General features: G+C 35.5%; 3 protein-coding genes across 9 annotated transcripts in view; 2 read left to right on the top strand and 1 right to left on the bottom strand.

Annotated features, from left to right (window-relative positions):
* LOC110623495 (E3 ubiquitin-protein ligase PUB24) overlaps window positions 1-518 on the bottom strand; it is a 1,406-nt gene extending 888 nt beyond the window's left edge. Inside the window, exon 1 of the mRNA XM_021768463.2 lies at window positions 1-518. This exon is cut by the window's left edge and continues 888 nt beyond it. Coding sequence (XP_021624155.1) covers window positions 1-408 — 408 coding nt within the window. The 5' untranslated portion in view covers window positions 409-518.
* A 16,601-nt stretch (window positions 519-17,119) lies between these two features.
* On the top strand, window positions 17,120-45,456 carry LOC110623612. Of its 6 annotated transcripts, none has more exons than XM_021768613.2 (21): window positions 17,120-17,363; window positions 20,799-20,879; window positions 21,027-21,126; window positions 21,243-21,327; window positions 21,412-21,461; window positions 21,956-22,044; window positions 23,628-23,708; window positions 23,857-23,950; window positions 24,079-24,163; window positions 24,251-24,300; window positions 24,813-24,901; window positions 33,468-33,548; window positions 33,697-33,796; window positions 33,932-34,016; window positions 34,102-34,151; window positions 39,477-39,565; window positions 43,351-43,431; window positions 43,583-43,682; window positions 43,810-43,894; window positions 43,966-44,015; window positions 44,972-45,456. In XM_021768613.2, exons 1-21 carry the CDS (start codon window positions 17,358-17,360, stop codon window positions 45,337-45,339), a joined length of 1,899 nt encoding a protein of 632 aa, XP_021624305.1. In that variant the 5' UTR covers window positions 17,120-17,357; the 3' UTR covers window positions 45,340-45,456. The 6 variants fall into 6 exon arrangements, with proteins under 6 accessions (XP_021624305.1, XP_043816004.1, XP_043816006.1 ...); XM_043960069.1 differs by having other exon boundaries at window positions 39,465-39,565; XM_043960070.1 differs by lacking the exon at window positions 17,120-17,363 and having other exon boundaries at window positions 20,810-20,879; window positions 20,984-21,126; window positions 39,465-39,565.
* A 25,282-nt stretch (window positions 45,457-70,738) lies between these two features.
* The window catches only part of LOC110621934 (BTB/POZ domain-containing protein At3g05675), a 3,840-nt gene continuing 2,489 nt past the window's right edge, over window positions 70,739-72,089 (top strand). The window contains exons 1-2 of one of the 2 annotated variants that reach the window (XM_021766237.2): window positions 70,739-70,948; window positions 71,814-71,906. In XM_021766237.2, the coding sequence (XP_021621929.1) occupies window positions 71,895-71,906 (12 nt within the window). In that variant the 5' untranslated portion in view covers window positions 70,739-70,948; window positions 71,814-71,894. The remainder of the gene's footprint in view (window positions 70,949-71,813; window positions 71,907-72,089) is intronic. The other variant, XM_021766236.2, reaches the window with a different exon arrangement.

Here is a 72,089-nt window from a genome sequence, read left to right as displayed (position 1 = left end):
TCCAGCTTCCGCCATGTGCTTCCGATTCCTTTCGGTCGCCGCAGCAAGCAGTTCCAATTCTCTAATCGTTTTGCTTTGGAGCTGAGGATGTGAAAGATTTTTTATAAGTTTAAGGACATGGAATTTGTTAAGACAAGATTTGGGAGTAGGAATCCTGTCAACACCGCAGGAAGCATTATCAACACACCAAGCTTGGATTAATCTGCGCAAAGTGTGATTAGGGGTTAAATCAGAATCTTCAGACAAGGGTTGTTTAGTTACAGGACAGATTGTGTTCTTGATGGTGAATAGCCAATGTTCGATGCTCTCTCGATCGTATGTGATTCCTGTGATGGCTGTTACAGGATCTTTCATGATTTGAAGAGATATTGGGCAGATAAAATACTGAGGAACATCAATGTCTTCCATATGAGGAAGAAGAAGAAGAAGATGATGACGATGATGATTGAGTTATTGATAAAAATGGAGAAGTTAATGATCAAATCTAGGAAGGGGAAATTCTTTTGTTCAGATGATAATGGTAAGAGAAAGCGGCTCTTATTTATTGAAAAATTATTGAGATAGATGGTCTTCTTGCATTGCTGGTCATACATTCTCACGTAGGATATCTTACCTGTGAGATAATATTCCAAAAGGATGAGTTCATGGTCAAAGAATAAATTTGGAGACGCACAATTAATTAATAGACAAATTAAATGTACACGGAATACCCAATCCAATTACTTAAATTTATTAAAAAAATTATTATTTAATTTTTATATTAAAAAAACTCATTAATTTTTTTAATTTTAAAAAATATAATAAAATATTTATATAATATTAAAAAATTTATTAATTACTTATTTAATTAATTTTATTTGATAAATATCTGTTGGACCGATAAAAAATATTTAATAATTTTATTTGATAAATAGTAAAAACCTAATAAATTTTAGACCGATAAAAAAAAACCATACATGCAAATTTATTTATAGCATTTATTCAAGTGCTCCTTATGTATTGATTATTGAAGTGACTATCTATTCATCTCGTATATTTTTATTTTGAGTTATTTAATTAATAAAAAAAAATAATTATTACTACCAACAATATGAGTGACCAAGGAGAAACTATAGAGTGCAGTGGTCATATATACACCAACAAACAGATTGGTAAGGTTTTTACTTCTCAACAGACAGATTGTGATGTATTTTTTATTTTTAATCTCATTCAATAGGAATGCTGGAAAAGAGATTTAATTATGTCTATATTTAATCATGTTAATACCCATAATATATTGTCTATCCTTTTGAGTATTACTAGGCAAGCAGATAATTGGGTGATTCAAAGTGTTTATAGATTCTTGACACAGACTACTCACTTGAGTTGTTCAGTTGCGATTAGATCAATGTGGAAGAAACTCTGACATATTCGGATTTCATCGAAGGTTTTAAATCTGGTATGGCGAGTTTGTCTTAATATTATTTCATGCTTAGTTAATTTAATTGTAGAAATGTTCAAGTCAGTGAATTTTGTCCTGTTTGCTCTAGTCAAAGTGAAATGATAATATATACTCTAGTTATTTTGCCCGTGATTGTTGGATGATGACTAAATCTGGTTGGCTCTTCCCTTACATGCAGTCCTTTAGTGATTGGTTTGTTCGGGTATGCAATTCAATTTCTATTTCTACTTTACACATAGTGGTTATGTTAGTTTGGAAGGTATCCACCTCGTGTTGTGATTAGACGTGTAAAATATTTTTTTCAAGATTGGGTGGCGGCTAGAAATTGCAGGGAGTTGGTTGTTAATGCTTCAGTTTGCGTCTAATGGAAAAAGTCACCTATTGAAAGTTTTAAGTTAAATGTTGATACTGCATTATTTCTATATCAGGATATGGGAGTGGGTTGTGTCTTAAAGGGGGAACGGTGAGTTTATTGCAGCACGTCAACAACGAATTTTTGATAATTTTGATATTTCTACTGCTAACGTCATGACTTTTAGAGAAATTTTAAGCTGGTTCAAGGATGGTGGTTAGTTTTCGGTTATTATAGAGTTAGACACTCAACTTTTAATTCGAATTATAACTGATCCTAAATATTATAATTTATCATTATTTGATAGTTTTGTTTTTTATTGTAAGTCTCTTATATCGAAGACGATTTCTATTTCTATTAACTTTGTTCGTAAGTCTGCTAATAGTGTAACTCATGCGCCTGATTGAACTAATTATGGTATTCTGAATCTGATTAAAATTTTTTACTCACTGATTATATTTCTGAGTTGATCGTACTTAAAATTTAATGAAATTTACATTTTTATTAAAAAAAATAATAACTAAGGTATGTGAATCATGGGGATGCAAATTTCCAAGGGACGCAATGGCCCATGGGTAATCAATTCATCCAGTCAATAAACCTTAGTCAACTGGTGGGTTTACTTTAATTTTCCTGACATATGCTTCTCTTTTTTCAAGCTTATCTCATAAGGAGATAGACATGGCCGATGACTCAAAAATCGAATCTCTCGATTGTTTGGTTTTCTAAATCACATAAATTTTTTTTCAAATAATAAACATAAAAATGTAAAATTATATATATAATCATAAAAGAATTAGTTCCAAGAAAAGTCTCCATTATCGTTTCCCAATATAATTTTCTTTAAAACAAACAATCATATAATTAAATAAAAAGTTCCATTTTCACCTCGCTTCTCCTTATGAATTAATAAGTTATTTTACTAATATATTAATTCATATTTAATATATATTAAAAGATTTATTATTTTTTAATAATAATAATAATTTAATGTTATGAGTTATTTAATTTTTAATAAAATAATATAGTTAAAGTGTATTTAAAAAATTATTACTTTAACACTTTAAAATTCATGTTTTAATGTTTTGCCAATTTAAATAAAATATTTACATATTAATACAATTGGCCAAAACTTTTTAAAATTCATAAAAAATTACTTATATTTGTTTATAACAAAATTAAAAAATAATTACTGGTCGCTTTTTTAGTTCTAGTCAACCACGAAAATGATATTCAACTATTAATTATATATATAGAATTTCTAAAGGTATAAACATATTAATTCAAAGTCTTATTTATAGAAAAAAAAATTTCAACATATAATTTAATTATTAATTAAAATAATTTCATTTATTTTAAATAATAGAATGTGACCCATTTTGTTAAAACTGTTTTTTCTTAAAAAGTAAATCGTGTATGAAATTATAACGTAAGTAAATATTTATTTTTAAAAAATGAGATGGAATAGCCTGAGTTTCTTATATTTTAATTAGAGATTTTGAGTTTAAATTTTAGATATTTAAAATATTTTGTTCAAATTTAAATTTTAAATATTGAAATATTTATTCTCTTAATGAGTCTGTTCGGCATTAATTAAATAATAAATATTTAGACTTTCAGAATAAATATATTAATTTCATAAATGTGAGAAACGCGGAGAGATATAAAAAGAGAGTTGAATTATAATTTTCTTAGGAACCAAACATGAAACATGACATTAGACTATTATTAAATTTCTATTTTTTCAAACGAAAAAAAAAAGGAATATTCTTTCAATTTCAAATACCCAAATGCAGACAGTTGATGAAGTATAGAAGTAGAATGATTAAGACATGAATTAATTAAAAATTAGTAAAAAGAAAAATAGAGTGATAATAACTTCAGGTAGGGTTAGTTTGTTTTGGGCAAAAAAGTCCGCTTTTTTACTTTGAATTTTGGATGCTTCCAAGTCCACCATTTTTGTTTGGTTCTTGGTCGTCTCTAGCCCTTCACTCTACTCCCTTTCAACACTCTCTCTATATTATTTTTCAACATAGTTTCTTTTTTTTTTAAATATATATATTATATCAATATTTACCAGTATTTTTCGTATACCAATCTATTAATATATATAAAAAAAACAACATATATAAATTTATTATTTACTTTTTTTTTTACAATTTTCTCTTATTCAAATTTAAATTTGAGATATCTTTAACTCTGTATTTAACTTCAGCACCAATTAAAATTCATTCATAAATTTATCATTATTACTTTATAGCATATTTTAATTGATAAAAATTTATCATTAGCATAAAATTTCTCTCTAATAATTGCCGAACTTTTGGTGCTCGGATTGAGATCGAATCCAAAAAAAGAAAACGGGTCCAAAATTCAGTAAAATCCATTAAGCAAACCAACTATCAATACACCACCCAATCCGTGATTGAAGTAAGCCAGATTGATTCAAAGTCTAGACCTCTTAGAAGAGGCTCTACCACCGGTGATTGACAGGGAACAGGAGAACAAGTCCAATTATGTCCCCGCTATACCAGTATGCGCGTCGAAAGGAGATTAAATAGCCGCTTAACGAATATGAACCGATAAATACGTCCGTATGTACGAGACTGCATGATAGAAATAGGTGGTATTGTAATAGAATGGCAGTTATACCTCACTAAAAAATTAAAAAAAAAATAAAGGAAGAATAGTTTACACACTGTAAAACTCTATTTTTTCTCTTGATTTCAGAACATTACTCTCTACGTATATATAGTTTAGATTAAAATATAAATGGTTAATAATATAGTAATATTTTATATTATTTTATAAATATTAATAACAAGTTATTGCGTTAAAGTTAACTTAAAAGTTACAAAAATAAATAAAAAATTCAAGAATTTAAGAACATTAGGAAATGGAAGGAAGTCTCCTGTTAATTGTAGGTTTTTCTTTTTTTTTTAATTAAATTATTTTATATTAAAATAAAGAAATTAATATTTTATTATTAAAATTATTATTTTAAAAAATAATTTATTTGGACTTAAATGTAAATGAGAATGTTAAGTTGGCCAAAAAGCTAAAATTGGAGTTATTTAGTCCTCACATAAAAATATGGGGTTTATTTGAAATTTTTTTCCAAAAAATTTCTTCTCCCGGCTCTTTAACTATATTTAGCCTTTTTTAAGTCGGACTTCTTTTATCATCCAATAAATATTATTTACACTACTAATTTAATTAATAAAATAAAATAAATTTTAAAAAATAATTCAATCAGTAAAAAGCTTAAAATAATTAATTAACTCAAATAAAATTATTTTTAATGTAAATGAAATACAAGATTTAAAGCTGAGATTATTGTCCCAAAAGGAGATAAAATTCTCAGTTTAAAATAAATAAAATAATAGTTTTATCAGATTTAAATATTAAAAGTTAATTAATTATATTATGAAATAGACGCCCAAGTTTAATAACAGATCACCGCCCTACAAGTGGAACAGCTAGGGTTTTTTGACTTGAAGGAAAAACGCTGTAGACCATGCATTTGAGAATGATAATGAAGTGCACTAATGGAGATGAAAATTCTGTTTAGGCAAATTAACTATACAACTTTCTAATTTGCTTACAACAATTTTTTTTTTAATTATTTTCTTTGTCAACATTGTTGAATAGTATTTTTTTTTATTTTTCATGTTTTTTTTCCAATTACGCGTTATTATTTAGAAAAGTTTACGCGTAACAGATCATAGTTATGAAACAATGTTTAGACTTTTTTGTGTGACATCAAATAAAAAGGTAAATTATTATAAATCACAGGTCTTTTTCTTAACTAATGTTTTTCATAGGCAGGAAACAAAGTATGCCTTTAGCCATAGCTTGGAGGACTTCTCAGGCGGACAAGGAACGAGGCTGTATTTGGAAAGGCTCAAAAAATTTGTTCCTTTCTATGGCTTATGTAACTTGCATATTAATGACTAATTGTAAAAGACAATTTCGAGGTTTTACAAATCCAACGTGTCCATTGTGTATTGGAATTATGGAGGACATAAACCATCTTTTCAAGGGTTGTTTTAAGATCAGAGAGATATGGGGTTTGATCTGGGAACCATATCCCTTGCATTTTCTATATTCTAGATCGGTAAGGAATTGGCTACTAGCTGCATTAGAGTTATGTCCGCGATTAGGTTTGATCTTTTCCTCTACATAAGTCTTATGTGTAACTTTATGGTTGTTGTGAAAATGAAGAAACATTAGGTTTTTAATGGTTCCACCTTATCTTTGGACAATAAATTGTGTCAAATTAAGAGTTTTTTATATTTGAATGATATTATTTGAAATGAGCGTTGTGTTGTTAAGAATTATAAAGTTATATTACTTTTAAGGATAATCCGGACTATGCAGGTAATGGTAGCGTTTTACGTGATAACAGAGGTTTCTGAATGAATGAATTTACAGTCAAGGTGAGATTTGTAATTCATTACAAATTGAGTTGACTGCTTTATTGTATGGGTTGCGCATGACTTGAGCGTATAATAATATGATGGTCGACAAGTGCATATTAAGGTCGATTCAATAACCGTCCTGAATTATTACGTCATACAGCTAAAAGGACTATAGTATGTTTTCTAAGTCTAATATCTCAATACTGTGAGATGATTTTTCAGTATTGTGAGATGATTTTCCGGTATTGAAGTGAGACATTGTTATGGTGAAACTAATAAAATGGCTGATGGATTAATAAATCTTGCAGTGAGATATTTGAGAGTTAGAATTCTCTCACCCAGTTTAATTTTGAATAATCTTTTTATTTCTTTATTATATTAACCTCTCTATATAACAAAAAATTAAAAAAATTTAAAAAACGCTAAATGCATTTATTAAATTAGGGACAATCACTTATTCTCTAGTATCTTACAACTGCTATATTTTAGGTTTAATGCAATATTGCTTGTAAAATTATTGTTTTAATATTTTTAAAATAAAATTTTAATAATAATTTAAAATTATTTATTATTAAAAAATTAAATTTTAATTAAATTTTTTTATCGATAATTCATTATTAATATTTTAAATAGTTGATAATTTATTTTAATAATTAATTTTTTAATAATTTAATTGATAAATTTTATTGTTATTTTTTTAATTTTTTATAATAATATGAAACAATTGAATTTTTTTATTATTTATAATGATATAATTTAATAAATAATTTATTTATATTTAATAAAATTATTGAGATCCAGAAAATAGGGTTTTATAATGGGTTCTGTAAAACTGGAAAAAAGCTTAGATCTAGAGGATATTTCTCCTTTTATATATTTCTTTTTGTCTGCCAGTGACGCGTAACAAAATGTGTGTCATTGGGCCACCTATCCCTGTTATTTTGATATGGACGTACGAGGAAATCAGATCGCTGCCCCATGCGTAACGGTCCCGGATTCTCCTCGGGCGCGCATGCGGATGGTCCCACAAGGCGAATGGGCTGAATTCCTTCCAGGTTCCGAGCTGGGCCGAAAGATAAGGTTCAGACTAGACCCAGAGGGAATCTGTCCATTGGGCTAGAAGAGCTGGGCCGGCCTGTTTGAAGGAACTGATTGGAACCCGGTCTTTGAGCTGAGTGGGCTAGACCCAGTTCTTAGCGGAGACTTAGAAGCCTTCAAATTATGGGTCGCCTTAATGGACCTGACCTTAGACTAAAGCAAAGAAATCCAACCCTCATCAAACTGTATTTTTCATTCATTAAAAAAAAATTATTATTTTATATATGGCAATAAAATTATAATATAATTATTCTTAAAATATTATTATTAATTTATAACTATATATATATATATATATATAAAAGGGTAGCAGTTAAATTATTGATAAACGATACAATTGCATCACTAGTTTGACGTTTCAATTTTTTACTTGTTCAGTAGTTTGACTAGACAAATTAGACTTTAGAAGATTCTAGGTCTAAATTCATTGGCAATTCTTGCATGAGTTGATTTACGTGAATTATAAATACATAGCTCTTATTTGTTTATTTTAGATCTTTATAGATTGTGTATAAATAAATATTTTGTTTGAGTTTCACATTATTTTAATTTAAAATTAATAAATTTTATATAATTTTTCTAACAAATAATATATTTCCCGTCTGTCCATTTTTATTCTCGACACATATTAAAAAATATAATTTTTTATTAATTTTTTAATTGTATTATTTTAAATATATTAAATTTTATTAAATATCAAAAAATATTTTAAAAAATTTTAAAAATAAAATATAATATAATATAATTATAATAATCAATTTATATATTAACATAACCTAAAAAAATAATAATTTTAAAAAATAAAAAAATAAAAAGAATATTAATTAAAATCAATATTAAATACCATAATGGATGATTGTACACATTAACATAATTTTTTTTAAATGAATATGAAAATAATGATACGATTTTATGGTACTCGCTTGAATTGTGATATTTAACTAATACAAAATATTTTTTTGAAAGTAAAACTACTTATCATATTAATAAAATTTTATCAAATAAAAAGAGATATCATCCCAAATAGAGAGATGATTATATTTGATAGATTCTCTAGTCAAAGTATGAGTAGTTAGAACATCATTACGACGAACTCATGTAACAAAAATATCAGTTCTAGAGTCTAACAAAAATTTACAATCATTCAAAATTAAATCTCTGTATAAGATAATTTAGTAAATATATTCCTCAAGTGACTGTCTCTGCATAAGATAATTTGGCAAAGATATTACTTCATCTTTTTCATTTCTCGAGTATAAATCATTAAAGTATTCCGAACAAAGTTATAGAAGATAGTTTTTACGAGATAAAACTCGAATAAGGTTTTAATACTAACGTTGTCGTTGCGATTCCGAAAATCCATAATAACTAGTAAACCTCTATTAAATATCACATTCCAAAATAACCGAACCAATACAAAATTTAAAAGATGTATTTCGCTAATTATGTATATGTGATTATAAATATAGTGAAAAGTATAGCATAATTAAATAGGACCAAAAAAAATAGAATTAAATAGAAACACAATTAATTAAACGGTAAAAGATTTTCTAATGTTGTTTCAATACAGTAGGGATTGCCATTAATCTCAATAAATTATATATGAAAATTATTTTTTAAAAACAAATATATTATTTTTTACATTATTTAGTTGAAAAAAAAAATCTAGTTTGATTTTAGTCTAATTTGATTCATTGACTAAAAAAAACACTTGTACGGTAAATTCACATTCGAAACTCTATAATTTTAATCTCTTAATAAAAAAATAAAATATATTAATAAATTTTATATGTAGTATTAATGAGATTTTCAAATTTAAAAAATGACTTATTTTCTAAGAAAATATATTCTCCCCTATATGTATAATAATATAGAAATAGTTATATTTAAAAAAAAAATAACTTTTTTATAATTAAAATATGTGGAGTTGATGTTGGAGTTAAATTTCAACATGTCTACATATTTTCTTTTAAAAAAAATAAAATTTTCCTTGTTGATCAAATTATAAAAAAATAATTAATAAAATAAATTATTAATTATTTACCAACTATTAAATTATCGATAGTTTATTAATAAAATTTTAAAACTGTTTTTTATTTTCGTTATAGTAAATTGATTTGGAAGAATTCATTTCACGTGAACAAAATATTTAAACAAGTTATAATAAAATTATGCATGCCTTTTATTTTTTTAAAAATGATTTTTATTGTTAAAAAAATTAAATTTTTTAATTTAAATAAGATGATTAGTAGAAAATAAATATATTGAATTAATGCTTAATTCTTAATTTTAAATACAAAGAAAGGAAATCTAATTAATAATTTCTTGATATAATCGACCGAAATTAAATTTGGTTTTTCACAATTTGGTGTAATTTTCTCTTTCATTTTCATGTCATCCAAACTGCGAGGACTAACATTTTTGTTTTTCTTAGAAACTGGACATGAACAGAGTAGGCCAGGTCTTTCAAATCAAAAGCCCAAACCGAGATCATATTTGGGTAAATAAATTTTCTATTAGAGCGAGAAAATCACGGCCCAATCAGAAAATCCAATTGACAGTCGACGACACTTGAGAGTTGAGAAAGAAAGAGACACCGAAGCAAAGCTTATGCTTTACCTTGTAATCTGATACTTCTGAATTCTGATGCGGAATCAAGAAACACACAAAAGTATGAGTAGAGGTTTCGATTTCTCTCTTTTTCTCTTTCATTTCTCTCCTTTTCTCTTTCATTTCTCTGCTTCAGCATTGTTTTCTTTGTATTGAAACTTCAATTTTAAAATATGATGATCTGAGATCCAGAAAATAGAGTTTTACAAGAGTTGTGTTAACTTAAGAAAAGCTTAGCCTTAGAGCAGAGTATTTCCTCCATTTTATCCTCTTTCTTCCCCCTCATGCGAGATGGCCTCTCTGCTATAGGACCACCTACCCCTTGGTACAGGTCCGTACGTACGAATAACCCCAGGACCCTCCTGTGTCAGACAAGCATTTAATTCGTGAACTGCGAAATGACTGGACCCGCAGTCTTTTCTTCTTGTGATCGGGTTTGAGAGAAAAAGACCGGAACCTAAAGGACTGGCTTTAAGGCTGAAATGGACCGGGCCGGTCTGACTGAGTGACTTAAATAGGAGTCCGATCAGGAGGATGAACGGGTTGGGCCTGGCTTATTCGGGAGCTTAGAAGCCTCCTGATTATGAGCTGCTACTATCGGTCCAGCCTCGTAATGGGATGGAGAAATTCAGCGGTCATCAAAACACACTCGACGTTCTTTGCTTGCAAATCTTCATTTTCTCATACATGTTTTCCCAATTTTTCTTTCTTTACCTCCTTTACCTATAGAGCTGGCGCATAAATACATACTAGTGAAGAGGGCATATGGAGGAGATGATTAAATATGTTGAATGCATTCCCAATTTAACGGTTATTTGTGTTTTAAAAGTTTCAAATTTTTAAGTTGGTTAAAAATAAGTGTTTCACTTTTGATTTATATGTAAAATTATAAACATGCGCTATAGCTAATATGTTCGCGTTGGAATATTATTGTTTGTATATTTTAAATATTTAAATATAATTTTATAAAGATAGTTATTTATCTTTAATGTTAATTTAATTAAATTTCGAGTAAAGAAAAAGTGTATGAAACTATATTATTGTACAAAAGAAATTATAATGTGATTATAATTATTTTAAAAAAATGGTTATAATTGTGAAATTTCTATTATATTTAAGTAATTTTTTTAAATATTTCTAATCGATATTCTTATTATAATTAAACAATAATTAGAGCTGTTGAGACAAGTATAAAGAAAAATAACTAATCTTATAACTTGGGATATGTAGGTATTTATTTTATAAATAAGTGTAATAAATTCACTCGTATAAGAAATACAGTGCTTATGGATTATTCAAGGATGGTGGTACATAATATTCTTTACATTTAAATTAATTAATTAATTAATTATATTTATTGAAAATTTAATTTGTTGCTAACATATTTGAAATTTAATGGGTTGCACACATAAAATAATTACAATTTTGATCTAATTAATTAAATAGATACTTAATTAAAATTATTTAAAATTTATATAGTTTGCTTATTAAAATTCTGAACCATAGTTATAATTTATTTATTTATTTAATTAATTAAATAAATAAATAAATATTATTATATTAAAACTTTGAGTTTTAGTATAAAAAGATATAGCATGTGGAACTCTCGGTATAAATTTTTTTGAGTCTCCAGAATTTGTAGAAATAGTAGAGAGTTAGCACTCAAAATCTTCTCCTTCTTAATCCTTTTGAATTGTTTTAAGATTTTTTGATTGCCGTGTAAATATCGTTAGAAACCGGATATTTAAATGGTTTATAATTTACTACAATTCAATTAAAGCAATCGATGTCGCATTTTGCTGTAAAAAAGTAAAAGATATTTATTTTCACTTGAATTATTATTATTTTTTTAGAAAAATAGAAAATATTTATTTTCTTTTTAATTATTGTTATTATTATTTTTATTTAAATGTAATTGCTGTTGATGAAAATTTTTATTTTTCTAATTCTTTCACTGAACACCCAATAATACATTGGAGTTTATAAATAATAAAAAAAAATTAGGTACTTAAGTGTTCAAACAGTATACAAATCATCAAATTTTCTCTTGTGTGAAAGCAAAATATGACACAAGCAGACCTTATTTGTCAAACTATTTTTTTTTAACTAGTCAAACTTGTTTAAATCTCAAAAATCAATTTCTCGAATAATTATATTTTTTTCAACTATAAATAGAATACTTTTATATACTTCATTTTTTACTGATCTCTTCACTTATATTTTCTCTATGGTTTTTGATGATTTGAGATCCAAAAAGTAGGGTTTTACAATGGGTCCTGTAAAACTGGAAAAGCTTAGACCTAGAGGAGAATATTTCTCCTTTTATATGTTTCCTTTTGTCTGCTAGTGACGTGTTGACAGAACGTGTATCATTGGTCCACTTGTCCCTGTTACGTTGATACGGACGTACGAGGGAATCAGATCTCTGTCCCATGCGTAACGGTCCCCTGATTCTTCCGGACGCGTGTACGGGTGGTCCCATGTGAAAGATGGGCAGATCTTCTTCCTGAATCCGGGCCAGGCCGGCCGGAAGATATGATGTGGACTAAGCCCAGAGAGGATTTGTTCATCTGGTCCAAAGAGCTAAGCCGGCCTATCCGGAGAGATTGGTGGGAGTTTAGTCTTCAAGGCTGGCGGACTGGCGGGCTGAGCTTGGACCATAAGGAAGACTTGAGGGCCTCTATGTATTGGGCTGATATCATGGGTTTAGCCCCAGGCCGGGGGGAGAAATCCAACGGTAATCAGTTTTATTATTAAATTTTTATCTTTATAATCTTTTTATTATTCTGTACTAATGAGATTATTAATCAATTGTTAGTCAGTAACCGTTTGAGATAATATTTTTAAGCATGTTTCAATCTTTCAATTAATTTTCTATTCCACCTTTTAAAATTTATTCCAGCAATTTCTGTATGGGTTTTGTTTATCTAGCCAATTTTCTAATTCTGGTATATCCTGCTTATGATAAACCCATCTCCCACTGAGTGTTCCTTCATATTGAAATTTCTTGTATGAAAGAAAGTGAGTAGGGTACTAGAATTGCTAGAATATGATCTTTTTGTATGTTTATTTACTTTTGGGTGAAGCTTATGATAGTTTTATTTTTTAATAATGCACAGATATTTGCCTTTTAATTTCAATTTAATCCGGTGAAAATATATTAAAAAATTTATATAGAAGTGTTAATAAAATGTTCAAATTATAAAAGTGATATCTTTTCAAAAGAGTATGTCATTTTATTAAAAATAATTTATTTTTTCTATTACACAAATATTTTTTATTAACTAAATTTTTTGAATACTCTAATCACTAAAAAATATTTTCTAAAAATTATTTTCTCTAAAATAAAATGGTGTAGCCTGAAATACGTCTTTTTATGAATTAACACGTCTTTTTATAAATTCACAATCTGTAAAAAAAAATCTGAAAATATAAAATAGTTGGTGATTTATGAGTGACCATTTCGATTTTAAAATTAGTAACGGATTGAAATGTGCGAGTGAAATAAAAATTTTGATGATCATAATGTAACAATTATTAACGCTTAAAACTGAGTAGACTGTGTCTAAAGAAAGGTGAGTTTTCGAGTACTAAGCATTCGAATGTGAGTATTTAAAGTGAGCACTAGTCACAATATATTAATAGTCAGGAGAAATTGTCAACTTGTCAAAATTTTAGGCCAACACTAAATTTTAATATTAGTTTTGATGTCTAGGACATAAATTTTTGTGTTACAGTTATAGATTAAATGGAGATCAGGTTTGTGTCCCGACAAATATTTGATTAGTGTGAATTTAAAATACCTAAAAAAAAGTGTAATTTGAATATTTTTCTTAAAAATTCAGTTGAAATTTGTGTCCAAATCTTCGTTACACGATCTGAACTATAATTCAAATAAAAATCTAAGCATTTCAAATTTCCCATCCAAATGCAACATTTATTTCATTTGTTTATTAGTGGTCATTCGGTCGGTTCAATTTAAAATTGAATCGAATCGAATAAATTAAAATGAAATTAAAAATCAAATCGAATCAAAATGAATAAAAAATCAAACTGAAATTTCAGATTAATTTAATTCAATCAATTTTTTTAATTTAAACCGAATATTATTCATCCCTAACAAAACCCTTGACATAACTATCTATTTTTTCATTAAGGCAGGATGGGTTCTTGCTTTAATTTTTTTTTTTATTATTGATGTATTAATTTCCTAATATTAATAATGAAATTGTACAAGAATTAAGTTGAGGATATTTAAATTTCTGCATTTTATTGTTTTGTCTGTTGATTTTAAAAATTAACCCAATTTATCCTCTTAAATTTTAGAAGAATGAAGCTCTAACAAATATTTTCGACCATAATATTTTTTTTTTCTCAAAATTAAATTGTATTGCGGCTTCAAGGCCGCAGACCAGAAAATATAAAGACATGATTACAAAAGAACGAAAAATCTCCAACCGTCTTACAAGGAAGGGCATGAGCTGCTACATTAACCAAAAAAAAAAAGAAAAAAAAGAAAACTATGTTGCAATTTGAAGTAATTTCCTTGATGTCATGTCTTTGATAATATTGGCAATAGCTGTGGAAAATTCATTACACCAGTTTCTTTTTTAATAATTTAAAGGGAGAATAGTAAAAAAGACTCAACTTTACCATGTTAATAATTATATTTTATTATAAAATTTGATTTTACAAAATAAAGTAATGTTTTAATTAATTAATTTTAAAATAATGATAAATTATTAAATTTTCTAAAAAAATAAGAAAAACGAGTAAATTATTCCATATTTCATTATGATGACCGCTGAATTTCTTTACCCCGGTCTGAGGTCAGGCCCATGGTACCAGCCCATTATTTGGAGGCTTTTAAGTCTACCACATGAGTCAGGTCCGGTCCGGTCCGTTCAGCTTTAAGACCGAACTTCAGTTAGTTTTCTCAATCAGGCCGACCCAGTCCATACGACCCATTAAACAGATCCTATCTGGGCTCGACTTTAATCCTATCTTTCAGGCCCAGCTCGAAATCAGGAAGGGGATCAACCCATCTGTCTGGTGGGTCCATCCACACGTGCGTCCGGAGAGAATCAGAGACCGTTACGCATGGTGCAAGAATATGATATTCTTGTACGTCCGAATCAACATGGCAGGGATAGAAGACCAAATCACAGACAGTTTATTATACGTCACCAGCACACAAAAGGAAACAAATAAAAGGAGGGTTGCCCTCCTCTAAGCCTAAACTTTTTCTAAATTCATAAAACCCTGTAAAATTCCCTACTTTTGGATCTCAGATGATCACATTAAATTATTACTGTACAAATGAAAGCTACACAGTGTGGCATCCCCTCTCTTTTTTCTCATTTTTCTTGAGTAATTTTTTTTTTTAATAATCACTCACCTTTAGATTCTATTTTATTTTCTCATTTCAACCCCTTAATTTTATTTTTTTAAATAATTTAAAATTTTAAAAATAATTATTAATTTTTCTAAATGAATAAAATTTAATTAATAAAAAAATAATATAGAGTAAAATTACAATAAAACTAAAAGAATATAGTTTTTTGGCACTTATCTATTTATTAAGGGATGTAAGAAATTCGCATGTAAATCTCCTGAGTTATATGTATTTTTTAATTTAATTTCTATATTATTCACTCTGACATAATTTAAAAAAAGTGTGGAATTGACATTATAATTGAGAGTTAACAATTATAATATAGAAAAGAAATGGAAAAAAATTATTTTATTATTTTGATATTTTTAAAATTAAACAATATTAAATATTATTTTAAATTAATATTTAATATTTCATAATTAATATATTTAATAAAATTATTTTTCTTAACAATAGTTTTAGAAGTAATTATAAATAATAAATATATCAAATATATTGATTAATAATAATTTTAATAAAAAATAAGATCAAGATATGAAATTATAGGTAAAAATAAAAAAAGCGAATAATATAAAAAATAATATTTAAATATATTTAATAGTAAAAAGTAATGATTTGATAATTTTATTAATTTTGATAGATATATTTGATAAATACAAATTTTAATTGGTAAAACTATAAAATATAAATTAAAATTAAAAAAAATAAAAAATATAATTTTTTGAACGATTAATTTTAAATTTTACAGATGTAGGATAATTATATAAATATTGGTAATTTTATTAATTTTTTATAATATAAATAAGAATAGAATATAATTGGAGCAATTTTAATAAATTAAAATTTAATTAAAAAATAGCATAAATTGTAATTAATTTAAAAATATATATTTGTTTGGAAATCAATTATTTTCAATTAAAATAACTATTTTAGATATTATTTCCATTACTTTCATCTTTATGTCAAAAAATTAAAATTTAATTATCAATAAAATCATTTTATTTTAATTAAAATTTACAAAAATTTTACAAAGAACTTTACAAAAATTTACAGCTGAATAGTAACTTTACAAAAATTTTGCCTTATTTGTAAATTTCAACGGTTAATAGTGAAGTTTTTTATTAATTTATTTTTATTAAATATTTAATTATTTATTTTTAAAATTAGTTATTTTATATTTATATTTTTAAAATCATCAAGAATTATTTAAAAAAAATTCTAATAAGTTAATAACTAACCTCTTAACTATAGCTAATTATTATTTTTAAAATTTTTATTCTATATATAGAGAATTTTTTGAAATTTTAAATTTAAATTTACATAATCAAATCAAGTAGAAAAAATTTCATATAATTGATTATATAATTTATTAATAGGTTTATTAAAAATAAAACCTTCATTTGTTTTGCACAAAGAAAATATATTTCATAATTTTTTTTTCAATAAAATAACTTATTTTTTAATATTTAATTTTAAATTAAAAAATAAAATATATTATTTATATATAAAAATATCAATAAAATTCTTAAAATATATAGAATAAAGAAAAAAATATTTTTCTTAAAATAATTTAATTTTTATTTTAATTAAAAAATTATTTTTCATTAATTATTTTTCTAAATATTTTAAATATTAGAAAATATAAAAATATTTTTTTTAAAAATATATTATGTAAAATAAATGGAGGTTAAAATATTATATTTAATAAATAAGGGGAGAAGAGGATGGAGAGAGATAATAGTTATTTTTTTATGAAATAAAATTAAAATTAAATGATTTTAATGAGATAAACTAAGAAACATAGTATAGCTGACAGGGATCAGAATGAAAAAGTAGGACTGCAGCTAACAGTGACCAGAATGAAAATTACGGAGAAATTAAGGAAGGGGAGATAGCCAGAGATGGAAGTCCATTTAGCTGCGTCAATGGCATTTGGGATTTTGTATTGATCCTCGATCGTCAATCTCTTACTCTTCATCCATCCTCTCACCAGTGAGGAGCTGACATAGGCACGAAAGATAAATCACAAGCGAACTTGCGATGCATGTAAGTCCGTTTGAATAACTGCGAAAAGATTTGGCATGCTTTTATCTTTTCGTTTGTGACTAGAATTGAAATGGTAGCACTGTTTGGTTTAATTATATTTCTCCAAATTTTATAGAATTCAATTGAATTTCGTGTTTTGCTTGTATGATTTCCAATTCTAAAGAATTGGTTATAACTACAATCATTTCACAAAAATTAAGCAGCAATACTTTTTGGGCTAAAATTTCCTTATCAAACAATTTTCTATCAAGCATTCCTCTTTTGTTTATTAATTTACTAACTGACCAAGAAGAAGATGGAAACCACAAACTACCTTTCTATCTATTTACTATTAATATCTCTAGATAACTATGTAAGATATTTTATTTTCGTCCTAACTTTGTAACATCTAGGCATATTATGCACTTAGTTATGGCATTATTTATGTTATTTTGTAAAGTTCCTCTATTATGAGATGCAAATTAATTCTACATTTATTAGTATATGGTTAATAGGTTTATATGTTTTTTATTCTTATAAATTTATTAGGTATAAGATTTTGTTGATAGAGTAGAAAATTATAATGTTTTAATTTTACTCTTGAGGGTAGTTTATGAAATGAGAATAAGTGAATTTCAACTATTAAATTATATCAAACATGAATTATATAGAATTTAATTGAGTTATGCATTTGAAATTGTGTCATATTAAACACTAAATTTTATTTCAAATGGATTCTAACTAGGATTCTGTTGGCAAATAATGCAAGTTAGTTTTTTGCAAGTAGTTGTCCTATTTTTAATGTAGTTAGTGGTTTAGCATGTTCTTAGTGGTCAACCCATGATATAGATAGTGCAAATTAGTTTTTGTTTTTCTTTAGTGGTAGGAGGGTAATTCTCCATATTGCTTAATGATTCGCTGTTTTTAGGAGATGATTACGTCTCACTCTTATATTTAAGTGCAATAATTTAATAAAAGAAGGATTTTCGCCATCAATCAACAGCCAAGGAAGAAAAAGTGAGCTTAGCCTCCTATCACTTAGAGGGAATTGCTCAATTGTGATATATGCAGTTGTTACAGGATGTTCCTGATCTAACTTGGGACGAAGTCTCACACCAATGCAACTTGCATTTTGGCCCCCTAATCCGGGGCAATAAATTGGGCGAATTAGCAAAGTTGAAATAAATGGGTACTGTTGATGAGTATCAAACCCATTTTGAAATCCTTGTCTCATGAGTTGGCCTCCTCAACCAAGACTAGAAATACAATTGTATATTAGTGGGTTGCAGGAATACATTGCGGTGGAAGTTTAGCTTCACCAACCCAAGGACTTGGTTTAAGCTATGAGCATGTCTCGACTCTATGAACGGAAAAATTGGTCCATATGTGCTGCAAGTCCTTCAACCAATCATTCATCTCAACAAACAATGGAAGCAAAAGGTACCCGAATCATTAAGCACTTGAACCGCGGGGAGATGGAGGAATGACAACGAAAAGGACTTTGTTTTAACTGTGATGAATCCTTTGTTCGAGGACATCGGTGCAAGAAATTATTCTGGCTGGATTTAGCAGATGACGATCCAGGAGATGTTGCAACGGACCAACTACTGGCTGAATAGTTCCCAGAAATTTCTTGAGTTTGTGCTTGAGGACAAGCGCATAGTGGAGGAGGGAATAATGTTAGCAAATAATGCAAGTTAGTTTTTTGCAAGTAGTTGTCCTATTTTCAAGAGTTATGTAGTCAGTGGTTTAGTCATGTTCTCAGTGGTCAACCCACGAAGTAGATAGTGCAAGTTAATTTTTACTTTTCCTTAGTGGTAGGAAGGTGATCCTCTATGTTGCTCAGTGGTTCTTGTTTATAAGAGATGGTTATGTCTCACTCTTATATTTAAGTGCAACAATTCAATAAAAGAAGAATGAGAAAAATTTCCAAAGAAAGTCTTTGAGTACTCTAAACTCAAGAAAACCACGTTCTCTCTAACGAATCTGAATATTATCTCCAACATAGGTCGCCGAAAAAAAACACTTCAAATCTTTCACAACCTTCACCCATTCAACCAAATACCCCAACACATAGACCCATAACTAGATCCGTATCAAGGGACCGTAACAGATTCACTATGTAAGAGTGATTCCATTTGTTATTGGTACCTTTTATTAAAATATTATAATTCCAGTTTGGAAGCATTGGGGGTGACTTGTGGAAGTTTGAAGAAAGCATCATACTCATTTTGAAGTTTATTTATTTAGCTATGGGACTGATTGTTGGTGGAAAGTTTGCTTTCTTTGCATCTAACTAGTCAGATTAATACTGGTCTTTGATTGAGTACTTTGAAGTGTTACTGTTGCCATTTTGTTGGTGAACAAGTTGTTGGTTCTTTCTACATAAATTTTCCCCATAAAATGACAGTGTAGTGACCATGGTTTTGAATAATGGCCATTACGTAATGGGAAATTGGAGGGCCATTACCTGTCTTCCTCCTTCTTTTCTCCTCTTGCCTGGATAATTTTTAAATGCTGGGATTGTAGTGTGGTCTATGATTTACTATGCCAAGAGGGAGGGTAAGACGTAAGAGTGATTCCATTAGTAGAATCAATTTATAATATTAGAATTCTATTTTTTGGAAGCATTTGGGCAGAGACAGGGAAGTTTAAAGAGAGTATGGTCTCATTTTGAAGTTTACTTATTTAGTTTTAACTGGTTGCTCAGTTTTTGCTTTGTTTACTTATAGCTAGTCAGATCAATATTTATCTTTGTTGCTGTATTGGTGATTGAGGACTTTTCAATCATTATCTTCTTGGTTTATTGGCGAACAAGTGTATTTTTTTCTTAATGCAAGTTTTCCCCATAAAATGGCAATGCAGTGACAAATGCAGGTTATGAATGGCAATTGTTTCTTTTTGGTTTTTGGTTTTCGGTTTTCATATTCACATTTTTTCCTCCTTCTACTACCTTTTTTTTTGTTTGGCACTTGCTGTAGTCACATCTGTTTCAGCACACTGACTGTATTTGTATTGGATGAGTATAATTGACTAATTTCTTAATGAAATGGATGAGTCACATGATTAGCAATTCTAAGATGTTGCTATCAACAAATTGGTGTTTGTTACTGCTATAGGCAAATTTAATTGCTGTCAAGCTTATTTATTATAGAAAAGCTCTTATCTCAAATGATCATGTTATTTATGATTTGCATATAGCTATTGAAGGCGCTACTGGGTCTCAGAGTCTATGCCTAAGGTGTAGGAGTGGATCTAAGGGTTTTTGTAGTGTTGATGCATGGAAATGTTTGTATATAGCAATTGCATAGGATTCTTGTTGCACTTCCCTTCCACCTATCTTGCTTTGCATGTGGTTGTCATTCTCCTTACTTCTGCCTGCTAAGTTAGCTGAATTTCAGCAATAGTGATGCAATGGCCTGTACAGGTATTTGAGCTTGTTTTATTGAATTGCAGAGGGTGAAGGTCTACCGTCTAAATGAAGATGGTAAATGGGATGACCAAGGGACTGGACATGTTACTGTTGATCATTTGGAGTTTATTCAATTCTTTGACTGGATTCTTTTTTGTCTTTTATTCCTGCTGAATTTCTGGAACCTAAACAAAAGCATAATGCTGTAGTTCTTGAAAAATTTCTTCAGTAAAATGTGTAAGGCATTTTGAAATGTGAATGTTATCGAGCAGAAATCAGATGATTTGGGCTTGTTTGTTATTGATGAAGATGACAATGAAACACTACTTCTGCATCGTATCATGCCAGATGACATTTATAGAAAACAAGAAGGTATCCTAGTGTTTCGTAAATGGCTTGTCACAAGTGTCTTCTTTTTTTCTATTGTTGGCTAATATCATACATGCAACTATCATGAATTGCAGAATTTGATTTATTTAAATTTTCAGATACAATAATCTCGTGGAGAGATCCAGAATATTCTATAGAATTAGCACTAAGCTTTCAAGAGACAGCTGGGTGTTCTTATATATGGAAACATTATCATTGTTTGTCTCCTTGTTTTCCTTGACTTTTCTCCAATGTCACCTGAGTTTGAACATGCATGCTTTTGTCCAGGGATCACATCTGTAATGTGCAAAGAAGTCTGCAGTTTAGTCCTATTGAGAGTAAGTATTGATTAAAACCATCATTCTGATATTCTTTTTACTTGGAGCCACTTAGGCAGATTTCATAGGTGGTTTCTGGTTCACAAGGAACCTTCTACCATCTGGAGTAAGCCTACGGTGTATGGTATTCTGTGCTAAGTCCTTGCTTGCTTGTCCATGAATATTTGTAAACACTGTGATTTTCCTTCTAACCAAATCTGTGCTATATTAAATAGTCCAGATTATCCTTTTGCTTTTCCCATCTCTTATCAAACGAGGAGGACAGTCATTTGCATAGAAAAGAATAAAATGGAAAGAGAAAAAAGTAGGGTAAGAGAGAGAGAGAGAGATGAAGAGAGAAGTTGGAGGTTTATTTCACAATGTCAATGGTAGTTAGGTTTTCTGTTGTTCCCAAACTGCAGTCTCTAATTTCATTTACTCTCGTCTTGGTCTTTTCCATAAAACCCTAATTTTGGCATACTAATAACTAATTTTACTGTAATTAAAATCCTCAGGGATCATGGGGCCTCCAGTTCACGTTGTGAAGTGCATTGCAGAAACGGGCGCAGAAGAAAAATTACAAGTGGAATCCAATTCAATGCATGTAAGTCCGTTTGAATAGCTGTGTAGGCTTAAATATTAATTTGACTTCCATTTGTGTCTAGATTGGACTTGGTACTAGATAGTCATTTTGAGGCACAGATTCACTTCTAAATTAATATTCGTTTCTTGTTTTCATTTTCTTGGTGTTATTTAATCTACTTTCATTATTTTCTTAAGAATAGTATGAGTGTGATTGGTGTAACTCAATTGCATTAGGTTTTTCCTTGTCATTATATGGATAGTGCAAAATGGTCTCTGTTGTTTTTTTTTTTTTTTTTGGTTTTTTATAAGTTTTCTTTCTTGCAGTTGGTTTTTATTAATGTGTTAAGGCGGTGTCTGGGTTTGTGATACTGTTAAGGCTGTACTGGCTGTCTTTTAAGTTGGATACTTGGATCTGCTGATTTATCTTGTTCATGGAGATGTATTATAAGTTCCATTTAATGGTTTTGCAATGAAAATGTTTCAGAGTTGCTTTGATCTTCCAATAGCAGTTTATGCTATTCAGGTATTTGATCCAAGCACCGTGTCTTGAGGTCTCCCCCCTCCCTCCTTTTGCTTGGATAATGTTTAAATGCTGGGATTGTAGGGTGGTTTATGATTTACCATGCCAAGAGGGAGGTAAGAGTGATAGAACTATTGGTACTTCAATTTATAATAATAGAATTTTGATTTTCGGAAGCATTTAGGCAGAGACGTGGAAGTTTGAAGGGAGTGGTCTCATTTGGAAGTTTATTTATTTAGCTTTGGACTGGTTGGTGGTGGTCAGTTGTTTGCTTTCTTTCTTATAGCTAATCAGATCAATATTTATCTTTATTGCTGTGTTGGTGATTGAGGAATTTGTAAGTGTTATTTTGTTGATTTGTTTGTGAACAAATTGTTGGTTCTGTTTACGTTCCATAAAATGGCAATGTAGTGACAAGTGCAGGTTATGGTTTGCATCGGTTGCATTTCCCCACTTTGTTTCCTTCTTTTTTTTTTTGGGCACTTGCTGTAATTGCACAAGTTGCATCACAGAGTGTATTTACACTGAATCAGTATAAAATGACTAATTTCTTCTAGTGACATGGATGATTGATATGATTAGCAATTCTAAAATGATGCAATCAACAAAATGGTGTTTGTTGCTGATATGGACAAATTTACTTGATGTCAAGCTTATTTATAATAGAAAAAGGAAACACTTATTTCAAATGATCATGCTATTTATACATTTGTATCTAATGTATCCCCATAGCTATTGAAGTGGCAAGTGGATCTTTGAGCATAGGCCTAAGGTGTAGGCGTCGATCTAAGAGTTTTTGGTGTCTTGATGCATGGAAATGTTTGTATATAGCAATTGCATGAGATTCCTGAACAGTTCACTTCCAATCCAGCTATCTTACTTTGCACGTGTGGTTGTCATCCTCCTCACTTTGACCATATCCAATGGCATCTAGGCATCTATACTTATCTTTCTTTTGTTTGTATGCTCTTTGGTTCTCATTATGCTTGAGCATGATTGCATGATCATGTGAAGTTAGGAACTTCAGCAATAATGATGCAACGGCCTATATAGGTATTTGAGTTTGTTTTATTGAATTGCAGATGGTGAAGGTCTACCGTCTAAATGAAGATGGAAAATGGGATAACCAAGGGACTGGACATGTTACTGTTGACCATTTGGAGGTTTATTCAATTCTTTGACTGGGTTCTTTTTTGTCTATTATTCCTGCTGAATTTCTGGAACCTAATAGAGAATTAATGCTGTAGTTCTTAAAAATATTGCTTTAGTAAAATTCGTACTGCATTTTGAAATGTGAATGTTATCGAGCAGGGGTCGGATGAACTCGGCTTGTTTGTTATTGATGAGGACGAAACACTACTTCTGCATCGTATCGTGCCAGGTGACATTTACAGAAAACAAGAAGGTATGCTAGTGTTTCACAAATGGCTTGTCACAAGTGCCTTTTTTAAGTATTGTTGGCTAATATCATACATGCGGCAATCTTTATTTGCAGAATTTGATTAGATGGTCTCTCTATCTAAAATTTTTCAGATACAATAATCTCATGGAGAGATCCAGAATATTCTACAGAATTAGCACTAAGCTTTCAAGAGACAACTGGGTGTTCTTACATTTGGTAACAACTTATCTTTGTTTGTCTTCTTGTTTTCCTTGATTTTTGTCCCCCATGTCAACTGAGTTTGAACATGCATGCTTTTTTTAGGGATAATATCTGTACTGTGCAAAGAAATCTACAGTTTAGTACTCCGAAGAGTAAGTATTGATATTCAGTTAAACCATTATTTTGATGTTGTTTTTTCTTGGAGCCACTTAGCTGGATTGAATAGGTGGTTTGTGGTTTGCATGGAATCCTTCTGTCATCTAGAGTTTATGGTGTTTGGTATCTGTGTTCATCTCCAGGCTTGCCTGTTCATGTATACTTGTAAACCTTGTGTTATCGCTGGAAATCAGGCAATTCAGACCAATCTGTGCTATACTAAATAGTCCAGATTATCCTTTTGCTTCTCCTATCAATTATTGAAGGGTGTGGACAGACACTTGCACGGAAAAGAATAAAATGGAGAGAGATTAAATTAGGGAAGGAGGTAGAGAGATAGAGAGACATTGGAGGTTCATTTCACATTTCACAATTTCAATGGCGGTTAGGAATTTCTATTGTTACCCAAACCTCTGTGTCTAACTTGTCATCTATCCTCTTGTCACCTCATTCCTTTCATAAGATCCTAATATGGACATGCTTATTTTACTGTAATTAAAATTCTCAGAGATGCTGGGGCATCTACTTCAAGTTGTGAGGCATGGAGCTGACATGGGCGCAAAAGAGAGAGCACAAGTGGAATCCAATTCAATGCATGTAAGTCTGTTTGAATAGCTATGCATATCTTTGGTATTATTTTTCCCTTTTGTTTGTGCCTAGATTAGACATGGTACTAGATTGTCGATTGAAGCACAAGTTTATTTCTAAATTAGTGTTTGTTTCAGTTTATTATTTTCTTGGTGGTATTTGATCTGCTGTTTTCATTATGTTCTTTAGGGTAGTACGATGTTATGATAAGGAGAATAGGGGGTGTAGAAAATAAATAGAGGGTCTTGGGGTTTGATATTGTAAAAAAGGAGTAGAAAAAAGTTAGTAGAGTCGGCTGGAAATTAGCAAGAGAGAGTCAGGAACAGTTATTTCTTTATAGGAATACCTATAATGGGTAGCTTGTATTAATGAAGATTCATTCAAGAATCATATACAAGAATAATCTCTTTTTCTCTATTTTATCTCTAAATCTCCTCCCCTTTCTGTTTCTTTTCTCAACCCAGTCTATTTCTCTCCCTTTTTCTCCCTATTTCACTGTTTCAAATGGCATTGCAGGCTGGATACATAAGAATTGGTACAAGAATTATCTCTTCTTCTCTTTTTTCTCTCTAGATCTCCTCCCCTTCTTGTTTCTTTTCTCAACTCAGTCCATTTCTTTCATTTTTTTCCTCCTATTTCTCAATTTCATATGGCATTGTGGGCTGGATATATAACAATTGGTATCAAAGCACGGTTTGTGAATGGGCTTGCTTCCAAATGAATTTGTGTGTTATAATCAGGTGCATATCAGTAATAGTCCTCCCAAGTTACAGAATCGGTTCTTTTCCTTTTTCGATCTTCCAAATTCCAGGTTCTTTTGTTCTTCTTCTTCTTCTTGGAATCCAAATTGCTCTTCTTTATGTAATTCTTCTTTTTCCTTTCTTGAATATCTTCCTTCTTTCTTGAATTCCTTGGAAATCCAAGAAATATCAAGATCCTTGTAATTCTCTCATCCATCCTCTATTTCTTTGTATCTTCATCTCTTTCTCTCTAATTCTCAACTACTCTCTCACATTTATCTTTTAGGGTTTCCATTTTTGTTTCTCTGTTTCAGTTCATATCATCAATTGCAGAATTTTTGTTTTTAGAATTTCTCTTGTTTCAGCCTTCTATGATCAACCATGGAACTGCAACCTTGGCAACAAAAGTTCCTGCTGGGTATTGGTAGATACATTCAAGGACAAGAAAGGTTGCTGGGGAAACTGAAACAGTTAGATCAGAAAATGCAAATATTTGATAGGTTGGCTCAAGAGCAAACGGGTAAGAAGTTGGAGACAATTCAAGCTTTAAAATCCAGCATCCATTTATCTGAAGATTCTTGGAAGTAGTGGAAGTGAAATGGAATTAACAATCCAAGAGGAGAGGCCAGAGGATTTCAATGCCAAGAAGGCTATCCTTCTTGAAGGCACAACAATTTTGCAAGGTGGTGGAAACAAAGAAACTGATGGAAAAATTATTACAAGATGAAAATCTTGTGGGAAAAACATTTGAGGCTGATGGAGAGAAAAAAGCTACTGTTGTACTAAACACAACATTATCCACATTAGTTGACAAAGCACAAGAAAGGTTGTCAGAGCTCCCGAGTGGAGTTTTTATTCTTAAGGTTGGGGGCTAGTGAGGCAGAAGTTTCTTTTTTTTTTTTCAGTGTGTTTTAATAGGGAGCAGTTTAGGCAAGAGCAACTCTTTGCAACATATCTCCATTTGAATTGGAAAGAGGGTGGATTCTACTCCAATGATTTCTTAATTTCCATGGAGGATGAATGGTAAATATCAAGAAGGCACAGAAAGATTCATCTCTTGTATTGCAGAAAAGAAACCAAAAAAATCTGATTCGACATTTTGATCCTTACTAGTTATTTTCTGTTGCATTTGATGGTCATTCTCTGGATACACAGCAACAATTTTACTGTTGAATTGCAGTTTTCATTATTCATTCTTGTATTTCAAGAAGTGAAGAATGTTATGATAAGGAGAATATGGGGTGTTGAAAATAAATAGAGGGTCTTGGGGGTTGAAATTGTAATAAAAGAGTAGTACAAAAGGTAGTAGAGTCAGCTAGAAATTAGCTAGAGAGTGACTGGAACAGTTAATTCTTTACAGGAATACCTGTATATAGAGTAGCTTGTATTAAGGAAGATCCAATCAAGAATCAAATATACGGAATTATCTCTTTTTCTCTACTTTCTCTCTAAATCTCCTCCCCCTTCCTGTTTCTTTCTCAACCCAGTCTATCTCTCTCTCTTTTTCTCCCTATTTCTCTGTTGCAAATGGCATTGGAGGCTGGATACATAACATATGAGAAGGATTGGTGCAACTTGTTGACTTATTTGCTGATTCTAAGGATATGATTTGATTTGATTAGGATTCTTAATTATTTTTGTAATTATTCTTTGATTATTTGCTTTCTGTTTAGTTATAATTTTTTGTATATAAATAGTCATATAAATCACTTATAGAGATCAAGAGTGAAATACAAGAATACTCTAAAATTCTCCAAAATTCTTCATGGTATCAGAGCTTTTTCCTGATTTTAGAGTTTAATTTAATTTTTTCTCTTTAGGTTTCAAAACCCTAGATCTACCTTTTGGTACTACCCCATCTATGAACCTTTTCACCTCTCATCGTCGGCACCAAGAGAATCACTGGACCGTCACTGGCCCAACTGCCCAGGTCCGACGTTGAAAAATCCTCTACGTGAGGCTCATGTGCCCTCCCTTCCCGCCGCATGAGACATCGTTCAACGCTGCTTTGCCGCTCTGATCACTCTGGCCCCGATTCCGACCGTCTTTTCGGCCTTCCCGTACTGCTATATGCTCCTTTTGGTGATTCGATTAGGCCCTCTTGTGTGTACAATCTTGGATACCTCTTACTCTTTCACAGTTCATTTGTTTTTACCATGGTAGAAGGTAAAAAGGTCATGGCAGAAGGTAAAAAGATCTCGATTCCTAATTCTGATAATCCTTCCTTGCCAATTAGTCCTATAAAACTTGATAGACCCAATTATCTTACTTGGTTAAGGTCTTGTTTGTTGTTTATCAAGACTAGAGGACTGCAGGACTATGTTATGACATGGTTATTTGACTCTTTGCAACCTTATATCTCTAAGTCCTATTTGTTAATTGATACTGCCGCAAAGATATGGAAGGCTTTGTCCTTAACTTATTCAAAGATTGAGAATGATGCACAAATTTATGATATTCAGAATAAGATTCGTGGTACTAAGCAAGGAAAAATGATTATCTCCCAATTTTATTCTGAGTCATGTGGCTTATGGCAGGAACTTGATTACTGTCAGGACTTCCAGGCAGACTTTACTGGAGATGCAATCAAATTTCAGAGAATGATTAAAAAGGAGCGGGTTTATGATTTTCTTGCAGGATTGAATAACGAATATGATCCAATTCGGATCTAAGTGTTGGGAAAAAAATTCTTTTCCTTCTCTAGAAAAGGTCTACACCCATGTTCAACAAGAGGAAAGTCATCGACATGCTATTCTCTATACTGTACTAGTTGAAAAGGTGGGTTGGCTACTAGTTTGAGCACACCACAGCCTTCTAATTTTGAGAAAGATCACCTGTATTATGACTATTGTGGAAAACTGAGGCATACTAAGAAGACTTATTGGGAGTTACATAGTCGTCCCACTAGAGGCCGTGGAGGGAAATGAGATACCTCCAGAACTCAAACTAATTTAGCAGAAACTGTGGAAAAACCCTTAAAGGAGACAACAACGATTGAGTTCCTTTTTCCTAATGGAATTCAGAGTCTCAAGCGCCTCCCGTCTCATATTGACACCTCTTCCTCCTCTAGTGCTACATCTAACTTTGTAAGGTCAGGTAGTACTTCCTCTCTTGATATTATTCCATGGATTATTGATTCTAGTACGAATAGACACATGAGAGGCTCTTCTAAGGGTTTTCTCAATTATTTTCCTTCTCTAACCAAAGATAGTATCAGAATTGCTGATGGCTCTTTTACTCCCATATCCGGAACAGGTTTTGTTATTTATGCACCTAATATTAAATTATTATCTATCCTTTATATTCTCCCTTTTTCTGTCAACTTTTTATCTATCAGTGCTATCACTAATCTCTTAACTATAAAATTAAATTCTTTCCTGATCATTGTGTTATTCAAGATCTTCTCACAGGGAAGGGGATTGGCAATGGTAGACTGCATGATGGCTTATACATGCTGGAAGGTGATCCAGGTTCTCTGATATCTCAAGCCTATTTTGGAGAAAATAAGGATGTCAATATAGTGGCACAGACAGTTAGGGCATCCATCATTTTTTGTCTTAGAAAAACTTTATCCTAGTTTGTTTGCTAGAACTTAGTTTGGTTCTTTATTTTGTGATACTTGTGAGTATGCTAAACACATTAGAACCTCCTATCCTTGGAGTCATAGTAAAAGCCAAATTCCTTTTGTGACCATTCATTCTGATATTTGGGGGTCTACTCGAATTATCTCCTTATCTGGTAATCAATGGTTTGTCACCTTTATTTATTGTTGCACTCGAATGACTTGGGTCTATTTGATTAAAGCTAAAAGTGATATCTTTTCTTGTTTTCAATCCTTTCACAAGATGATTTGTACTCAATTTGATACTTAGGTGAAAATTTTGAGAACCGTATTTGGAGAATAATGGGATAGTATACATACAAGTTGTGCTTATGCTAGTGCTCAAAATGGCATTACTGAAAGGAAAAAAAGCATCTATTAGAGGTAGCTCAATTTCTTATGTTCTCCATGAACCTACCTAAAACATATTGGGGAGATGCAGTCCTTATATCTGCTTATCTTATCAATAGAATGCACCTCAAAGCTCTTGACTTTATGAGTTCTTTGGAGGTTCTACAAGCGAAGAATTCATACATTATTCCACTATAAGTATTTGGATGTGTTTGCTTTGTTCATTTTAGGACGGCAGAAAATTTAGATCCTAAGGCCCTTAAATGTGTGTTTGTTAGGTATTCTCCGACACAGAATGGATATAGGTGTTATCACCCTCTATTTAAGAAATACTTTGTCAGTATGGATGTTACATTCCGAAAACTGAACTCTACTTCAGTACTACCCTCTTACTTCTTCAAGGGCAGAATAATGAACAAGAAGAGGTGATCCCGAATTCTGTGATTCTGAATATGATATGATTCAGCTAGAGAGTTTGAGTGCTAATAGATAGGAGATGTCCAATCAAGGGGAGAGAATTGGATGTTTGGACAAGGCACATTTGAGGAGGTATTCGAGGAGAGACAAGGCAGAAAAAGCCATTATGCAGTCTACTCAGAGTTAAGAATCTTCTTCTAGTGAGTTACCCACAACTCTTGAATGCTCCAATGATTTAGATAAACCTATTGCACAAAGAAAAGAGGTCAGATCCTATACTAAATATCCTATTTCTAACTTTATTTCTTATGAATCCTATCTCCCTCCTATAGAGCCTTTATCTTGTCAATTTTTTCTATGTCTTTTCCATAGAATTAGAAGGAAGCTCTTGCAGATCCTAAATGGAAGGGAGCAATGATTGAAGAGATGAAAGTACCTACAAAAAATGAGATCTGGGAGCTTGTCACTCTCACACCTTGAAAGAAACTTATTGGCTGTAACTGGGTGTTCACAGTGAAACACAAAGCTGATTGAACAATTGAACAATTTAAAGCTAGATTGGTTGCTGAAGGATTCACTCAAACCTACGGAGTGGATTATCAAGAGACATTTGCCCCAATTGCACTTGTGCAACCAATTTGGACTAGGATTTACAACAGTTTGATGTGAAGAATGCTTTCCTCTATAGGGATTTAGAGAAAGAAGTGTTTATGGAGATTCCTCTTGGGTTCGCTGATGAGAAGATACAAGGAAAGGTGTACAGGTTGAAAAAAGGCTTTGTATGGACTAAAACAATCTCCCAGAGCTTGGTTTGATAAGTTTAGCAGAGCCATGATGTCTTTTGGTTACCAACAGAGTAATATTGATCACACTCTGTTTATTAAACATCACAAGGGTAAGATCACCCTTCTTAATGTGTATGTTGATGATATAGTGGTGACAAGTGATGACAAAGAGGAAATGACTCAACTAAAAAAGTTGTTGGTTCAAGAATTTGAAATCAAAGATTTAGGAAAGCTGCAATATTTTCTAGGCATTGAGATGGCTAGATCATAAAAAAGAATCTTCAAGAAAATACATTCTGGATCTTTTGAAAGAAACTAGTATGTTGGGGTGTAAACCAGCAGAATCTCCCATTGAAAGTAAGCACAAGATGCAAGTAGGTACTGGCGAGTCCGTGGATATTGGAAGATACCAAAGATAAATAGGGAGGTTGATTTATCTCTCACACGCTTGACCGGATATAACCTATGCTGTTAGCTTAGTCGGCTAATTCACGCATGACCCTCACGAGACTCATATGCAGGCTGTACTTCGTATCTTGAGATATTTAAAGTTTGCGCTAGGGAAAGGGCTTTTTTATTCCAAACATGGTCACCTCTTAGTTGAAACTTTTACAGATTTTGATTGGGCAGGATCTTTTGATGACGGGAGATCCACCTCTGGCTACTGCACAATTGTGGAAGGGAATCTTGTCACCTGGAGGAGTAAAAAAATAAAGTGTTGTTGCTCGGTCAAGTGCTAAAGCAGAATACAAAGCAACGGCCCAAGGTATGTGTGAACTTTTATGATTGCATAAGTTATTGGAGGAGCTGAGGTTGCCCGAGTGAGACAAGATAACTTTGTATCGTGACAATAAAGCTGCCATCAGTATAGCACAAAATCCAATCCAACATGACCGAACGAAGTACATTGAGAATGATTGGTACTTCATTAAAGAAAAATTAACAGACGGTGTCTTGAGCTTAGTTCATGTGACTTCTACTGGGCAACTTACGGATGTATTTACTAAAGTGCTCAACAATAAGATCTACCATAATCTGATTTGCAAATTGGGCATGTGCAACATCTATGCACCAATTTGAGAGGGAGTGTTGACTTATTTGCTGATTCTAAGGATATGATTTGATTTGATCAAGATCCTTAATTATTATTTGATTATTTGCTTTCTGTTTAGTTATAACTCTTTATGTATAAATAGTCATGTAAATCACTTGTAATGATCAAGAGTGAAATACAAAAACACTATAAAATTCTCCAAAATTCTTCGCAACTCAATTGCATTAGGTTTTCCTTGCCATTATATGGGTTATTTGTGCAAAATGATTTTCTTTTATTTTTGTTTTTTATGGTTTTTCTAAATAGAGTATTATTTGTAGTTGGTTTTTATTAATTTGTGCCAAGGCATCATCTGACTTTGTGATACTGTTAAGTCAATAGTATTGGAGTTCTCCTCAGTTGGTTCTGGTGATTTATCTTGTCTGTGGATTTATTTTAAGATGTTCTATTATAAGTTTCATTAATGGTGTGGGTATAAAGATGTTTCAGAGTTGATTTGATCTTCCTATACCAGTTTATACAAATTCAGATGTTTGATATGAGGCTGTATCTTTTAGAGGGTGGAGGGTTCCTATTTTTACCTGGATAATGTTTAAATGCTGGGATTGTAGTGTGGTTTATGATTTACTATGCCTAGAGGGAGGGTAAGAGTAATTCCATTAGTAGAATTAATTGTACTTCGATTTGTAATATTAGATTTCTACTTTTTGGAAGCATTTGGGCCGAGAAGTGGAAGTTTGAAGGGAGTATGGTCTCATTTTGAAGTTTATTTATTTAGTTTTGGACTAGTTGGTGGTGGTCAGTTTTTGCTTTCTTTGCTTATAGCTAGTCAGATAAATATTTGTTTTTGTTGCAGAATTGTCGATTGAGGACTTCTCTAGTGTTATTTTGTTGTTTTATTGGTTTGGCAAGTTTCCCCCATAAAATGACAATGTAGTGATGAATGCAGGTTATGAATGGCAAGCGTTGCTTTTTGGTTTTTGGTTTTCATATTCACGTTGTTTCCTTCTTCTACTGCTATCTTTTCTTTTTTGGCACTTGCTGTAGTCACATCTGTTGCAGCACATTGACTGTATTTGTACTGAATGAGTATAAATGACTAATTTCTTTTAGTGAGATAGATGAGTCACATGAATAGCAATTCTGAGATGATGCAATCAAACAAAATTGTGTTTGTTGCTGATATACACATATTTAATTGTTGACAAGCTCATTTATTATAGAAAAGAACTTATGCCAAATGATCATGCTATTTATGCATTTGCATCTAATGTATCCCCATAGCTATTGAAGGTGCAAGTGGGTCTCACAGTCTAGGCCTAAGGTGTACTGTGGATCTAATTGTTTTTGTAGTGTTGAGGCATTGGAATTTTGTATATAGAATTTGCATAGGATTCTTGTTGCACTTCACTTCCAATCCAGCTATCTTGCGTTTAACATGTGGTTGTCATCCTCCTCACTTTTAACATATCCAATGGCATCTATAATTATCTCTCTTTCGTTTGTATGCTCTTTGTTTTTCATTATGCTTGTGCATAATTGCATGATCATGTTAAGTTAGCTGAACTTCAGCAATAATGATGCAATGGCCTATATAGGTATTTGAGTTTGTTTTATTGAATTGCAGAGGGTGAAGGTCTACCGTCTAAATGAAGATGGAAAATGGGATGACCAAGGGACTGGACATGTTACTATTGACCATTTGGAGGTTTATTCAATTCTTTGACTGGGTTCTTTTTTGTCTATTATTCCTGCTGAATTTCTGGAACCTAATAGAGAATTAATGCTGTAGTTCTTAAAAATTTGCTTTTAGTAAACTTCGTATTGCATTTTGAAATGTGAATGTTATCGAGCAGGGGTCGGATGAACTCGGCTTGTTTGTTATTGATGAAGACGACAATGAAACACTACTTCTACATCGTATCCTGCCAGATGGCATTTACAGAAAACAAGAAGGTATCCTAGTGTTTCACAAATGGCTTGTCACAACTCACAAGTGCCTTTTTTTAGAATTGTTGGCTAATATCATACATGCGGCAATCTTTATTTGCAGAATTTGACTGGATGATCTCTCTATCTAAAATTTTTCAGATACAATAATCTCATGGAGAGATCCAGAATATTTTACAGAATTAGCACTAAGCTTTCAAGAGACAGCTGGGTGTTCTTATATATGGTAACAACTTATCTTTGTTTGTCTTCTTGATTTCCTTGATTTTTTCCAATGTCACCTGAGTTTGAATATGCATGCTTTTGTTCAGGGATCATGTCTGCAATGTGCAAAGAAATCTGCAGTATAGTACTATTAAGAGTAAGTATTGATATTCAGTTAAAACCATCATTTTGATTTTGTTTTTACTTGGAGCCACTTAGGTAGATTTCATACATGGTTTCTGGTTAGCAAAGAACCTTCTACCATCTGGAGTAAGCCTATTGTGTATGATATTCTGTGCTTACAGTCCATGCTTGCTCGTCCATGAATATTTGTAAACCTTGTGCTTTTCCTTTAACCAATCTGTGCTGTATTTAATAGTCCAGAGTATCTTTTTTGCTTTTCCCATCTCTTGTCAAGGGGCAGGATAGACACTTGCCCAGAAAAGAGTAAATTTTGAAAGAGGGAAAAATGGGGAAGGAGGCAGAGAGTGATGAAGAGAGAAGTCACAGGTTTATTTCATAATGTCAAAATGTTGACCAACTTAGAAGGTTCCTAATAAGGAGGATTCAAATCTTTGGGATCCTAATTAGGCTTGATTTAAGGGATTTTATTCTTATTGTAAATATTCCTAATTTAGGTTGATTCTTTGTATATAAATATTCAAATCTTGTAAAGATCAATTCAATTGGAATAAAATAAAAAAATCCTCTCAAAATTTTTCATGGAATCAGAGTTTTTTTTCCTAATTTTAGGTTTAAATTCAATTTTTCTCTTAGGGTTTCTAAAACTCTAGTTCTACCTCTTTGGTACTACCCTATTTGCCACCAACAGGTCGCCGGACCATCGCTGGCCAGCCGTCCAGCTCCAATGCTGAAAAGCCACGTGAGTGAGGCTCACGTTTTCTAGTGGTCTTTTTCGACGGTGATCTTTTCTGCCAGACTTGCCTTCAAGTCCCGCCTTTGACCTGTGACTTGGTTCACCTTTTTCCTGCGTGGGAGACATTTTCCAGTCGTTTTTCTAGCAGTGATCCTTTTCAGCAGACTCGCCTTTAAGTCGCGCTTCTTATCTGCTAGATTCTGTGCTTTTTTGCCGGTAAACAATAATTCTTTCTTTAGTAACAATAATTTTCCACTGTTTTTGAATAAAAAAGGGTGGTTTTTTCTTGAAATAGCAGTGACTTGTGTGGGTAATGTAAGGACTTCTAATAATGCTTTTGTTTCGTCTCTTGAGTCTTCTCCATGGATTATTGATTCTAGTGCAAATAGATATATGACGGATTTCTCTGAAGGCTTCTTTAATTATCTTCCATGTCTACAAAAAGACTATCAGAATCGCAGATGGTTCTTCCACTCCTATATCTGGAACCGATTCTATTATTTGTATTTCAAATATCAAGCTGTCCTATGTTGTTCTTCATGTTCCTTGTTTTCGTGTTAATCTTTTATCTGTTAGTACTCTCACCAAAGCACTTAACTGTAAAATTGAATTTTTTCCTGACCATTGTATTATTCAAGACTTTCAAACTAGAAAGAGAATTGATAATGGTAGACTGTATGATGACTTGTATATGTTGGAAGGGAATCTGAGTTTAAATTCACCTCGGGCTCTTTTTGGAAGAAATCAGGATGCTAATCAGAAAATCATACAGTGGTATCGACGGTTAGGATACCCATTCTTCTTTGTTTTAAAGAAACTTTATCGTGATTTATTTTTCAAGGCTCAATATGGTTCTTTAGTTTGTGATGCTTGTGAGTATACTAAGATACAAGAACCTCTTATCCCTCCAGTAACAATAGGAGTACGATCCCTTTTGTGACCATCCATTCTGACATTTAGGGACCTACTCAAACGCTCTCACTATTTGGTAATCGTTAGTTTGTTATTTTTATTGATTGTTGCACTCGTATGACTTTAGTTTATTTGATAAAGGCAAAGAGTGATGTAGTTTCTTGCTTTCAATATTTTCATAAGATGATTTGTATTCAATTTGATGCTAAGATAAAAGTTTTAAGAGCTGATAATGGTACAGAGTACATGGATGACTATTTTTCTATTTATCTGGAGTCGAATGGGATGCTGCATCAAACTAGTTATCCTTATACTAGTGCCCAAAATAGTATTGCTGAAAAAAAAATAGACACCTGTTGAAAGTAGCCCGATCTCTCTTTTTCACCATGAACTTTCCAAAAACCTATTGGGAAGATGCAGTCTTAGCCCTAGCTTATCTCATTAATAAAATGCCTCTCAAAGCTTTTGCCCTTAAAACCCTTTTAGAGGTGCTACAAGGGAAAAATACTTATATTGTTCCACCAAAGGTGTTTGGATGCACGTGTTTTGTTCATACTAGAACAGGCGGGAAGCTCGATCCGAAGTCTATCAAATATGTGTTTGTTGGGCACTCTCCCACACAGAAGGGTTGCAAGTGCTACCACCCTCCATCTAGAAAATATTTTGTCAGTATGGATGTTACATTTAGAGAGACTGAAACTTAGTTCAGTACTACCCCATCACCTCTTCATGGGAGGACAATGAGAGAGAATAGATGATTCCTAGTCTTATAACTCTAGAACGTTTTACTCTAGATGATACTACTATGCAAGGGTAAGGGAGATTATTGGTGATCAGGAGACTATTATACATGGGAGACTATTTGCGACTAAATTGGGTTTTGGATAAACCAGATTTAAGGAGATACTTAAGGAGAGACAAAATAGAAGTAGAAAAAGCCATTGTGCAGTTTACTCAATATCATGAATTTTCTTTTTCTCCATTTGGTGAGTCATCCATAAACATTGAGCCCTTTAATGATCTAAATAAACCAATTGTTCAAAGAAAAAGAGTTAAATCTTGTACAAAACACTCTATTTCTAACTTTCTCTCTTATGATTCTTTGTCTCCATTCTATAGAGTCTTTGCCTTATCTATTTCCTCGGTGTCTATTCCACAAGATTGGAAGGAATCTCTTATAGATTCTAAATGGAAGGAACCAATGATTAAAGAGATTAAAGCATCGGTTAAAAATAAGACCTGGGAGCTTGTCACTCTCCCACGTGGGAAGAAATTTGTTGGCTGTAAATAGGTGTTCACTATGAAACATAAAGCAGATGGATCAATTGAAAGATTCAAAACTAGACTAGTGGTCAAGGGATACACTCAAACCTATGGAGTGGATTACTAGAAGACATTTGCCCTTGTTGCCAAAATGAACTCAATCAGAATATTGCTATCTTGCGTCGTCAACTTTGACTGGGATTTCCAACTGTTAAATTTGGGCAAGGTCTAACTCACCCCAAAAGCTAGCTCGAGGGAAGAAGTGCCTATGGCCCATATAAGGGGCACATTACCTCTTTCCACAACCGATGTGGGATTCAACACACCGCCTCACACTCAGAATTTTTACTGGTGCGTAACATATCTATGGGAGACCCAACATCGGATGGAGAGGCTCTAATACCGTGTTAAATTTGGACTAGGCCTAACTCACCCCAAAAGCTAGCTCGAGGGGAGGAGTGCTTATGGCCCATATAGGGGGCACATTACCCCTTTCCACAAAACATTTTGATGTGAAGAATGCATTCCTCCACGGGGACTTAGAGGAGAAAGTGTATATGGAAATCTCTCCTGGATTTGCTGATGAAAAAACACAAGCAAAAGTGTGCAGGCTAAAGAAGGCTTTGTATGGGTTGAAGCAGTCACCTAGAACTTGGTTTAATTGATTCAGTAGAGCTATAATTTCCTTTGGCTATCAATAGAGCAATGCTAACCATACCCTATTTATCAGACATCATAAGGGTCAAATTATTTTTCTTATAGTGTATGTTGATGACATAGTAATGACAGGGGATGACACTGAAGAGATGACTCAGCTGAAAAAGTTTTTGGCTCAGCAGTTCAATATTTAAGATCTAGAAAAGCTGTAATATTTCTTGGAAATCGAGATTGGCAGGTCAAAGAAGGAAACTTTTATTTTTCCAGAGAAAATACATTTTGGATCTTTTAGAAGAAACCGGTACATTAGGTTGCAAACTAGCAGAAATTTCTATTGAGAGCAATCACAAGCTACAAGCAGAGATTGGTGAATTAGTGGATATAGGAAGGTATCAGAGATTGATAGGCATACTGATTTATCTTTCTCATACTCGACCAAATATAGCATATGCAGTCAGTTTAGTCAGTCAGTTTATACATGATCTTCGTGAGTCTCACATGAAAGCTGTTTTTCGCATTTTGCAATACTTGAAGTTTGCTCCTGGAAAATGTCTTCTATTCTCTAAATATGGTCATCTTAGCATACATTCATTCATAGATGCAGATTGAGCTGGATCCCTTAATGATAGAAGGTCGACTAGTGGTTGCTATACACCTTGGTGATGGAAGGTCGACTAGTGGTTGTTGTACACTTGTGGGAGAAAACCTTATCACTTGGAGAAGCAATAAGCAAAGTGCTGTTGCTCGATCAATTGCTGAGACGGAATATAAAACGATGGCACAAAGTGTTTTTGAACTCCTATGGTTGCAAAGATTGTTGGAGGAATTGAAACTATTAGAGAGGGATAAATGACAATAAAGTTACCATCAATATAGCTCACAATTCGGTTCAACATGACCGAAGGAAGCACATAAAGATTGATTGACACTTCACTAAAGAGAATTTAATAAATGGTGTCTTGAGATTAGATCATATGACTTCCGATAAACAGCCAGCTGATGTGTTTACCAAAGGGATCAGCAATAAGACCTATCATACCTTGGTTTGCAAGTTGGGCATATGTGATATCTATGCACCAACTTGAGGGAAGTGTTGACCAACATAGAAGGTTCCTAATTAAAAGGATTCAAATTTGTAGGATCCTAATTAGGATTGATTTAAGAGATTTTATTCTTATTATAAATATTCCTAATTTAGGTTGATTCTTTGTGTATACATACTCAAACCTTGTAAATTGGAATAGGATCAAAAATTTCTCCCAAAATTCTTCAGAAAGATAGAGCGAGTAACAAATGAAAATATAAATGACTGAATGTAGTTGCTGAACTGAGAATCGTGTTGTAGTGAGAATTGCAAAAACCTTTTGCAATCAGTACAGCTCTCTTCCTCTCTTCCCTCAAATGACAAAGCTAATACTAAGGAACAAAATAGCAAGGAACTATGAAGATAAAAAGAATGGCTGCCCCTCTATCTCTAACCAGAGAAACAGATTTTTCAGATCCCTTTTCATTCTCCTTTTATTCTCTTTATACTAATTTCTATCCTTTTTGCCAGTCACGTGCTTCCACCTACTTTATCTCCAATAAAACTTTTCCTTTCTGTTACTGTATACTCTAGAATACTCCGTGTTCCTATCAATTAATGGTGGTTAGGGTTTTCTGTTGTTCCCTTACCACATTTCATACTTTTCATTTATCCTCGTCTCAGTCCTCTCCATAAAACCCTACTTTTTACATGCTAATAGCTAATTTTACTATAAGTAAAATCCTCAGGGATGTTGGGGCCTCCGGTTCAGGTTGGGAAATGTGGGGCGGAAATGGGGACAGAAGAGAAGTCACAAGTGGAATCCAATTCGATGCATGTAAGTCCATTTGAATAGCTATCTGGGCTTTGGTATTATTTTGCCTTCTATTTGTGCTAGATTTGACTTGGTACTAGATAGTTGTTTCGAAGCACAGATTCACTTCTAAATTAATATTTGTTTCTTGTTTTCATTTTCTTGGTGTTATTTGATCTTCTGTTTTCATTATTGTCTTAAGGATAGTATGATTGTTGTAACTCGTGGGTTACATATGCAAAATGGTCTGTTTTGTTTTTGTTTTGTTTTTCCTTTTTTTTTTGGAGGGGGGGGGTTCATGAGTAAATTATTTGCAGTTGGTTTTTATTAATTTGTTTAAGGTGGTGTCTAGGTTTGTGATACTGGCAAGGCAGTTGACTCGGACTGGCTTTCTTTTAAGTTGGTATTGCTGATTTATCTTGTTCATGGAGATGTATTTTAAGAAATGTGCTATTATAAGTTCCATTTAGTGGGGTAATGAAGACGCTTCAGAGTTGCTTTGATTTTCCAATAGCAATTTATGCAATTCAGGTGTTTGATCCAAGCATTGTATATTCTAGTGGGTGCAGGTTCTCCCTCCCCCTCTCTTTGCTATTGTAGGGTGGTTTATGACAATGCCAAGAGGGAGGCTAAGAGTAATTCCATTAGTAGAACTATTGGTACTTCATCTTATAATATTAGAATTCTGGTTTTCGGAAGCATTTGGCAGAGATGTAGAAGTTTGAACTTTGAAGGGAGTATGATCTCATTCTGAAGTTTTATCTATTTAGTTTTGGACTGGTTGGTGGTCGTCAGTTTGTTTGCTTTCTTTGCTTGTAGCTAGTCAAATCAATATTTATCTTTGTTGCTGAGTTGGTGATGAGGACTTTGTAAGTGTTATTTTGTCATTTTGTTGATGAACAATTACAGTGACGAATGCAGAAATTTAAGTGAGAGGGGCTCACTTTCATATTTTCAGTAATGCTTCTAATTTCACTCACTTAGAAAAAAAAACTTTTCATATACATATTAAATATAGAGTGCTTAAGTTGAGATACAAATTTAAGTAGAACAATTGGAAAAATTTTATCTTAGATAAAAGATTTTGCAAGTTGAATGAATTTGCCAATATAAAATGTAGAATTTGGTCTTTAGGATTTTTTTTTTTTCTTTTAATCTGAATAGTCTAACCTGCTATCTATAGCAACACTATTTAATTGCACTGGTGAGCATGACTCGACAGCAAGTGCATTAAGTTGAACTTTAGCATGTCTCAAGTTCAATTCTCTAATCCCTCATCCCTTATTAAAAAAAAAAAAAACACTATTTTATTTTTATCTATATTTAAGATTTATTTTAAATAAATTTAAATAATCTAACTCGTTACCTATCAAACTCATTTTTTCTAAATTTATTTTCTAAGTCTAAATAGTCTATGAAACCTATTAAATAATCTACACATAAAACTTTTTTTCTAAAAACTTAAAATTTATTTTCCTAAATTTAAATAGTTTAACATATACTATTAATCACATAAATAGAGATAACAAAAATAACTATCACTTTCTAATAATAAAAATGGCGTATAAAAATAAATTGAATAATGAGTAAATAGCTTATTATATAAATACTTGAAAAGAAAAAAAATAAGTACAGTTGGAGTTGAAATCTTGCATATTAGAAATAAATTTTTTGGATTATAAAAGAACAGAAAAAGAGACACACATATAAGGATGCTTGTTGTAAAATTGTATTAAGGTTGGAGTTTTAATTATGGAAGTATTAGTATTAAATTTTTGAGTTTTTAGAAAATTCATTAGTCTGTTTTTATATCAAAATCATTATATTATATAAATTCAAATTATTTAGTTCTGTTTATTCTCACATCGGTTGTGGAAAGGGATAACATGCCCCTTATATGGGCCATAGGCACTCCTCCCCCTTAAGCTAGCTTTTGGGGTGGGTTAGACTTGATCTAAATTTAACTCAGACCTCCCTATCCGATATTGCTGGGCCTTCTATAAATATTTTACGCACCAATAAAATATTTGGTGTGAGGGAGTGTGTTGAATCTCATATCGGCTGTGTAAAGGGGTAACGTGCCCCTTATATGGGCTATAGACACTCCTCCTCTTGAATTAGCTTTTGGAGTGAGTTAGGTTTGACCTAAATTTAATAAAGTTCATTTATCAAAAAACTGTTAGTCAAATTTTTTTGGTATTAGTCAAATAACTAAATAGTATGAATATTTAAAATTCTTATGAAATATGTTAAATTGGGCCAGGCTTAACTCACCCTAAAAGCTAGCTCAAACAAACTAAATAATAAGTATAGTTAAAATTAAATAGACTTAATAATATTTTTTTTTCCTTTATTTATTTAAGATTAAGGAAAAATTACTAAAACATACCTAGGTAATTTTGAAAATGCCCCCCCTGGCCCCTAATTCCCTCCGCCATTGACAAATTGTTGGTCTTTTTACGTCCATAAAATGACAATGTAGTGGCAAGTACAGGTTATTGTTGGCAAGGTTGCTTTTCAGTTTTCATCTCCCCATTGTTTCCTTCTTCTCTTTTTGGGCACTTGCCGTAATTGCACAAGTTGCATCATACTGATGTTGTGTTTGGATGGAAGAATTTAAAATATGAGATTTGGATTTGATAAATTTATATGTTTTGTTCTTTTGATTAAAATCATGAATATATGTTTAAGACTCATAAATATAGAGAGCATTTTATTTCAATGTGGATTTTATATGACTTCTAAATTAGTGTTATTTAAAATTCACACTAAAAGGTCCTTAATAAGTATTGTGATAGTATTTGAAATCCACAACTTATCAATAGTCTATGCTAAAATTAAGACTAAATCCTTAAATTTCAAATTTTAGTATCCAAAGTTCCAAACATTGTCTTAACACTGAATCAATATAAAATGACTAATTTCTTCTAGTGACTTGGATGATTGACATGATTAGCAATTCTAAAAGGCTGAATTTATACTTCCAATGATTTATTGGAAAAGGTTAAATGATCACATATGTTATTGACTGTACCCTAAAATTTTGCTCATTGTACTCTGAAATTTAATAAATTGAAAAAGTTAGATGAGAGTAATTTTATTATTTTATAAAAATTTCAAGTATAATCAACAAAATTTAGATGTAGTGAACAATATGTTAATTTTTAGTTTTTCCAATAGATCATTAGTAATATAACTAATTTGTATTTAATAGTTATGATTTTTATGTTTAGAATTTTAAATAGGTTATAATTTTAGTTTCAGGTATCCAATGGGTTATCCCAATTAGTATAGGGTGGAAGCATGTATTTGGCCACTTGTAAACCAATGCAATCAACAAAATGGTGTTTGTTGCTGATATGGACAAATCTTGATGTCAAGCTTATTTATAATAGAAAAGGAAAACACTTATTTCAAATGATCATCCTATTTATCTATTTGCATCTAATGTATCCCCATAGCTATTAAAGTTGCAAGTGGATCTTTGAGCATAGGCCTAAGGTGTAGGTGTGGATCTAAGAGTTTTCGTTGTCCTGATGTGTAGAAATGTTTGTATACAGCAATTGCATGGGATTCTTGGTGCACTTCACTTCTAGCTATCTTGCTTTGCATGTGTGGTTGTCATTCTCCTCACTTTTACCGAATCCAACAGCATCTAGGCGACTATAGTTATCTTTCTTCTGCTTGTATGCTCTTTGGTTTTCGTTATGCTTGAATGTGATTGCATGATCATGATAAGTTAGCTGAATTTCAGCAATAATGATGCAATGGCCGTAGAGGTATTTGAGCTTGTTTCATTGAATTTGCAGGGGGTGAAGGTCTACCGTCTAAATGATGACGGTAAATGGGATGACCAAGGGACTGGACATGTTACTGTTGACTGTTTGGAGGTTTGTTCAATTCTTTTACTGGATTCTTTATTTGTCTGTTAATCCTGCTGAATTTCTGGAACCTAAGTAATATAATTAATAATGTAATTCTTAAAAAAATTGCTTTAGTAAAATGTGTACTGCATTTTGAAATGTGAATGTTATTGAGCAGGGATCAGATGACCTGGGCTTGTTTGTTATTGATGAAAACGACAATGAAACACTACTTATTCATCGTATCATGCCAGATGACATTTACAGGAAACAAGAAGGTATTCTGGTGTCTCACAAATGGCTCGTCACAAGTGTCTTTTTTTACTACTGTTGGCTAGTGCCATATACACAGCTATCTTTATTTGCAGAATTTGATTAGATGATTTCTCTATTTAAACTTTTCAGATACAATAATCTCATGGAGAGATCCGGTATGTTCTGCAGAATTAGCGCTAAGTTTTCAGGAGACAACTGGGTGTTCTCATATATGGTAACTTGTCTTTGTTTGTTCCTTGATTTTCTCCCATGTCTCCTGACCTTTGACATGCATGCTTTGTTCAGGTATAATATCTGTAATGTGCATAGAAGTCTGCAGTTTAGTACAATTGAGAGTAAGTATTTATATTCAGTTAAAACTGTCATTTTGATATTGTTTTTTCTTGGAGCCACTTAGCCAGATTTCTTAGGTGGTTTTTAATTTGCGAGGAAACCGTCTTTTATCTGGAGCAAACCTTTGATGTTTGGTATTCTGTTCTTACATAGCCCATGCTTGCTTGTTTATGTTTATGTGTAAACTTTGTGTTTTCTTTTTAATCAGTCCAATGTTTGTCTGTGCTATTTGAGATGGTCTACGTTCTCCCTTTGCTTTCCCATCTTTACTTGTGAACCATGTGCTTAACACAAGATATTGTGATTATAATGGGATTCCTTGATCCATAAGCTTGATACATGGAATTGAATAGACCATTGGTTGACTGTATTAGTTCTAAATGAAAAACGGTGGGCTAAGCAATGGCTTTTCACTTGATATTGCCAATAAGGCACTAAATCAAGTTTTTTGGATGTGTAAATTCAATTATGTCTCTAAACATATGAAGTGTTTGTGTCTCCTGACCTATAAATTCGTACATCTTAACAATGAGTTAAGTGGTTTATGCATCTATGGTGTGTTTTTTGTGATGCTAGTGTTAGTCTACGGTTTGTGTGAAACTGATAGTGGTTCAATATGTGATTCTTCTTCAAATTCTCTTCTGTTTTGCATCCACAGTTGTAATTGTCCCTGTTCTTTGTTTTCTGGGGATTGAGTTAGACTTCTGAAAAAGCTTGAGAATCTGTAGTAAAAGTTTCACTCTTAATCGAACCATATACGCCCTTATGGTTTCGTTTGGAACAATTTATTTTACAAAAAAAGATTTCAAATAAATTTTCACAAAATCATATATGCTTTCAATTTCTTTTAAATTTATGCTTAATATTTATAGACGTTGATAAGATTATGCTTTTTTTTTGGTTTTTGACTGTTAAGATATTAACCTAAGAATTCTCTTTTTGACTCTAAATTATTCAGAGAGAACTTCAAGAGGCTCGTTAAGTGCCAACACTCAATACTCCTGCAACATGTGGCACAATCACAAAGATGTTTCAATTGGTAGCCGTGAATTTTCTGGCAATAGCTTAAATCTGCAGTATTTGGAACCCAGAAGCTATGGCAGAAACTATGCAAGTGATGAGGAAGAAACTGTTTCAATGCCTGTGTTTCCGTCCAAAAAATCTTTAACTACTGAAGTTTCTGATGGTTGGAAGTCAAAGCGTTCCAAGACTGAATTTACATATTCTAGCACCTCTTCAGAATCAGAAGTAAACTTTGCAACATTTGATTCCACCTTCCTATTCACACTGTCTAAGGATGAAGAGAGAAAGCAAAACTTCAAGTGAAAACGTATGACCAATCAAACATTATGCCTCCCAGAATTTCTTATGATGGCCATTTATTTTTGGTTAGATGATGTTTTGGGGGGGGAAATTGCGTATATGTCAGCGGATTTTTTTCCCATGTTTGATGATTTTTCACTGAAAAAAAAAATGTTTGAATATCAATATAGAATCCATCTCAACACCTTTCAACTAGGATGAACATTCGGTTTCGGTTAATTCGGTTTAAAATCGAACTGAACTAAATAAATTGAAAATCAAAATTTTGTTATTTAGAAAAATCGAATCAAATTAATTTTGATCAGAAATCAAATTAAATCGAATTGATCTGATTCAATTTGATTCAATTCGATTTGTATTTTTAATAAATTTTTTATTTTTCACTTTATTTTTTATATTTTAAAATTTAATTAGAATATTTTAATTTTAATATGATTTAATCTTAGAATATTTTAATTTTAATATAATCTAATCTTTTTATATTATTGAAAATATATAAATAATATATTCAATAATATATTATTATTAATCTGTTCGGTTTGGATTTATTTTTTTTATTAAAATTAAATTGAAATGAAATAATTAAAATTTTTAAAATTAAAAATTTAAACGTACCAAAATGAATAAAAAATTAAACTAAAATTTTAAATTAATTTAATTCGATTAATTTTTTTATTTGAATTGAATATTACGCACTCTACTTTCCAGTAGAATATAACAAAATATAATTTTACACTAAAATATATTTTTATTAACATTTTTTCGATTAACTAAATGGCACTTAATAAATCTTTTCATCAACTAATAAGAGTTTATTTGACATTGAGTTTTGGTGGCCAAAAAATACTTTCTGAAAAATGCATATTTTTTATATTGTTAAAAAATACGATTTCTGAAAATTTGTTTTGTTATTTTCGTATTTTTGTGATGTCAAATATAATTTTATATTATTTTTAAATATTCTCTAACTAATATTTTTTTTAAAATATTTTTCTCAAAAACGATTTTAACAGTAATATTCAAACAGGCTTTAAGATTTGTGATGACCGCTGGATTTTTTCATCCCGGTCTAAGGCTAGACTCATTAGGATAGCCCACAAATCTGAAGGCTTCTAAGTCTCCTCCAAGAGTCAGGCCAGACCCACCCGACTCAAAGACCAGACTCTATTCAGATTCTTCAATCAGGCCGGCCCAACTCTTTCGGCCCAATGAACAAATCCCCTCTAGGCCTAGTCTTAATCTTGTCTACCGGCCCCGCTCGGAACCAAGAAGAAGTTCAGCCCACTCGCCTTGAGGGACCATCTGTACGCATGTCCGGGGAGAATCAAGGGCCGTTACGCATGGGGCAGCGATCTGATTTCCTCATACGTCCATATCAACATGACAGGGGCAGGTGGCCCAATGACATACATTCTGTTACACGTCACTAGCGGACAAGAGAAAACATATAAAAGGAGAAATACTCTCCTCTAGGTCTAAGGTTTTTCCAGTTTTACAGAATCCATTGTAAAACCCTATTTTCTGGATCTCAGATCATCAATTGGCGCCGTCTGTGGGAACGAAGGAGATCTTTTCATCACCGGAGTTCCACTCTTACAATACCCACTGAGATCCACAATGGCTAACCACAACGAAAACAATGTCACTCCAAATGACCTGAGCTCTGCCCAAGAGGGGCAGCAGTTCTCCTTTTCCAGTCCCACAACACCAAACAACCAAACACCCATCCCTTTTAACTCCTCGCCAAGCTTGGCAGGGAATGCTTCCGCCGCTACCTTGTCCAACCAGGACCTCCAAACCATGGCCCTCCAACTACAAAACACCGCCCATTGGTTGGGGCAGATAATGCAGCAACATGGCCTTAGCACCCCAGCAAATGTATTGCCAGTGGTAGAAGAGCCCCAGACCAATGAACCTCAACCTACCCACAACCATCCCCAAACAGTTAGCCGTGAAACCGGAGAAAGGGAGAGAAGAGCTGGGGAAGAGGAAGAACCGGAGGCCAGGGTTCATGGAAGGAGAATGAGAGAGATGATTGAGAACGATGGGGCCGACAATTATTCTGCCGAAACAACAAAGTGGACGAGAAGCAAAGTGGAAGAGAAGGAATACCGTCTGGAGAAGACGCCCAGGCAGGAAGATGAGAGTATAGACCAAAAGCTGCAAAAGATGAGAGAGCAGCTCTTAGCCGAGCTGGGAGCAAGGGATCAGAACCAGACTCTCCTGCCCACCTCTTCACCCTTTTCGAAGTGGGTGCAGCAAGAGACTGTTCCCAAGAAATTTATGATGCCACCTATGGCCGCGTACGACGGAGCTGGGAACCCCCGGGAGCACGTCTTGAACTACAAGACCTTCATGGAGCTGCAAACTTTGTCAGATGCCTTGATGTGCAAGGTATTCCCTACGACGCTCTCAGGGCCAGTGTGGGCGTGGTTCAATAGCCTTGAGGCCGGAAGTATTAGCAGATTTGGAGATCTGGCCACTCGCTTCATCAGCCGGTTTATCGCCGGGGTGCCCGCAGATAGGAAGACGAGTTACCTGGAGACGGTCAGGTAGAGGAGAGACGAATCGCTCAGGGAATACGTCGCTCGCTTCAATACGGAGGCCCTGCAAATTTTCGAGCTCGATGAGGGAAGGGCTGTAGAAGCCATGCAGAAGGGGACGACCTCAGCCGAGTTCTTTGGCTCATTAAGCAGGAAGCCTCAGACCTTACTGGCCGAGCTGATGAAGCGGGCTGAAAAATACATAAGGCAGGATGATGCCTTGGTGACGAGCAGGTTCGTCAGGGGAGCGACAGATAAGGGAAAAGCACCAGAGGAAGGGAGGCCAGAGAGGCGTGAGAAAAAGCATGGCAAGAGGCCCGAGCCTTACAGACAACCCTGGGAGCGAAGGGACCAAAGATGTAACGCCCCGGAAATCCGGACTGTTACCGGCGCTAGGATCCAGATCGGCATAAGGCCGCCGGGAACCGTAGCAAGCCTGACATAACCTGTAATCCTGTTTAATCCCATACATGATCAACAATACTCATAAACCTGTAAACATTTTCATATAACAACCAAGCTCAACCTGTACATAAACATAAACATATCATAAACCTCCACTGGAGCCCTCATCAAATGCTCCAATGGGGTATCTCATCATACATAAGCTTGGTTGAAACATAACCTCATATCTCATATCATAAAGACCATGTACATACAAGTGGGATTAACAATCTGTATTGGTCAAGCACAACTCTATCCTCAATATCATAACTTGAAAATACATAACTGTACTAGACTTTACATTACATCTTAATCATTTGTCATGTCCACAATCTATCTATGACTTCATAACTCTGGCTGACCTCCTGGTCTACCCTGTACCTGCACATCTGATATTAGGGGAGGGGGTGAGCTACAAGAGCCCAGTGAGCAGAATAGAAAAACATGTATTTAAAATCTTCATGCTACCATGGGATGCAACACAACACAAACAAGTCACATCAAGGATGGTATTGTCACCCATAGTCCTCAACATAGTCCAACTGTGCCAGGGGCGTAGAATGGGCCTCACTGGTCTTTCTCTTACATAGCATAACATAACATAGCAGTCCAACTGTGCCAGGGGCGTAGAATGGGCCTCACTGGTCTTTCTCTTTCTCTGTGCCAGGGGCGTAGAATGGGCCTCACTGGTCTTTCTCTACCATAACATCATCATATCATAGCATAAGAGGACTAAAGGATCATTCAATAACCAATCCACATCCACATCAAATTATGCAATGCAACATATTCGTGAAAACTAATGCAAACACCCTATAATATCACATGGCATATATGATGCATGAACGTGCTCAAAAGTTATATTTCGTTTGTTTAAAGACTTAAGGTTATTCCACTCACCTTTGGCTGAAGCTCTACAGACTCTGAAGCAGCTATCTCACTGCTGGGGTCCTCGGTTCCTCGGGTCCGAACCTACACAGGTGGACTCCAATGAAGGACCAAACATATATAAACATAACTCTAATAAACTCCCCAAAAACCCCCTAGAACATCATAAAATAATCATAGAAACACATGCATGAAATGGCTGGACAGGGCACTTTCGGCGGCAGGTTCGGCGGCCGAAAGTCCCTCCAGAGCCGAAAGTCAGGCACTTTCGGCGGCACCTTCGGCGGCCGAAAGTCCCAGACAGAGATGAAAGTCTCCTTTCGGGGGCAAGCTTCGGCAGCCGAATGCTGCCTCCACAAGGGGGTTCGGCGGCCGAAACTCCCTTCGGCGGCCGAACCTGGTTTCTGCCAGAAGGGCAGAAACTTGGTTCACATGAACCCCTTGCCTCCCAAAACCTCAAATCATGCATAAATCTCAACCAAAACATGCATACAAGTTCCTAGGGGTCTCAAACAGTCATATACCCCAACTACAACACTTCAAACACACACAATCAACACACATTGTTCGAAATCATAATATAAACCCAAATATTCAAATAACCCTAACATGCATTTCTACCCCATAAATCTACTTAAAACTTGTTAAAAACATACATTGAGCTCAAGATCGGCTCTTACCTCTTGAAGATCGAGAGAGAGACGACCTAAACTCGGACCAAGCAAATGGGCTCCTGAGTCTCCCAAGCTCCAAAACTTGTTTTAAAAGCTCAAAACCTTCAATGCAAGCTCAAAACTTAAGAAAAATGGTGGGGATTTGGAGGAAGAACAAAAGATTTGGGAGAGGGAGGTTGGAAGCTAGCTGTGGCCGAAAATGGGAGAAAACTCACCCGTTTCGGCTATGTCCCCTTTTTATAGGTGGCTGGCCAGGCCACGTTCGGGGGCCGAATGTGCCTCCGAATCCATGCAATGTTCGGCGGCCGAACTTGACTTTCGGCGGCCGAACCTGGACTTCCCTCACTCATGCTTTCGGAGGCCTAACGTGCCTCCAAAACACATGCATGTTCGGCGGCCGAACTTGACTTTCGGCGGCCGAACCTGGGTTTTCCTCCAAAGATTATTCATGCAAAAGCTCATGTAATTTCATGCTCAAAACATTAAAATACATGAAAACATTTTATAAAAACCTGGTTTTACCCTTCTAGAGGTTTTCGACATCCGAGATTCCACCGGACGGTTGAAATTCCGATATCGGAGTCTAGCCGGGTATTACATTCTCCCCCCCTTAAGAACATTCGTCCCCGAATGTTCCTCAACTAACACATGCATAGCATACATCATAACATACATACAAACACAAAGAGATCTAACCTTAAAAGAGATGAGGGTACTGCTGGAGCATGGACTCCCGTGTCTCCCAAGTGCATTCTTCCATATTGTGGTGGTTCCAAAGGACTTTAACCATCGGGATTTCCTTGTTCCTCAACTTTCTGATCTGTGTGTCTAGGATCCGCACTGGCTGCTCAACATAAGTGACAGAGCGGTTGTCGAAGCCGGCCAAAAATAACCTTTCTGGTTATCAACAATTTACAACTGCAGATAGTGGTGAAAGGATCGAATCCACAGAGAATTGATTACCTATTTATTTTTCTCAAACAGACCAATAAACTGAAACAATAATAAATTAAAGATGAGATAAAATACTGAAAGTGGGATCAAATGAGATAAACTGAAAGCAGAACAAAAATATATTGCAATAAAAGTAAAATGGGGGGTTTGAGAATGATTATAGTAACTAATAATGAGAATAATAATAGAAAGCAAATAATTAAGTAAAAAGTAATTAATAATGAGAAAGCTCTAGTTGAAATATTGGATCCACTTTAGTTGTTGGGGTTGATCACAGACACTTTGTTCTTTTGGGTTAATTCAATAGATTAGTTTATGGAGATGGAAGACGCTTCTCACCACCATTATCTCTCCTTATGATTAAACCAATTAGGGAACGTCCTCTAATTAATTACTAATCAACAAATTGCCAAGGAACGTCCTTGGGCCTTAGGCATCAAAACAATTGTCAATTGCATTAAGAAATAGAGAGATCCAATCCTAGCTACCCAAACGTATGGAGATAACGCTAGATCATGCAATTTTCTTGGATTTTATCCCAAGTGTTCTCATGTAAGAATAACCCAAGCAATTACGGACTTAAATTATTCAAACTAACAAATAATTATTTTGCAATAAAAATCAACGTAGATTTCAATAACAAAATAATATGAGAATTAAATATGAAATTGCATGAATATTGAATCTCCAAAATTAAACAATATTTGATCAAGTCTCACAACCCATTAAATAACTAAAGTTTCAACCAATATTCAACTAGATGGAAAATCAGCCACTCATTGACTGAATTGAAAACAGAAAAATAAAATAAAAAAAAGGAAAAGGAAAAGAGAGAACCGATGGAGCGCAGAGGCCGGCGGAAATCGCCGAACAGGAGGGATCCATTCTCTGGCCGCTTAAAGTCCCTTAAATAGAGCGCAGAGGACGCACTAATTAGGAAGTTGTCTCGCGTGCGCGGTTCTTTGCAAGAGTGGCGGTGCGGGCCTTTGCGTGTGCAGCTTGGAGCGCCTTGGCGGGGCCCATGCGAAGTGGTTGCAATTGCTGGCCATTTGCGCGTTTTGATGGAGTGAATAGGTACAGTGCACGTGGGCGTCGAAGCGGGCCGTCCGTGAGCTGGAGTGAAGGTGTGGATCGGCGGGGCCCATATGAAGATTGGTCCATGTGCTTGAATGAGTGGAGGCGTGAGTGCATGAGTGTGAGTGAGCGGGTCCATGTGCAAAGAAAGAGCTTTGGTTCGCGTGAAGAGCTTTAGTTTCAACGGGCCATGTGCATGTGTTGTGAAGATTGAAGCGTTGCACTTTGGCGGGCCTTGCGCGCGGGAATGGTCCATGCGAAGTGCGTGAGTGGCTCCATGGGCTGTCATTGTGCGTGGGCTTGGTCATTCAATTGCGGATTCATGTGCAGGCTTGCTCCTTTAGCTTCAAATAAGGCAATTTTAGGGATATTTTCTCCAATTTGTCCTTTTATATTATTTTCTGCAAAATAATATTAAAAGTAATAAATTAAGCAGAAATCATGTAAATATTTATCAATAATATTAATATAAAATGGACTAAACTATACTCTATCAATAAGTGAGATCCTCTTGGATCTCCACATCAGGCTCACTAAGAACCTTGCTCGGATCTGACACGTACTTTCTTAACATGGAAACATGGAAAACCGGATGGATTCTTTCCATAGAAGCAGGCAAGTCTAGCTTGTACGATACACTCCCAATCTTTTGCAAGACTTCAAAGGGTCCGATGTACCGTGGAGCTAGCTTACCCTTTTTACCAAACCGAACCACCCCTTTCATTGGAGACACCTTGAGCAATACTAAATCCCCCTCCTGAAAGTCTACCTGTTTCCTGTGGAGGTCTGCATAACTCTTCTGCCTGCTTGTAGCAGTTTTGATTCTCTCTCTGATGATGGGTACCACCCTGCTGGTGATCTCTACTAACTCAGGCCCTGCCAAGGCCTTTTCTCCAACTTCCTCCCAGCAAACAGGTGACCTGCACTTCCTCCCATATAAAGCTTCATATGGAGCCATCCCGATGCTAGCATGATGGCTGTTATTGTAGGCAAACTCCACCAAAGGTAGATGTTGCCTCCAAGAACCGCTAAAGTCCAGCACACACATTCTAAGCATATCCTCGATAGTCTGGATGGTCCTTTCTGACTGTCCATCAGTCTGGGGATGGAAGGCAGTACTGAAATCCAACCTGGTACCCATAGCACTCTGCAGACTCCGCCAAAACCTGGAGGTGAACTGGGGCCCTCTATCTGACACTATAGACACTGGGACCCCATGCAATCTGATAATCTCCTCAACATACACCTGCGCTAGCTTATCCACAGAGTAGTTGCTCCTAACAGGGATGAAGTGAGCAGATTTAGTGAGTCTGTCCACAATCACCCATATGGAGTCTAATCTGTTGGATGTTGCCGGTAACCCCACTACGAAGTCCATAGCTATATTTTCCCATTTCCACTCTGGAATAGGTAGCGGGTTAAGCATTCCAGCCGGCTTCTGATGTTCCAGCTTCACCCTCTGACATACCTCGCAGGCTGACACAAACTGTGCCACTTCCCTCTTCATAGCTGGCCACCAATATACTCTCTTCAGATCCTGATACATTTTGGTGGCTCCGGGGTGAATGCTGTATCTTGCATTATGAGCCTCTCTCATAATGTCTCCTTTTAGCCCTATGTCATCTGGTACACACAATCGACTCCCATAGCGGAGGATCCCCTTATTGTCAAATCTGAACTCACTGTTCTTGCCTGACTGAACAGTCCTGGCAATCTTCACTAACTCTGGGTCCTCATGCTGTTTCTGAGCCACCTGCTCCAGAAACACGGGTGTCACTTTCATCTGAGCAACCAAGGCACCTGTACCAGACAACTCCAACTGTAGACCTTCCTCAATGAGCTTGTAAAACTCCTTCACCACTGGTCTCCTCTCTGCCGTGATGTGGGATAAACTGCCAAGTGACTTCCGGCTTAAGGCGTTAGCCACTACATTAGCCTTACCCGGATGGTACTGGATCTTGTAATCATAGTCACTCAACAGTTCTACCCACCTCCTCTGTCTCAAATTCAGTTCTCTCTGGCTCAAGATGTGCTGCAGGCTCTTATGATCTGTAAAGATCTCACATTTCACCCCATAGAGGTAGTGCCTCCACATCTTGAGTGCAAAGATGACTGCTGCCATCTCAAGATCGTGTGTGGGGTAATTCAACTCATGCCTCTTCAGTTGTCTAGAGGCGTAAGCGATCACCCTGCCATTCTGCATCAACACACAACCCAAGCCTACTCTGGATGCATCACAGAACACTGTGAAGTCATCATTGCTAGTCGGCAGAGCTAACCCTGGTGCTGAAGTTAACCTCTTCTTGAGCTCCTCAAAGCTTTCCTCACATTGATCGGTCCACTCAAACCTCTGATTCTTTCTGGTCAATCTGGTTAGAGGAGCTGCAATCTTCGAGAAGTCCTGAACGAACCTCCTGTAATAACCAGCTAAACCCAAGAAACTTCTGATCTCTGTCACTGAGGTGGGTCTAGGCCAGTTAGTTACAGCTTCTACCTTCTTGGGGTCTACCTCTATTCCATTCTCTGACACTACATGCCCCAAGAACGAGATGCTCCTCAACCAGAACTCACACTTGGAGAACTTGGCATACAAGCCATGTTCCCTCAAGGTCTGCAGAACTATCCTCAGATGATGGGCATGCTCCTCTGCATTCCTGGAATACACTAAGATATCATCTATGAAGACGATAACGAAGTGATCCAGGTACTGTCTAAACACTTTGTTCATGAGGTCCATGAATGCTGCAGGGGCGTTGGTTAACCCGAACGGCATTACAAGGAACTCATAGTGCCCATATCTGGTCCTGAAAGCTGTCTTCGGTACATCCTCTTCCCTGATCCTCAGCTGATGATACCCAGATCTCAAATCTATTTTGGAGAAACAACCCGCTCCTGCTAGCTAGTCGAATAGATCGTCGATCCTTGGCAATGGGTACTTATTCTTGGTAGTGACTTTGTTCAACTGCCTATAGTCGATACAAAGTCTAAGGGATCCATCCTTCTTTCTTACAAACAGCACTGGAGCACCCCAGGGTGAGGTACTCGGTCGGATGAAGCCCTTGTCTACCAACTCTTGCAACTGTTCTTTCAATTCTTTCAACTCAGCTGGTGCCATCCTGTAGGGAGGGATAGAGATCGGTCAGGTTCCAGGCATCAATTCTATCTCGAACTTTATCTCCCTAGCAAGTGGTAAACCTGGCAACTCGTCTGGGAACACATCTAAAAACTCATTGACCACTGGCACTGCGGCGGGCTCTCTAATCTGACTGTCTAGCTCTCTCACATGAGCCAAATACCCCTGACATCCCCTCCTAAGCAACCTACGAGCCTGAAGAGATGAGATCAAACCTCTAGGTGTACCCCTCCTGTCTCCTCTGAAGACGACCTCTGATCCATCCTGACCTCTGAACCTGACTACCTTGTCCCTGCAGTCCAAGGTAGCGCCATGGGTTGATAACCAGTCCATCCCTAGAATGACGTCAAAATCTGTCAAATCTAGAACCACAAGGTCGGCGGACATGCATCTCCCCTCAACAAAAACTGGACTACACTGACAGACTGACTCTGCCACTGATGGATCACACTTGGGTCCACTGACCCAGAGAGGACACTCTAACCCAGAGACCATTAATCCCAACCTCTCTACGGCCCTCGGAGCAATAAAAGAATGAGATGCACCAGGGTCCATTAATGCATACACATCAGAACACCCAATGACTAAGTTACCTGCCACCACGGTGTTAGATGCATCTGCCTCCTGCTGTGTCATGGTGAAGATCCTTGCTGGAGCTAACGGACCCTCACCTCTGAACCCTGCTGAAGAAGAGGCTGACCCTTTCCCTCTGCCTCTGCCACTGGCCTGTGTCATGGCTGGAGCTACTGACTGTGCCACACTACCAGAAGCTGTCTGCTGAGACTGTGTCACAAAAGCTGCTCTAGGACACTCTCGTGCCATGTGTCCCTCCTGCCCACATCTGAAGCAGGCTGATGTCCCAACCAAACATACTCCTCTGTGCGGTCTCCCACATTTCTTACATACTGCATTCTTTGCACCTGAGCTCGAGCCACTTCCTAATCCCAGACCTGACTTGATCTTGTTCCAGAACTTGTTCTTCTTAAACTTCTTGGTGGTACTGCCCCACCTCTTACTACCTGAGCTTAAGGAAGAAGGATCCACTTTTCCCCTACCTGGGGTTTTGGAACCAGAAGGCTGTGCTACTGACTGTTTGACTTTTCCCTCGATGATAGCACTAGCCTCCATCCTCCTAGCCATGTCTACTATGGCATGAAAACTCTCTCTATCTGCCGACTGTATCAAGGAGGAATACCTGGAATGGAGCTTCATGATGTACCTCCTTGACTTCTTCTGATCTGTATCAAGGTTCTGCCCAGCAAATGGCAGCAACTCCATAAATCTGTCAGTATATTCATCTATACTCATGTCATCAGTTTGCCTCAACTGCTCGAATTCTATCATCTTCAATTCCCTTGAACTATCAGGGAAAGCCCACCCTGCAAATTCATTAGCAAACTCCTCCCATGATAGACTATCCACCCTCGGTTTCACATAGCCCTTGAACCACTCACGGGCCTTCTTGCATTTTAGTGTGAACCCAGCCATCTGAATGGCTCTACTGTCATCCGCCCCTATCTCATCTGTTATCGCCTTGACCCTCTCAAGGTACACAAACGGGTCATCACCGGTTTCAAACTGGGGAGCACCCAACTTCATATAATCAGTCATTCTGACCTTGCTCCCTCCAGATGAGCCAGGTTGAGGTATTTGGGTTCCTGGGACAGTAGGTGCTGCTGCTGGTGGAGGAGGTGCAACATTTTTTGTGGTAGGGTTTGCTGGATTTGGATGGTAGGGTGGTGGTGGATACATAGGATACTGTGGGTATGGTGGGTAATATGGTGGGTATGGCATCTGTGTGGGGTAAGGGCTAAAACTAGGGTAATCCGATGTACCTCCCATCGAATACCCGGGATTCTATGAGAAAGGTGGGTAATGAGGTGGCTGAACAAAACCCGAGGCCTGAGTGCCTCCTTGGGACTCTCCCATGCCTTCCTCTGACATACTCATCCCCAAACTGCCATCCCTCCTCTGGTCTACATCCATATCATCCCCCATATCCTCTGATGCTCCTCCCTGAACTGTTCCTCTGACTGATCTGCTTCTACCCAGATCCAAAGACCTTCTAGGGTCCCTTACTGCTCTGTCCCTGTTGGACCTGCTAGACATTTCCCTAGGCAATGCTGGAGGACGGGCGCTCATGCCCTCATCCTCAGGTGGCATTCCAGTCAATCGTGCAGATCGACGAGTTCCTCTCATCCTGTTTTCTGAAAACAGCACATAACACATAGAACATCAGCATCATATGGTTCATGTGGGCACACATAAACCCTCATCACATACATAGCATACATAACATATCATTTATGCACATGCATATAACCATGGCATATCACATCATCATACAAGACAGGACTCCATATCCTATCCTAGTGGACATGACTTTTCCTATTGTGCTTGACCTTCTACAACCTCTATGAGCCCGACACGCTAGGTCCGACCATACAAACCTAGGGCTCTGATACCACTCTGTAACGCCCCGGAAATCCGGACCGTTACCGGCGCTAGGATCCAGATCGGCATAAGGCCGCCGGGAACCGTAGCAAGCCTGACATAACCTGTAATCCTGTTTAATCCCATACATGATCAACAATACTCATAAACCTGTAAACATTTTCATATAACAACCAAGCTCAACCTGTACATAAACATAAACATATCATAAACCTCCACTGGAGCCCTCATCAAATGCTCCAATGGGGTATCTCATCATACATAAGCTTGGTTGAAACATAACCTCATATCTCATATCATAAAGACCATGTACATACAAGTGGGATTAACAATCTGTATTGGTCAAGCACAACTCTATCCTCAATATCATAACTTGAAAATACATAACTGTACTAGACTTTACATTACATCTTAATCATTTGTCATGTCCACAATCTATCTATGACTTCATAACTCTGGCTGATCTCCTGGTCTACCCTGTACCTGCACATCTGATATTAGGGGAGGGGGTGAGCTACAAGAGCCCAGTGAGCAGAATAGAAAAACATGTATTTAAAATCTTCATGCTACCATGGGATGCAACACAACACAAACAAGTCACATCAAGGATGGTATTGTCACCCATAGTCCTCAACATAGTCCAACTGTGCCAGGGGCGTAGAATGGGCCTCACTGGTCTTTCTCTTACATAGCATAACATAACATAGCAGTCCAACTGTGCCAGGGGCGTAGAATGGGCCTCACTGGTCTTTCTCTTTCTCTGTGCCAGGGGCGTAGAATGGGCCTCACTGGTCTTTCTCTACCATAACATCATCATATCATAGCATAAGAGGACTAAAGGATCATTCAATAACCAATCCACATCCACATCAAATTATGCAATGCAACATATTCGTGAAAACTAATGCAAACACCCTATAATATCACATGGCATATATGATGCATGAACGTGCTCAAAAGTTATATTTCATTTGTTTAAAGACTTAAGGTTATTCCACTCACCTCTGGCTGAAGCTCTACAGACTCTGAAGCAGCTATCTCACTGCTGGGGTCCTCGGTTTCTCGGGTCCGAACCTACACAGGTGGACTCCAATGAAGGACCAAACATATATAAACATAACTCTAATAAACTCCCCAAAAACCCCCTAGAACATCATGAAATAATCATAGAAACACATGCATGAAATGGCTGGACAGGGCACTTTCGGCGGCAGGTTCGGCGGCCGAAAGTCCCTCCAGAGCCGAAAGTCAGGCACTTTCGGCGGCACCTTCGGCGGCCGAAAGTCCCAGACAGAGACGAAAGTCTCCTTTCGGGGGCAAGCTTCGGCAGCCGAATGCTGCCTCCACAAGGGGGTTCGGCGGCCGAAACTCCCTTCGGCGGCCGAACCTGGTTTCTGCCAGAAGGGCAGAAACTTGGTTCACATGAACCCCTTGCCTCCCAAAACCTCAAATCATGCATAAATCTCAACCAAAACATGCATACAAGTTCCTAGGGGTCTCAAACAGTCATATACCCCAACTACAACACTTCAAACACACACAATCAACACACATTGTTCGAAATCATAATATAAACCCAAATATTCAAATAACCCTAACATGCATTTCTACCCCATAAATCTACTTAAAACTTGTTAAAAACATACATTGAGCTCAAGATCGGCTCTTACCTCTTGAAGATTGAGAGAGAGACGACCTAAACTCGGAGATCCAAGCAAATGGGCTCCTGAGTCTCCCAAGCTCCAAAACTTGTTTTAAAAGCTCAAAACCTTCAATGCAAGCTCAAAACTTAAGAAAAATGGTGGGGATTTGGAGGAAGAACAAAAGATTTGGGAGAGGGAGGTTGGAAGCTAGCTGTGGCCGAAAATGGGAGAAAACTCACCCGTTTCGGCTAAGTCCCCTTTTTATAGGTGGCTGGCCAGGCCACGTTTGGGGGCCGAATGTGCCTCCGAATCCATGCAATGTTCGGCGGCCGAACTTGACTTTCGGCGGCCGAACCTGGACTTCCCTCACTCATGCTTTCGGGGGCCTAACGTGCCTCCAAAACGCATGCATGTTCGGCGGCCGAACTTGACTTTCGGCGGCCGAACCTGGGTTTTCCTCCAAAGATTATTCATGCAAAAGCTCATTTAATTTCATGCTCAAAACATTAAAATACATGAAAACATTTTATAAAAACCTGGTTTTACCCTTCTAGAGGTTTCCGACATCCGAGATTCCACCGGACGGTTGAAATTCCGATATCGGAGTCTAGCCGGGTATTACAAAAGACCTCTCCCTCCTCGGATCTCAGAACAGAGGCCACTCCCTCCGTGGGTTCCGGAGACGCCAACCCCACTCAACGCCTCTAGAGCCGAAGTGCTCATGGCCGTCCAGGACAAGGAGTTCCTCCAATGGCCCAGGCCTATGAAAACGAAAGCAAACCAGCGAGACCCTGACAAATATTGTCAGTACCATCGCACACACGGCACGACACCAATAACTGCTTCCAGTTGATCACAGAGATCGAGAGGCTGATAAAAAGAGGACACCTCAAGAACTTCGTGAGGAAACCGGAGGGACAGGGACCTCAGACCAATCCGGCAGCCCAAGTACCAAGGAGAGCAGGAACTGGACCAGTGAATGATGGGTCCAGTGGAACCATCAACATGATTGTCGGGGGAACTGGAGGTCGGATGAGCCGTAGGGGAAAGAAGAGGAGTCGAGAAGGGGAAAGCAACAACGCCGAGGTCATGCAGGTCGTCGAGCACTCTCCAGTGGCCGTCACCTTCTCTCCAGAGGATGCCCAGGGCGTTCAAATGCCCCATGACGACGCCCTTGTCGTTGAAGCCGTCATTCACAACTACCGAGTCAAGAAGATTTTAGTGGATGATGGGAGCAAGGTGAACCTATTATCCTACCGGGTTTTCCAGCAGATGGGAATCCCCGAGGAACAGCTAGTCCGGGATCAGGCACCGGTCAAGAGGATTGGAGGAGTACCAGTGTCCGTAGAAGGGAAAGTGAAGCTGGCTCTCACCTTAGGCGAAGCGCCGAGAACTCGCACCCATTATGCGGTGTTCTTAGTGGTCAAACTCCCGTTGAGCTACAACGCAATCTTGGGGAGACCTGCACTGTTTGACTTCGAGGCCGTCACCAGTATCAGATATCTGGCGTTGAAATTCCCAACAGAGGCAGGAGTGGGAGTAGTCCGGGGAAGCTAAGAAGAGGCGAGAGCAGTGTACTTAGCCACAGTGACAGAACCGAGCTCGGCAGCAGAGAGGCTCGACTCAGAAGTGCTAGAGGTCAGGGATGAGAAGAAAAAGGCCAGAACAGAGCCGGTCGGAGAGTTGGAGACTTTTCCTTTATCAGAGGCAGAGACAGATAAGGTTTTCAGTCTCAATGCCGGCCTTACTGAAGAATAAAAAACTGAAGTCATGGCCCTAATCCGAGGTCACGCATCGAGCTTCGCCTGGAAGCCCTCTGACATGTCTGGGATTGACCCTGAGGTGATGACCCATAAGCTGAACGTCCTCCCCGACGCCAGACCGGTACAACAGAAGAAGAGAGTGGTAGGAAGGGAGAAGCAACAGGCCACCAGGGAGGAAGTACGGAAGTTAGAAGAGGCAGGCTTTATTAGGGAAGTCATGTACCCGCAGTGGTTAGCAAATCCTGTATTAGTCAAAAAAGCCAATGGCAAATATAGGATGTGCATAGATTTTACTGTGCTAAATCAGGCCTGTCCTAAAGATTGTTATCCCCTCCCTGATATTAATACAATGGTTGACTCTACGGCCGGTTTCAATTACATGTCTTCTTTGGATGCTATGTCTGGCTATCATCAAATCCCAATGGACGGGTCGGACGAAGAAAAGACCTCGTTCATAACAGAAGATGCAACCTACTGCTATAAAGCCATGCCCTTCGGGCTAAAAAACACCGGGGCAACATACCAAAGACTAATGAACAAAATCTTCAAAAATCAGATCGGCAGAAATGTATAAGTTTATGTAGATGATATGGTGGTCAAAAGCCCCACTTTCCAGCAGCATATGATAGATCTGAGGGAGGTATTTGAGGTGCTAGAACAGTATAGAATGAGGCTGAACCCAGCGAAGTGTGCCTTTTTCATCAGAGGAGGAAAGTTCCTGGGATATATGGTGAGTGGGAAAGGCATCGAGCCCAATCCAGAGAAAGTAGAAGCTATACTGAATATGCCAGAGCCGACCTGTGTAAGGGATGTCCAGAGACTAACTGGGAGAGTAGTGGCGTTAAACCGCTTTATGTCCAAGTCGGCAGAGAAATGCTTGCCATTCTTCAAGAAGTTGAGGAAAGTACCAAACTTCGAATGGATGGAAGACTGCTGAGAAGCTTTGAAAGAGCTCAAAGGCTACCTCAGCTCGCCCCATGTGCTCAGTAGCCCCTTGGAAGGCGAAGAACTTTTGATATACTTGGCAGCCTCTGAACAAGCAATCAGTGTAGTATTGGTAAGAGTAGACGAAGGAGAACAAAAGCCAGTGTTTTACGTCAGCAAGGTGCTTAAGGATGCTGAGGTCAGATATTTGAACATTGAAAAAGTGGCGTATGCTCTATTGCTAGCCGTCCGGAAGTTTAGGGTCTATCTGGAAAGCCATCAAGGTGTGGTGATAACAGACCAACCTCTGAAGAAGATTCTGCGCAGGCCGGAAACATCAGGTCGATGCTCGCTTGGTCCATGGAGATTAGCCCTTACTGCCTAGAGTATCGACCTCGGACCGCTATAAAATCTCAGGCCCTTGCTGATTTCACAGCAGAATGCTCGTTCAACGAGGAGCGGGGAGAGTCATCTTCTGAAGCGTCGGGGAATGGGAGAGAAGGAGAGCCTCTCCAAGAATTCGAATGGAAGTTGTATGTAGATGGGGCATCAAGCGCCGGGGGCAGTGGCGCCGGAATAATGCTTAAAGGACCTGGAGAATTAAAGGTCTGCTACGCCCTACGCCTGGAATTCAAGGCCTCCAATAACGTGGCAGAGTATGAAGCCCTAATAAATGGGATGCTGGTGGCAATGGAGGTAGGAGCAACTGACCTCGAAGTGAATAGTGACTCCCAGCTGGTGATCAATCAGGTAACTGGAGCATATCAGGCTAGAGATCCAACCATGCAGAATTACCTAGCAAAGGTAAGAGCCATAGAAGCCGAGCTCAAGGGTCGGGGAACCATCGTCAAATACCAAAGAATACTTCGAGAAGAAAACGAAGAAGCAGACATGCTTAGTCGGTTATCCAAGGAAGAACTAGAACAACTCCCTGATGAAGTATACATACAGCATGTCAGTACACCTGCTTTTAATAAATCAGCCACTGTGTTGCAGGTAGAACAAAGCCAGACTTGGATGACCCCGTACCTGGAATATCTGGAAAAAGGAAAGCTCCCTGAAGACAAGGATGAAGCGAGAAAGATAGCAGCTCGTGCTGCTAACTACCAAGCAGTGAGGGGGACCTTGTACAGAAAAGGGAAGTCCAGCCCATGGCTTCGATTTGTGAACCCGGAGGAGGCAATGAAAGTGATGGAAGAGATATACAGAGGAATGTGTGGAGCTCACGAAGGAGCAGGAACACTGGCCAATAAAATATTCAGGCAAGGATACTACTGGCCCACTGTCAAGAAAGAGGCAGGAGAGTTCGTCCGGAAATGCGATGTATGCCAGTGGTTTGCCAACGCCATCAATATACCAGCCACTCCTCAGTCCAGCATATCCAGCCCGTGGCCGTTCTCACAATGGGGAATAGACATCCTGGGACCCTTTCCCAAAACCACGGGGCAGAAAAAGTTTGTAGTGGTGGCTGTGGAATACTTCTCAAAATGGCCAGAGGCGGAGGCAATCCCCACAATCACAGCCCGTCAGATGATAGATTTTGTATGGGGGCACATCATCTGCAGATTTGGCATACCCAGAGTACTCATCTCAGATAACGGCAGGCAATTTGATTGCAGCGCCTTCAAAGCGTTTACGGCAAACATGGGTATATGGCACAAGTTCTCCTCAGTAGCCCATCCTCAGACCAACGGTCAAACAGAGGTCACCAACAGAGCAATCCTTCAAGGATTGAAGAAACGGATGGATGGGGCCAAGGCGAACTGGGCGGAAGAGCTCAACAGCATTCTGTGGACACTCCGAACTACCCCCAGAACGTCCACTAAAGAAATGCCCTTTGCACTCACTTTTGGCACAGAGGCCGTAGTCCCAGTCGAGCTGCAAATCCCCACTCACCGAGTCCAATTTGCTAGCGAGAGCACTAACGAGGACAAATTAAGGAGCAACATGGATGCTCTCGAAAAGGTTAGGGAGGAAGCTCTAGTTCGAACTGTCGCTTACCAACAACGGGCAGCCCGTTATTACAATCAAAGGGTCAGGGAAAGAAGCCTAAAGGTGGGAGACCTGGCCCTGAGAAACCTGGAGGCTACTGGAAAAAGAGCGGCAGTAGGCAAGTTGGCACCGACCTGGGAGGGCCCCTTCAGAATAGTAAAAGTAGTCAAGCCAGGAGTATACCGAAATGAAGATATGCAGGGAAACCCTGAACTCCATGCCTGGAATATCCAGTACTTGAAAATGTACTTCCCCTGAGGTATCGTCAAATGTAAAAGACCTATTGTATCTTAAAGCGTGATAATAAAATAGACGTTGATCATCGTCTCTATTCATTACTTGTCTCTACTCATATTGTTTTCATGAAAGAAACAAAAAAGAAAAATGAAACAGGTAAAAATGCCCACGACCTCAGTTAGGTAGGTGGCCGAGCTCCCAAAAGGCCCCCGGCACCACAAAATCGACTAAGGTAACGAAGCGACAGTAAGGCCAATGAGCCCGAATCTTGCGCAAAACCTCAAGAAGGTACAAGGCCGGCGGATCTCAAAAATCTCCTGGAGCAAAAACGGCCAGGATCTCGTCAGATCTCCTGGAGCAAGAACGGCCAGGATCTCGTCAGATCTCCTGGAGCAAAAACGGCCAGGATCTCGTCAGATCTCCTGGAGCAAAAATGGCCAGGATCTCGTCAGATCTCCTGGAGCAAAAACGGCCAGGATCTCGTCAGATCTCCTGGAGCAAAAATGGCCGGCAGGATCTCCAAGATCTCCCCGGAGCAAGAATGACTAGGATCCCTGAAACATAGCCCGTATAAGACTCGTCAAGAAAGCAAGAAATTAAGTATTGACTTCACAATGAGAAAGGTGAATTTCTGAACTCCTGAGCCCGTCACACAAATAGCGCAAAAGCTGTAGCGCAAAAGCCCAAGCAAAGAACAAAAATCCGAGCTCCTTAATCTGCTGAATGGACGGACTCACGACAAAAGCAAATGATCCCATTCACAGCTCGAATTAACTCACAGTAAATAAATACTTAGCAAAAATGACCCTGGGAGAGGAAAACGACAATACAGCTGAACTCCCCATCCCTGTGGAGCATATAGCCCAGACCGCACAGACTGACAAAGGGTCACTTCTAGAGGGACCAGATATCCGAGCTTATAACCAGCAAGAGAGGTAAAATCCTCTAAAATGAAGCCGCGCTGTTGCAAATAAAGTATAAGGATTTACCCCTTCACCACTCATGTAATAAATACTGAGGAGGTAAAGGGGCAACTCGAGAAGAAATCCAATGGCGTAAGCAGATAAGACCCTAGCTTCAGTTCCTGTCAAATCAGAATCAAATCAGAACTCAAAGCAAAAAGGCCAGCCCTGCTCATCACCTTTAAAGGTACATGATCTGACTTATTATTAGTAAGCAAAGGCTGTGTGACCGAGCTCATAGTAACTGAAAGATCTTACAAATAAGAATGCCTTAGTGAAATAGATAAATTTATGAGTCAAAAGTTCAGTCAGTTGATAGAATTTTAGTTCTGATGGGCTTGACAAGCAAAGTAGACGAAAATGAAATTTCATTCAAAGAAAAAGAAGATTTACAGTCTAATCACTCACTCTACTGAAAGAAAAACTGTCCTCAAAGGACTTACATGCCTAGGCGCATTATCACCTACATTTACATCACTATTACCTACACTATTCTCTTAGCTTTCAATTCAGGAGAATCCTTACAGCTCGGAAGATGAGCTTCACAAGTCTGCTGGATCCCCCACTTTTAGCTCGGCGGACTCCCTATACTCCCTTAGACGCTCCTTACACTCCAGCTGAACTCCGTCTCGTCATTATAGGAGAACTGAACAAGTTAATACCCATAAGCATCTCTCACTGTTCCATCATATGCTGTGTGTATATCACGCATGAAAAACATAAGTCTTCAAGTTAAAGTCCCAGGAAGATCAGCCTTGTCGACTGGTTACTGAATGAACAAAACATTCCACAGAAAAATTGACAAGGCATTCTGAAGAGTAATGGAACAAGTGAATGTTGCAAACCTACACACATACTATGTTGGACTAATTTTAGCAGATTACCCTTGCTTCCTGATTTAAACATAGTCATTAATGCATTGTCCTCACTTGCATATTTGTAAGCTAAACTTTGAATATCACGAAACACATGTTTGAAAGCATCAACAGAAGCTCGATTGAGTGCAACAAATCTCTGTTCCTCATAGCACAAGCGCCCTATATCGAAATCCTGACACGAGCCCGCCATGAGCTGCTTTATGTTACATGTGTGAACTACATCTTGTATTTCACAATAAATCTCAGGAACCATGTTATTCCATGAGTTTGAGTTAGGAGCAGACATCGGGGGCACCACGGGAACCTTCTCCTTCTTCCCGAGAGGAAGAAAAGCAGGAGCCGGTCTTCTAGAAGCCCAAGACTTCTTTGGAACGCGAACCAGGACAAGCACTTCTGTGGGGATGGGACGCTTGCCCCCGACCTTCTCCGCTACACCCCCATCATCTACAAAGCTGAGTTCCCTATCCTCGACAGTTGGGCCGACCTCGGAAAGGACCCCATGGACATTCCTCACAGAGGCGATCTCAGCCCTGCTTGCAAGGGTCCCCATCTCAGCTATGGAGGCATCAAGCCTCTCTCCAGAAGCATCGCCAAAAGGCGGAGCAGGCTTCGCTCCCATCAACCCGGAGTCCTCGCTCGGCCTTGAAGTCTGAGGGGACCTGAGAGCTTGAACAGCTAGAGCGGCTGAGACCGACCTGTCGATACTTGGCAGCCTTGAAGATTCGGCACCTCGAAAACTTAGTTCCGGAGCTCGGACAAGAGCAGGAGGAGGAGGCCGGCTGGACGACCTGAACGATATGACTTCGGCCACTTGTTGGGTAAACCTCCCCGCCGATCGTCCCATTAAGAGGGAGCCCGAGGCAACGTTCAGGCTCCCCCTGGGCAGCATAAGAATTTTAGGGGGCTTAATCTGATCCCTCTTCATCTTAGAAGCTGCCAAAAATCCAAAACCGAAGCAAGTCAGAACGATTCTCAGTAAAAGTCACAAAACTAAGATTAAAACAAACCTGCATGAGAGACAAAGCAATAACATTTTTGGCTCGCCTTGACCAACCCGAAGAAGGTATTGAACAGATGTCCTGTGGATGTAAAACCCCCGCTCAGACAGACATATTCGAAAAAAGACATGAAGAGAATGAAATTAGGGGTCAGTATTCAAGAAGCAATCTCAAAATACTAGAAAACCCCGTGGAAGAAAGGAGATAAGGGAAAGGGTAAACCATACTTTTTCTATTTAACAGAGAAAACTAAGCTCACGTCTTTCTGAAGATCGATTATACCAGAGGTATGTGGATCGAGAAGAAAGATCCTTTCATTCCGGTGAGGGTCCTGAAGGTGAAAAGGGAGATGATATCAAGATATACCCTGAGAATGAGGTTTTTATGCTGGACGAGGCGACGCTAGACTCTAGGTTAGCGGTACCAGGACCCTTAAAAGCTATTCATGAGAAAGGAAGAAAACCGTACCTTGAAGATAAAAGCAGGAAAGCGAAGATGGCAGCATGCACAAAGAATAGAGGAAAGCTAGAAGTGGAAAAAGACAGAGAGGATTCGAAAGTCTAAACGACAATAAGGTGAAAGCGTGTTATGAGGCAAGCTGTACATAAGTAGGCGCGGTCATAATGATTCTTGGTATTTACCCCCTCATCAGTTGGGCAATAACTGACGAGAAGGTAAAGGGGCAGTTGATGACCGCTGGATTTCTTCGTCCCGGTCTAAGGCTAGGCCCATTAGGACAGCCCACAAATCTGAAGGCTTCTAAGTCTCCTCCAAGAGCCAGGCCAGGCCCACCCGGCTCAAAGACCAGGCTCTATTCAGATTCTTCAATCAGGCCGGCCCAACTCTTTCGGCCCAATGAACAAATCTCCTCTAGGCCTAGTCTTAATCTTGTCTACCTGCCCCGCTCGGAACCAGGAAGAAGTTCAGCCCACTCGCCTTGAGGGACCATCTGTACGCATGCCCGATGAGAATCAGGGGCCGTTACGCATGGGGCAGCGATATGATTTTCTCGTACGTCCATATCAACATGACAGGGGCAGGTGGCCCAATGACATATATTCTGTTACACGTCACTAGCGGACAAGAGAAAACATATAAAAGGAGAAATATTCTTCTTTAGGTCTAAGGTTTTTCCAATTTTACAGAACCCATTGTAAAACCCTATTTTCTGGATTTCAGATCATCAACTTGTAAAAATTTAATCATCCATTAGAATAAATATTAAAAGTGAGGTTCCATAATCTTAGTTGCTATGCATTCAAGGCTTCTTTTAATTTTCCTTTCAACATTAGAAACCAAGAAGGGAGAATGACTATGAGCTGCTTGATTTTTCGGAAATTTACTACTTTGGTTCTATCACAAAAATTTTTTTATCAAATAAACTGTTAGTATACTTACAGTAGTATTATTTATTTTTTAAGTTTTAATTATAGATAAAATAAATAATATGGATATTTAAAATTATAGAGATTATGTGACGTGCTATGCATTGAAATCGTAAGTGATATATAATAATTAATTAGAAATTATTAAATAATTTAAATTAATTATTTTAAATAAATAAAATAGATTTAAAATTTATTTAGACTGTATAATTTAACGGTTATAAATTAAATAATATATAAAATTTAAATTATAGAAATTATGTAATATTTATAAAATAATATATAGAATTTAAATTATAAAAATTATGTAATATAAATATTTATGATGATTACTGGTTTTAAAATATAAATGAATTTTAAAGCTTAATAATAATTTTTTTTAGCTTTGAGCTGTCTTATTTTAAAAAAAAATAATCCAAGTCTATTTACATTGAATTTTAGATGGGACAAATTAATAAATTTTTAAAAAATTTAAAAATTTAATAGTAATTTAAAACTTTTATTTTATGAAAAATATATTTATAATATTATTTTGAAAATATTTATTAAAGTATTAATATCGCATGCATCTATATTACTTTAACCAATATAAAATTATATATAATTTGATTAAATTAAAATTCTCATTACTTCAGCCAACTTAAATCCTTTAGAGATTTTATACAGAGAGCTATATACATAATTATGTAATTTATTTTTATTTTTTAATAAATTAGCAGTCTAATTGAATTTTAAAAAATAATTAAAAATATATCACTTTATAATAATTATCAGATTTTTGTAAACTACTCATTTATAATCCACTTGAACAATGGACTTCAAGTCTAAAAACTTTAGTGCACATAGCATTTTTAATTTAAAATTAAGTAAATTTACATAAACAATTTTTTAAAATTAATTATTCATATACTATAAATTTTAATATTTAATTTCAACTCTAATATTTTTAATTTAAAACTATTTGGATTTAAAATTTTATAAAAAAATTGAATTTTTAATTTAAGAATTAAAACAATTAAATTTAGGTGTTTTTTTATGATATATAAATAATTAAACTTAAGAGATTACTGATATATATTTATATAATATTTTTAAAAATAAATAAATAATATATAATTATCACATATATTAATTTAAAGGCCAATTAATTCAAAAAATTTAATGTTATTTTAATTTAATTCTTTTAATTTTAATTTAATCGACACCATCTTGTATATACCAATAAATTTTTAAATTTGATAATTTATATAATAATTTAGTAGTTTAGGATATAACATATGTATTATTATTATTATTATTATTATTATTATTATTTATACAAATTAATAATTAAATAACTGAAAAAACTAGATACTTATATTATTTTATATTTTAATTTAAACATCTAAATTTTGAATAAATTTAGCTTAACGTTTGCCTTTGAATATAATTTTAATCAATTTTCAAAAATAAAATGTAAGATTTCTGATAAAATATTAAATATAATATTTTATTATTTTTTAAATATAAACTAATTCTATATATAAAAATAATATTAATTTATTTTTAATTATAACGAAATGATATATTTAATTTTAAATATAATAGTAATCTAATTGTTAAATACGAAAAATAATATTAATTTATTTTTAATTATAATTAAATGATATATTTAATTATAAAAATAATAATAATTTGATCATTAAATATACGATCGATAATTTTAACAGTAGATAAATTTTATTTTATATTATTTTATATTAATAATTATGTAAGATTTTATAATAAATATATTATATTTAATTATTTTATATATACTGTTATTTTAGATTAATGAATAGTATAAAATATTTATAATTATTACTGTATAATAAAAGAATTATATATTTAATAATTAAATTATTTATATTTAATTTTAATTTTTAAAATTTGCTAAAATTATATAAAAATAAAAAAATTGGACTAATTTATCTAAAATTTAAACATTTAAATTAAAATATAAAATGACAAGATCATTAGCTCTTTTTCAGCCAATTAACTAATAATAATAATAATAATAATAATAATAATAATAATAATAATAATAATACACATAGCATATCAATTAAATTATTAAATTATTATATAAATTATTAAATTTAAAAATTTATAGATTATATAAAATTATGCAAAGATTAAGTTAATTAAACTAAAATAAAAAGAATTGAATTAAAATATAAATGGCTGTTTTTTTAATAATGGGCCTAATTTAAAATTAATTACAATTATTTTAAAAATTAATTATAATTATAATAAATTTAAAAATTAATAATCCAAAATTTAAAAAAACAACTCATATAATCGACAAAAAATAACAAAATCTAGGTTTTGCTTTTCACAATTAGACTTATTTTTAACTTATTGATTTTCCTGTCATCCAAACATTGTGCGAGGACTCGATTTTCTTTTTCTTCGAAACTGGACATTAACAGAGTATCAAAAGCCCAAAAGGAGATCAGATTTGGGTAAATAAATTTACGCTTAGAGTAAGAAAATCACGGCCCACTCAGAAAATCCACTTGACAGTTGACGACACTTCATAGTTGAGAGAGAAAGAGACACCGAAGCAAAGCTTATGCTTTACCTTGTAATCTGCTACTTATGAATCCTGATGCGGAATCAAGAAACACACAAGATTATGTGTAGAGGTTTTGATTTCTATCTTTTTCTCTTTCATTTCTCTGCTTCAGTATAGTATCCTTTGTATTGAAACTTCAATTTGAACTCAGTTCTTGCTTCTCTTTGTTCTTCTACTTCCACTGTTTGGCATTTGGTTTCTTGTACCAGAAAACAGATTTTTAGGTCTGTTTTAATACGCCCAATGTTCTTTGCTTTCAAATCTTCATTTTCTCATACATATTTTCCCAATTTTTCTTTCTTTACCTTCTTTAACTCTAGAGCTGGCGCATAAATACGTACTAGTGAAGAGGGCATATGGAGGAGATGATTAAATATGTTGAATGCATTCCTAATTTATGTATGGGCTTTGTTTACCTGCCCAATTTCCTAACTTAGGTTTATCCCTTATTCTGGTTTATGATAAAGCCATCTCCCATTGAGTGTTCCGTGATATTCAAATTTCTTGGATGAAGAAAGTGTGAGTAGGGTACTACAATTGCTAGAATATGATCTTTTTGTATTTTTATTTAATTTTGGGTGAATCTGGGTTCAATTTAAGCTTAAGAGAGTTCCACGTTTTAATAATGTATTCAGGTATACGCACAAAAGTTCTTTTAATTTCAATTTAATCTGGTGGTACGTTACCATTTTGATCTGTGATATTGATATCATGCCTGTCTTGCAACTTCATTGAGAATGCAGCTAGTTTGATTATTCGACTTCGGACCATTTCTTTCTGCAGTTGCTCAGATTATGATTCTGCATATTCTTTGATTAAATTTGTGACCCGTATAATGCAATATCAAGATCAGAAAGTTGTCGCAGCATCCAATACTTTGCATCAGTTCTAGTTATACCACTTTCATTAGTAGACTATTTTAACCATTTAGTTAGACTTTTTTTGCTTGTAGGTTCTCATTGCTTTACTGAAGCCATAATGAGTAAGAGAAATACTTAATAGTGCAAGTTGCTTTTATGGAGGCTTCTGTAAGTACCATTCACTTATTTTAATAATTTTCTAGTATTTTTTTCCCATTCATTGTATCCTTGGATTTCAGAGGATTTGAAGTGAAAAGGGATTTGAATTAAATGTTAGTTTTGATGTCTATGACAAATAGATTTTTGGGTTATAGTTGATAGATTCATCAAATGGAGATCAGGTTCATGTGC

The sequence above is a fragment of the Manihot esculenta genome, chromosome 9 (genome assembly GCF_001659605.2).
Source record: "Manihot esculenta cultivar AM560-2 chromosome 9, M.esculenta_v8, whole genome shotgun sequence".
NCBI lineage: Eukaryota > Viridiplantae > Streptophyta > Magnoliopsida > Malpighiales > Euphorbiaceae > Manihot > Manihot esculenta.
The sequence above is the reverse complement of the archived record's forward strand: the minus strand, read 5'-3'. Positions and strand labels throughout refer to the sequence as shown.

Coding starts and splice junctions, on each gene's coding strand:
- LOC110623612 (XM_043960069.1), top strand. Junction 21,328..21,411: donor GCTGGGTGTTCTTATATATG/GAAACATTATCA, acceptor GCTTTTGTCCAG/GGATCACATCTGTAATGTGC. Junction 22,045..23,627: donor TGGAATCCAATTCAATGCAT/GTAAGTCCGTTT, acceptor ATTGAATTGCAG/ATGGTGAAGGTCTACCGTCT.